The sequence below is a fragment of the Trachypithecus francoisi genome, unplaced genomic scaffold (genome assembly GCF_009764315.1).
Source record: "Trachypithecus francoisi isolate TF-2019V2 unplaced genomic scaffold, Tfra_2.0 Lachesis_group15, whole genome shotgun sequence".
Taxonomy (NCBI): domain Eukaryota; kingdom Metazoa; phylum Chordata; class Mammalia; order Primates; family Cercopithecidae; genus Trachypithecus; species Trachypithecus francoisi.
In genome coordinates this window covers 77,472,566-77,534,316 of record NW_022681460.1, presented here as the reverse complement: position 1 = coordinate 77,534,316, position 61,751 = coordinate 77,472,566, and the positions used below count along the sequence as shown (strand labels likewise).

Sequence of the window (61,751 nt, the reverse complement as noted above, 5' to 3'; positions counted from 1 at the left end):
AGATTTGAACTCTTTCACATGTTTTTGAAAATATGTAATGTATTGGCCAGGTACGGTGGCTCACACCTGTAATCCCAGCACTTTTGGAGGCTGAGGCAGGTGGATCAGGAGGTCAGGAGATCGAGACCATCCTGGCTAACACGGTGAAACTCTGTCTCTACTAAAGATACAAAAAATTAGCTGGGTGTGGTGGCGCATGCCTGTAGTTCCAGCTGCTCGGGAGGCTGAGGCAGGAGAATCGCTTGAACGTGGGAGGCGGAGGTTGCAGTGAGTCAAGATCAAGCTGCTGCACTCCAGCACCTTTAGACAGAACGAGAGACTCCGTCCAAAAAAAAATGATGTAATGATGTGTCTATTCTAGATATTTTACCTATAACACATATATACATATATAATAGATACAATAGCTATCAGATTGAAAATATTTCCTTTTTTCCCCTTGTAACATAATGTCTTCTTGCTTGGCTTCTAGCAAGCAGTTTTTGTGTTATTTGACATAAAATGTCACCAACTGACTGTCAGTTCTGAAATAATGAGTTTTACACGTCGGTATGTTTTAGTTATGATATGAGGTAATTGTACATTATATCACTTAAAAAAAAAGTCAAAGTGGAATAGATGTTGGCATGAATAGAAATCTCGGGCTCTGAAATCCAGCAGGAAGAAGGACTTGCATTTGGGTTTAGCCGAGCTTGATTGTGCTGTTGAAATAATTTATCCTTTTTGTTATCTCCTGGCAAGGTGAAGTAGCTTCTGTGAATAATTTTTGTGCCATAGATCAATGAATTTCTAGGTTTATTTTGCTAGTTAAATGTTTCTACCAAATATCCGTATTCACACAGGAAACGATTCTTTTTTATAGTTTGTTCTTTCAGGAAAGATAATACTAAGTATCCTTTGAAAGTACTGGTGTAAGCCCGGGCATGGTGGCTCATGCCTGCAATCCCAGCACTTTGTGAGGCCGAGGCGGACAGATCACTTGAGGTCAGGAGTTTGAGACCAGTCTGGCCAACATGGTGAAACCCCGTCTCTACTAAAAATACAAAAGTTAGCTGGGCATGGTGGCAGGTGCCTGTAATCCTAGCTACTTAGGAGGCTGAAGCATGAGAATTGCTTAAACCTGGGAGGTGGAGGTTGCAGTGAGTCAAGATCGCACCACTGCACTCCAGCCTGGGCAATAGAGTGAGACTCAGTCTCAAAAAAGAAAAAAAAAAAAAAAAGAAAAGAAAAAAAGAAAGAAAAGAAAATATTGGCGTAAATACTCATCTATGGGACCAGAATTAAACTTAGGTCAAATTTTAAACCTCTGTATTAATGTATATGTATGTGTGTTTGCATTCACACGCACATGTGACAGAAGCTAGCATTTGTAGAACTTTTATCAAGAGATACCACCAAAGAGACTTAACTTCAGTATTGAGGATACAACTTAACAGGGCTGAGAAAAATCATTATTATCACATGAAAGCTTCTGTTCCAACAGAATGCTCTCATGTAGAACCTTAATTTTCAAGTTCTAAAATACAGAAATGGAAATTATTTAAACCTTATGAAAATTGAACCCTTATGCCCCACTTGCCTGTGAAACCCTCCTCGCCAGTTTATGAGAATGAACTTCGGAGGCCAGAGTCCTTATTTTCATTTCACATCTTCCATTAGCAAATGCTTTACATTTTAAATTATTTTACTTGGTTGGGCACGGTGGCTCACGCCTGTAATCCCAGCACTTTAGGAGGCCGAGGCGGGTGGATCACAAGGTCAGGAGATAGAGACCATCCTGGCTAACACGGTGAAACCCTGTCTCTACTAAAAACCCAAAAAATTAGCCGGGCGTGGTGGTGGGCACCTGTAGTCCCAGCTACTCGGGAGGTTGAGGCAGGAGAATGGCGAGAACCCAGGAGGCAGAGCTTGCAGTGAGCCGAGACCGCGCCACTGCCCTCCAGCCTGGGGGACAGAGCGAGACTCCGTCTCAAAATAAATAAATAAATAAATAATTTTACTTTCCCAAATACTGGATTTAACTACTGGTTAGAGGAGAACGGGCTGGGAAAATTGTCCTGAAACTATCTCCCTCTCCTGTTTCTTGTTGGTCTTACTGAAAAGCAGCATCAGTTTTACAATGAACACGTTACTTTTATAATCCCCAAAAAGAGGGTATTTAAAAAGTGTAAGTCAATATCAGGCCAAAAGGAGCAAAATCAGCCTTACGGGCAGGTCTTACCTTTTCTCCCTTCCTAGCTCACAATCCTCTTCTCACAGCATGCTAGGAAATGTGGTGTTTGAGAAGCCCCTCCCAGGTCAGTGAGAGAAGAATCAAAAGGCAGAGCAGCTGGGTCTCTTTGAGTCTTGTTCGATGAAATTCTTGGAGCAGTCAGGAGGGCTGGAGAGAGGAAAAGGGCACCGACACCTTCTATGCTTCCTCTCTTCCTCCAGGAGGACACACGGCAGAAAAGCCTGTGGGAACGTGGTCTCATGGGAGGTTGGTACTGAGAAGCATATCAGCCGGGTGAGAACTGTCCACCAGCACTGCAGGGCCAGGCAGAGGAGTCCGGGTTTTGTTTTCTTATTAGCCCCGGGCACTCCGCTTCCAGTGCTTCTCTCTTGCAGGCCTCAGTGACATTTTTTCTTTTTTTGAGACAGGGTCTCACTCTTTCACCCAGGCTGGAATACAGTGGCATGATCATGGCTCACCGCAGCCCCTACCTTCCAGGCTTGAGCTATCCTCCTGCCTCAGCTTCCCAAGTAGCTGGGACCACAGGTGTGTGCCACTATGTCTGGCTAATTTAAAAAAAAAAATTTTGTAGAGATGGGAATTTTACTACGTTGTCCAGTCTGGTCTTGAACTCTCGGGCTCAAGTGATCCTCCCACCTTAGTTTCCAAAGTGCTGGGATTATAGGTGTGAGCCACCATGCCTGGCCTCCGTGATTTTTAATTGTAGCCTCCTTGTTATTTCTCCCTCCCTTTCTCTCTCTCTCTCTCCCTGTCACACACACACACTCCAATGTTTTCAAAGTGTTGGCTACACGTAATTCTATTTAGTGACCAAAAACTTAATTAACTACAGAATAAAACCATAATTTTCATTAGGTATTGTTGAAGCATAGAAGTAACAAAAATAAAAATAAAATAAAATAGGTGAAAGTTAAAAAAATAAAATGACTACTAGAGAATTTGGGAAGAGAAGTACCTTTTTTAATTGATATATAAATTATAGTTATTTAATTTAGAAAACAATAACTTTAGTGTTTCTAGAAAGTAGATGGCATTTCTAAAAAATAGTTACATACACTTGATAAAGAACAGATATTCCTTCTGCATTTAGAACTTTATGAGTTATTGTTACAATTAGTAAGGCTAAATTCTAACACAAAGGACTATAATAAAACATTCTTTGAATATTAAAATAATTCCCCCAAAACCTATATTAAGCTTTACAAATTTCAGGCAAGTCATTCCATCTGAAACTCTGTCCAAGATATACATGGCTGTGAGTAATGTGTTTCTGTGAAAGTCTTTTGGATGAAAATAATGAACTTTGGGTTTTAGAATATTTGATTTACTGCCTTTGGGTTCCTCTCCTGCCTGTTTCTCTTGCTAAACATTCAGACTGAGACTTTACTGTGACTAATCTTACTCCATTCTTGGACATTCTGCCTCTGTAGTGGGGAAGGAGACCCTCCTGGATTATGGTGAATATTTAGCTTTGAATCAAATGAATGTTTAAATCTCTAAGACTTGCAATAATGTTGAATTTGGCTGGATACCCTGTGGTTATATTTTAAGCCTTTAAAAATATACAGATTCTCAAATAGCGACAAGCTTTTTTCCTAATTTTTTTTTCCTGCCTAGCAACTTTGTTATTATCCTCACTGTCTACTTCAAACAAACTGTATGCAGTTTACAATTCTTGTAGCATATGGTTGCTGCCTACAAGCACTTTGTGTGCCTTGGCAAACAGCCACATGCAACATTGAAGAATGGTTTCCTGGATGAGTACTAGAGAATTTTGTTTCTATCCATTTTTCTACTTGAGTTCAACTTTTAAGATACAGTTGGGTTAGACATTGTTTCTTTCTTCCCTTCTCCCTCCTTCCTTTCTTCCTTCCCTTTCCTCTCTCTCCCTTTCTTCTTTCCTGTTTCATTGTTGCAGCTATCCTTTACCCTAGGTAATTTATGTTGTATCATTAGAGGTTCAGTGATATCAGTATCATTAGAGGTTCTTATCAAGCAATGTTAATATAATACTCATGTTGACAATCCCAAGTGTTTCTAGCTTTTGCCTTCTCTTGAATCCTCACCTATATTTCAAATCATTTTGATTAAAATCCATTGGTTTTTTGTTTTGTACCTCTGGTCTAAAGAGAAATCCTCATGGCAGAAACCGTGTTGGTTTGTAAGCCTCATCACTGATATTGAGACCCAGTATAGATTTCTGTTTTGGAAAAACAATAGGTTTATTTAGCATTAATTGAGATGAGGGCTGGGTGTAATTTCCTACTGCAAAGGAGAAATTGGGAAGGAAGGATCAGAAGAAGCTTTTAGAATATAGGCTGGGTCTGACAGCAAGAGATGAATATTCTGTCTTGAGACATTGGTAGTGCAAGAGGCAGGGGATCAAAGCACAGCCCCGTCTTAGTGTGAGGTCCCTTAACCCCTCAATCCCTAGCTCCCTTTCCCACTTCCAACCCTTTCCTTGCAGGAAGCCTGGATTGGGACGCCCTGGCACATGAGGGGGCGGCAAAGCAATGGATTGAGAAGTATAGGAGAAGCAGCCGCCAAGAGGTGAGCTTGTGTTTCTCTTTTCTGTTTTGGGCCCCTTGTGGCCATCTTTGTCCATACTGTCTGCACAGATTGCAGTCTAACTGCTTTTCTGTCATTTGCTCGGCTGGTTGAATTCATTTATCTACCATTGGGTTACTTATTTTTGCCCAACATAATGATAGCCTAAATACTTATGGTCCAAACTCACTTCGGATTTATAGAGCATTAGTCTACCATAGTCCCAAGTGCAAGTAAGAGATCATTTTTTGATTAGCATCTAAATATTCTGCACTGAGAAAAATGCTCTAGTGAGAGAAATATATGTGTAATAATGCATTTATATAATCATATATAAAATATATACCTGTATATATGTATATAAACACACATATTCACACATCTATACATATGTGTATATATACATGTACATACACACATATGTATATATTATGTATATGTATAGTTTAAATGTAACCTGGACATCCATAAATTACTATGGAACTTATTAAACTATATATCCAGATAAGCAGAACATCACATTTTCAGTATTTATATATTGCAGTAGAAGTCTTTAAACATCAAATCTTACTGGTGATTAACAAATTTAATTAAGTATTATCTTAACAGAAAGGTAATATAAATTTGCTATCTGATGTTTTGTTGCCCTTTGGGAAAATTATACTGTCAACCAGTGTTAAATAGAAAACCTTCAAATCAGTTACAAATTGGCAACAAATAGCAAAGCCTGAATGAATGTGTTCTGCATAACATTAAAAAACGACTTGATCCTAATTCTCTTACATTTGACATCTCTACCCCTTAATGCCTTTTTCGGAAAACAATCTGTTATGCTGAAGATGCAAAGAGTCAGGAAGAAGCCTCCGAAGGCATGGCGAGGCTTAGTCGACACCTTCCAGATTGGTGTCAGCCAGGTTGGGCAGCTGAGGCCCAGCTGAGGCCCCTACTGGCAGCTCCTCTGCGGCTGCTGGTGGGGGCTGCCTACTGGGCTCGCATGTAGGCACCATGGCTGCAACGTGCTCTTCAACTGTGCATGCTGGAGTAGGCACATCTGCCTCCATCTCCGGTAGCGAGGCCTCGGTGGGAGCCTGTGGGGCCTGACCGGAAGCTTCTGCCTCTGGCTTCCAGGACTGTTGATCAGCCTGTGCTCCAACAGGGAGACCCTCGCATTGGGTTTGTGCTTCCAACCCGGCAGGCGAGTTACTAGCCTTGGAAGGAGGTTCAGCCTCACTGCCTTCTTCGGCTTCAGCCCAAGGAGTTAGGGGAAGCAGGGGACTCTCTGAATCCCGTGAAGGGATCAGAGGGGGTTGCTCTGGCTCTTTGAGAGCCGCATCACTGCTCTCCTGAGAACTGCTGATTTTGGGTTGGGTTTCTTTGGACTGATGCGGGGTTGACTGTGGATGATGAATTATCATGAAGGCTGTGGCCAGATTTTTCACAGCAGTTTGGACACTATTAACCTCCTCTGCGTCAATCTCTTGATCCACAGAGACGTTTGACTCTGGCTCTTCATCAGAGGTGTGCTGACTTTGGTCATCCTTTCCAGATACTTTTGTGTCTCTGATTTTTTTGTAGAGTTCATTTCTCTCTTCTTGTAAAGCACGGCAGAGGTTCTCTAGCCTCCCAATTTTCATCACGAAGCACTCATATTCTTTAGCTCTCAGTGCTTTCTGTGATGTGAAAACACACGCACATACATGCACAGACGAAATGACATGATAAGCAAAATGTCCAGGATGCTCTCTGGAAACAAGCAAAACTATTTTTCCTAGAATTTGTCTACTAGGCTCTGGGACCTGGCCACAGAGTAGGGGCTGAAGAGATGCTTGGTCATGGACATCACTTCCTTTTTTTTTGGCATTGTGTACTAGACTGGTAGATTTTTAATCACCATAGCCTGTTCACTGGGAAAGAAAGATAGTCAGGCTTCCTTCCTTCTGCTTTGGTCCATAGCCTCTCAAATCTTAGAGTAGATGAATTTTCTGCTTCTGAGACTTAGAAGGTAGAAGCAAGACTTGTGGCAAGATAAATGAGATGGATTGGGACTTAGGTCTCAGCAATGCCTTCCTTATCTATTCTATGAATAAACTGCTATGTGCTAATCCCAGCAGCCATTTGATTTATGTTGATGAGTAATAAGTATATCTCTTTGGAATTGGTTACAATTTGGGAAGAATTGTTAGAACAGTAATTATAACCATAAAAATTCACCACATACTAATTCATGATGCTGGCTGCTCAAATGGTTCAATTTTTTCTTTGAGAAATGTCTGTGTATTTGTGCATGAAAATGTTCCTAATTATCTCACTCCTTTACCCCACCTCTTAGCTACTCTTTCCCTTTGAGACCCTTTTTTCCCACTTGTTATACATGGAGAGACCTTCACCTGTAAACCCTACTTCTCAGATCAGGGGCCATGTATCTCTGCCTTTGGACTCTCAAAATCTACTTGGAGCCTGACATGAGATCAGTACTTAAATTTCTATTGGAGGAATTAAAAAGAGATATCTCTATATCTGTTTATATTAGAAAATAGCACATGCACTGGACGCTTGGGCTGGTGTCTTCTTGCAGTATATTCAAATCAACTGATTAATTTATTCAGCACCTGTTATGTGTCAGACACTGGGAAAATTCAAAGTAAAGTAAGACACTCATCCTACCTTTAAGGAATTCACAGCCCTTAAAGGGGACAGCTGCCCTGGGTACAGCTACTGAATCAACAGGTAAGGATGTGACTTAGGGTCACAAAGCTCTTTGTGAGTCTGGACCTGATTCTAAATGAACTTTGCTCTTTTTGTATTTATTACAATTTAAAATGTCACATCCCTCCACCAAAAATTCAGCTCCTTTTCAAACACAACCATTTGTGCTATTATCAGGTTATAATGGTATCATAAGTATGAATATATTGACTAGACAGAGGGGATTAAAGCTAGGGAGAAACTTCCTCACCTCTTCAATCATGTCCAACAGAGCTTTGTTACAGTTCTCAAATCGGGCTTTCCATGTGGCTGTGTCCTTTTCCAGCTTCTTCATTTTCTTAGTTGTCTACAGAAAGTAGAGCGTGTGAGTGTTAATCTTGAAGAGTTAATATATCAAGGAAGCTATTAGCTCCATATGTGAGACCAGGAGAAGTCCTTTTGTTACCAGCTGCTAAAGCAAACAAATGTTCAATGTCAAGAATGAAGATTGCAGCAGAGCCATGATTTATTTCTGAGCCAGCTAGGGCAGTGGTGAGCAAACTTATTTGCACCTGAGCCAATTCAGGAAACGGGAAATCACTTAGGGGCACATGGTTTTGTCACTGCTTTTTCTTTCATTTAAAAGAAGAATATCTTTATGGCGTCCCATGAACAAGCCTGTAATTTAGGATGTTTACGGTATTGAACAGACTATCACAGTGGGAAAGCTGGCATGGCCTTTTTAGCCATTAAAATGTTGATAATATCTGGGCACATCTGAGAAGTAGCTGCACAAAAGCAGCCTCTGTATTTTCTGGGTCTTTATATTTATAGAGTGAGGTAGAGTTCACAAAAATCCTTGAAACAGTCCCACAAAGAAGGTTCTATTTTCAGCCCCGATTTTATAAATGTGGAAACCAAAGTTCAGAGAGGTAGAGTAATATTTAGGTGAGTTAACAGAAGAGTGGGGCTGCCATTCTTTTATTTCATTTAATGAAGCATATGGAATGTCTGGTGGTCACCAGGCCCTGGGCTGGGTGCGAGGAAGTGAGAAGTGAATAAAATGCAGCCCGTCTTTTTTGAACCTGAGGCTACTCACGTTCTTGTTTGTAGGATCTCTTCTTTGCTTGGATGAAGTGGAGAACAAGGCATGTATTCAGGTGCAGCTTTCCTGGATGAAACATAGCTGGGCACTCATGGCATGGTGCCAAGCTGCCTGAGGCTGGGTACCCATGGAGGCCAAAGGCTGGGCCCAAGACTGTCAGCCCCTGGCTCTATAGAGAAGCTAGGTTTTTAATTTTGATCATATTTTAATTTAGTAGTTTGTAAACTTCTTTTTTTGTTGTTTTCTTGTTTTTCTGTTTTGTTTTGTTGTTGTTTGTTTTTTACTCTGTCGCCAGGCTGGAGTGCAGTGGCGCGATCTCCGCTCACTGCAAACTCTGCCTCCCGAGTTCAAGCGATTCTCCTGCCTCCGCCTCCTGAGTAGCTGGGATTACAGGCGCCTGCCACCACACCTGGCTAATTTTTTGTATTTTCAGTAGAAACAGGGTTTCACCATGTTGGCCAGGTGGTCTCGAACTCCTGACCTCAAGTGATCCACCAGCCTTGGCCTCCCAAAATGCGGGGATTGCGGGCATGAGCCACTGCGCCCAGCCAGTTGTTTGTAAACTTTAAGGTCATCTATCTTTTTAAGAATGTGGTGAAAGCTGTGGGACCACACTTCACAAAAATGTGCATATGGGCAGCTTTTTTTGCTAATTTCTAGGGAGTTCTCAGGTCAACTACTAACCCCAGATTAAGAACTCCTGATTTAATATTTATTCCACTCTTAAAAGTACATAATTTTGAAGTAAAAACATTTTTTTCTGTTCTAATTTATACCAATCTTAAAATGCTAGAATTAAAAAAAAAAAAAATTTAAGAAAATAGTTCTATTCTGCAGTGGGAGAACTGTAACATTTAACAAGTGTCAATCTTCTTCAGGTTACTCATTTAATTGTAAAATATATCATAGTATTTTAAAAATATATTTTAAGAGGATGTTTTCTACACTTCAAAACCATTAATGCCAATCGCTGTTCAGAAACACAGTTCTGATGCTGATTTTGTATTGGGAAGACACTGAACAAGCTTTAAACATTATATTAAATAATAATACTGGCACCTTATATTTGAAAAATAATTGTAAAAAGTTTAAATCCCTTCCAAAATACATTAATTTAACTTCACAATTTTGTGAGTTAGGCAGGGGAAAGTAGTATCTGCATAGATTAAAAAAAAAAAAAATTAGAGGCCAGGAGTGGTGGCTCATGCCTGTAATCCCAGCACTTTGAGAGGCCACGGTGGGTGGATCACATGAGGTGAAGTGTTCGAGACCAGCCTGACCAACATGGTGAAACCCCGTCTTTACTAAAAATATAAATTAACCAGACATGGTCGTGCATGCCTGTAATCCCAGCTACTTGGGAGGCTGAGGCAGGAGAATCGCTTGAACCCGGGAGGCAGAGGTTGCAGTGAGCCGAGATTGTGCCATTGCACCCTAGCCTGGGCAACAAAAGCAAAATTCCATCTCAAAAAAAAAAAAAAAAAGTTAGATTCAGGAAGTTAAGTGAATTGTCCAGCACCACTGGAGAATTCAATTCAGGCTTTCATCTTCTCATTCAAGGCTCTGTCAGTTATATCATATTATATAAGTTAAGTTTTCTTCTAAGAAGGTTCTTGTAAGATGGCATTTCCTATTCTAACATTCTTTTGTATATTTGTATAAAGGTTTTTTTTGTTTTTTTTTTTGAGACAGAGTCTTGCTCTGTTGCCTAGGCTGGAGTGCAATGGCACGATCTCGCTCACTGCAACCTCCGCCTCCCGGGTTCAAGCGATTCTCCTGCCTCACCCTCCTAAGTAGCTGGGATTACAGGCACGTGCCACCATGCCCGGCTAATTTTTGTGTTTTTAGTAGAGACGGGGTTCACCATCTTGGCCAGGCTGGTCTCAAACTCCTGACCTTGTGATCTGCCCACCTTGGCCTCCCAAAGTGCTGGAATTACAGGCATGAGCCACTGAGCCCGGCCAAATGGTTTTTTTTTTTTTTTTTTTAATTCTTAGAAGGTTATATTTTGACTTTAGTATATACAACATAATGTTAAATTGCTAGCTCTGTGTGTGTTTTTTTTTTTTTTAGTTATCCATGGGTTAGAAAAAGAACTGTTCTTTCTCAGAGTGAAAATGTAACCTAGAATTTTTGTACTTCTGCTAAGATTAATTCACTAGATACCAATTAAAAAATACAACCCAAACCTCATTCCTACTTATAAACATTTCATTACTTCGTGAAATGCACCAAAATATCCTAGTGAGAGAAAAAGGAAACCAAAGGAAATTTGCCTGTCAAAATAGAAAATGGCAGTATTTTGTTGGTGATAAGCAATACTCACTTTGTCCATTTCCTGTTTGAAAGTGGCAAACACTTCATTGCTTTTTGTTAGTGTGCTCTGGAATTCTTCAAACCTTCCTGAGTAGAGAGTGAGCTGTAAACAGAGGAAAGAGTGGATCTTTCAGAATACTTCCAGAAGAAAACAACAGGTCATTGTTCATTATTTAAAGGAATTCTCAATATAGGATTAGTAATATGTTTAGTTATTTTATTTACTACATGATTAACCTAGGTCAGTGAGCATGATTGAAATGCTTCTTTAAAATAAAAATGAAAACATAGCCCAGGCGCGGTGGCTCACGCCTGTGATGCCAACACTTTGGGAGGCCAAGGCAGATGGATCACCTGAGGTCAAGAGTTTGAGACAAGTCTGGCCAACACGGTGAAACCCCATCTCTACTAAAAATACAAAAATTAGCCGGGCGTGGTGGTGGGCACCTGTAATCCCAGCTACTTGGGATGCTGAGGCAGGAGAATCGCTTGAACCCGGGAGGTGGAGGTTGCAGTGAGCTGAGATCGTGCCGTTGCACTCCAGCCTGGGCAACAAGAGCGAAACTCCATCTCAAAAAAAAAAAAAAAAAAAAGAAAAGACAAATGAAAAAAGAAAATATGGTATCATTATATTAAAACTTTTATTAACATATGTTGAGTACTATGTGCATGGACTATATGTACAAAAGTATTTAACACATGCATCTGCATTTGAGGGACCTGCACTTCTAATGGGAAGACCATCTCAAAGACAACTTGACTATGGGACAATGGCTGCAAAGTCAAGTCAGTTAAGGACAGTGGCTGATCGAAGAAGGTGAGCATGGCAGGTGATCATGTGAGTCACATGTTTATGGAGAAGGTGAACCTGGAACTTGGTCTTGAAGGAAGGGAAAAATTAGACAAATGAAAAGATGTGATAAAGGAAATGTGGGCTGGACACGGACAAGGGCCATTACCATGATGCAGGTTGTACACCACTCTAGGCAGTTGCCATTTCTGTTTCAGACATCAGAGTTTTGTATGTTTCTGAATATGGCATTCCAGCCAATAGCAGTTAAATGTCCCTTTTTATCAAAATCAGTTTATTGCATCAGTTTTCCACAGATGGAAGTGATGAGTCTTGAAAAATAGATGCCTTTTTCTAATTTGCAGAGAAGCATTGTATGGGTTAGCATTTGCCAAGTGTGTGGCTCACCACAGAGACATGGTGAGGAGTATTTGTATTGCCAAGTCCTTAATTCTAGAACTTGCATTCGGGGTGGAAATGGGGCAACACAGGGAAGCAAAGTGTGTAAATACTTGATCGTTAATGACAGTGATAAAATAATAAAATCTTGTCTTTGAAAATAATATTAGGGTAGCATGTTTTGAAAGAGAGAGGATTTAGTATGGATGATTCAGATTGGTCAAGACTCAATTTTCAAATGAATCTTTGGTACTCTTGAGTGTCCAGAATAGTCCCAAGTCCTCAAATGGGTATAACATGTTCATACAACACATTTTTTTGTATGAAGAAGCAGACTTGCAGCATCCATCAACAAACAAGGGCCCTGGCTGCACTGGATAGACTAGGAAGGCTGGGTTATCAGCTGGAAGGAAGGCATTGACCAGTGTTATCAGTGTGAGTGTCTTTTTTAAAGCACAGAAAGCAGCCTGAATGAAAGCTGGCAGATTGGAGAGTTTCCAGTCTTGGGGGGGTGGGGTGTGTGAGAGGGAGTATGTATGAGTCAAACAATCCCTAGAGCCCAGAAAATTGCTTATCTAGAATGGGTTTTCCCCAATAATTTGGAGTAGCAGAGATTTTACTGCAGTAGACAGCAATGATAACATAAATTATTTCTGTAGAATATAGATTATCCAAAGAAAAGCCAAATGACAGCTGATCATCATTTTGAAATGTCTCATTAGTACTGTGAGTATGTGACAGAACCCAAATTTGTTTCTCGTGATTCCTTGACACACAGATTAAAGAAGACAGAGTAAAGGGGCATCAAGGAATCCATGGCCAAGAAGAGGCTCCAGGGTTTCACACACACAGACTCTCTCTCTCACACACATGCATGGTGCATAAGGCAATATTTACTGTGGGTTTTTTTCTTTCTTTCTTTTAACAGACAGTCTGATTCTGTCATCCAGGCTGGAGTGTAATTGTGTGATCCTAGCTCACTGCAGCCTCAACCTCCTGGACTTACGGGGCCCTCCTGCATCAGCCTCCAGGGTAGCTATGACTACAGGTACATGCCACCATGCCTGGCTTTTTTTTTTTTTTTTAACCTAGGCTGGTCTCAAACTCCTGGCCTCAAGCAATCCTCCTGCCTCAACCTCCCAAAGTGTTTGGATTACAGGTATGAGCCACTGTACCCAGCCAATCATGTGCAATGCACTCTGACATATTCTGTTCAATTGTGTTTTCATTTTTTTTTTTTTTTTTTTCAAAATACTGGCTGGAATCCACTGTGGGCCAGAATTAATTTCAGGGACCACATATGGGTCAAACCTCTTAGTCGGAGACACTGTGCACTAGGGTTAGCTCTTGGGGACTGGCTACCTACCCTGCACATCATCCATTGGCCTAGGGTGGGAACAGCTACCCCCAGCAGATCCTGGTCACCTTCTGTCACAACATCTTTTCATTTGTATTCTCAGTCCAGCCTCTTTTGTTAACTTTTTTCCTTAATTTTTCCCCATTCTTTTTCCAACTTATCAGTAACTCTAGCAGAATTACGCAGAGGGCAGACACTGGGGTCTCCTGAGTTGATCCTCCCGATCCCTCTTGCAGCCCTGTAGTTGCAGGCTGCAGACAGATGGGGCAGGAATGAGCACGTCTGGTCCTTCTCACAGATGCAGCCTTGTTGGAATCAGCAAGAACAACCACTCCCAGGACTTCAGCCTCAACATGAGCTAACAGACATCAAAAACTCTCAGGTTCGATTGTCTTCACTTGACTGTAAGGCTGTCCTCATGTCTTACTTTTCCATGTGTACCTGTTAAATTTTTCCATCGTGTCTCAAAGTGAAGGCTTTATAAAAGAAAAAGGCAGAATGTTCTTTGTGGTGTACTAATTGGGCAGATTTTGTTTCTGTTTCTTATGTTTTCTTGTTGCTGGCTCATTAGCATGGAGAAGACAGACACACCCAGAGTTCTGAGAAGTAGTATCTTGATTCATCACCAGCTCTTCTGTGCGTTTTCTAGTTACGGTTTTAGTTTTTGTTTTCTATTAAATAAATTGTAGTAAAATACACATAACACAAAAGTTACCATCCTAACCATTTTTAAGTGTATAGTTCAGAATTGCTAAGTATGTTTCCAACGTGGTGTAACCAATCTCCAGAACTTTTAACATCTTGCAAAATGGAAACTTTATACACATTAAACAACAATTCCCCATTTCTTCCTTCCAGTGACCAGTCTAACATTTTGCTTTTCTTCCTATTTGACCTCTCTGGTGGCAAAAACTATGGATTTCTCAGATAACTCTAACACTCTCCTACTTACTAAACATTTGTACTTCTTGTTTACTAAATGGATATTTGTTTGGGAGCGTCTTCCCTCTCACTATCGTGCTGACATGATGCATGTTTGGTTTCATGTGTCATGTTCCCAGTCTCACTTTGGTATTTCAGAGAGCCAGGGAAGGACATCCAGAGGTCATGCACAGATTTCCCCTGCCAGAGGCACAAATAGAAACAAACTCTTCTATGATTAGAACAACAACAAAAATTGCCTCAATATTTCACTTTTAAATGGGCCAACTGATAAACACAGTCTTTTCACTGAGCACTAAATTTTAATTACAGACATTTATAGAGTATGGGAAACAGCTGTGTTCAGGAATCATCTTGGTGAACCTCTGAGATTTGGTTTGGGAGTAAGTCCCATGACAAGAACAGGTGCAGCAGTGCTCTCCTCTCACCCTGTAGAGGTATGGGGAGGATTTCAGACTTTAAAGACTCTGATTACATGTTTTAACAATTTACCCACTGATCTTTCCCCTTGGGTAGTATTTTGTGTCCACATCAGATATTGCTGACTTCCCACATCTGCTACTGTCTTCATCCTTATTGATCCAATGAACGGTCTATTTGTAGTGACAATTGTATCCCATTGATCGTCTCTGACATTTATTCTGTTGCCTTGGCTTGTATAATTGAAAGCCAGACATCGCTTCCCTAAGTGAGAAGCCTGCCCTCAATTGGCCAGCAGATGTCTTGTGACCGAAAAGTGACTTCTCTAGGAAAATAACACAATCTGTCCTTGATAATTCTCTTGCCCAGACCTTAGAAATGGGGCCTTCACCTTAGCCTCCTGCTACTCCCACTCCTTTAAAGACAGCGTAAAACCAAAGGAAATGTTGGAGTGTTACGCAGAAGAGTCTGTGATAGACTTTGTTTTCAAAGTTTAAAAGTTTTAAAAATATAATGTTGATACTTTTTAATGAGGAGCTTGTTTAAACATGATTACATGTAGGGATTCAGGACCTCTATTTTCTTCTTGAGGCTTAAGTAACTACTGGAATTTCAAAGGTAACTTGAAGACAAAAAAGAAAGGCAAAGGAGGGTTCTTGCAATTAGTGAGGCTGCCTGCCTGCACTGTGGAACACTGCGGGCAATGGAGAAGAAGGCGGGGTCAACTTAGCTTAGGGCCACACTTCTTCAGCTCTGGAAGTTCTCTATGCTCATGAACTACAGCAGAATAGCATCTTGAGATCATCTTTTCCAGTGGTTCTTCAACTTTTTTGCAACTTAAGACTCCTGTTGGGCTGGGTGTGGTGGCTCATGCCTGTAATCCAGCACTTTGGGAGGCTGAGGCGTGTGGATCATGAGGTCAGGAGATCAAGATCATCCTGGCTAACACGGTGAAACCCTGTCTCTACTAAAAACACAAAAAATTAGCCGGACATGGAGGTGGGCACCTGTAGTCCCAGCTACTCGGGAGGCTGAGGTAGGAGAATGGTGTGAACCCAGGAGGCGGAGCTTGCAGTGAGCCGACATCACACCACTGCACTCCAGCCTGGGCGACAGAGAGAGACTCCATCTCAAAAAAAAGTCTCCTGTTGTCTCATATTTCCTTATACGAATCCTTACCTATGAAATAATACTACTAGTTCATACACTAATTAATAGTCAAGCAGAGATTTTTCTCTCACTTATTGATGATTATATCGTCAAACCTAGAACCATGCCTAGCACTTAGCAGATGCTCAGTAAATATTGGTTGAATTAATTATGCTTATTTTGGGCCAGACACTGAGCAAAATGCTTTGCATGCATGACTTGAAAACCAACTACATATATTATATATGCATTAACTAATTTTCCTTTTAAAAACTTAAACATAGGCATAATTTCCATCCACAGTTGCTGAGCAAGAGGTGAAGTATATCAGAAACAACTACATTTTAGATAGGAGCTGCTACCTTATGTGCTGATGTTTGGGAAACGCTGAAAAGTGATAGGCCTCTCAGGGGTTGCAGGACTCCAGACTGGGGTCATTGATTCATTATAGCATTTTCATTTTGCAGACAAGGAAATGCAGTTCCTTAGAGGTTTAGGTGAGTTGCACAGGGTCACATAGCTTCTCAAAGAGCTAGGACTCGGACCTGGTGCCTGGACTCGGGGATGAATGAGGAACAACAGCAAATCTAGAACCCCTGGTTGATGGTTTTTTAAGTTTGAGGGGGTATAGGTGGGAAATTAGATCAAAACCTTTGTATTTGTATTGTACAGGTCATTAAAGGCCTTGATTCTGATGCCAGCTGAGTAAATCACTCTGTTGCCTGCAGTTTAACAATATAATCTACTCTGGTCAAGTTGATTGTCTTCATTTTGCATGGAGGAGTAGAGATTGCATGTAGCAGATGATGTGAACAGTGCACAGCTGCAAGTATTATTTGTTGTTCCCCTCAAGGCTCTGTGTGGTGAATGAGGCACAGATAGAATTAGAGGCCTTGGCTTGATTCCTTGAGGTGACACCCCCTTTCCTTCTGCTAGACAGCCAGCAGGCACCCACCCACCCTACACCATGATGCGATGAGTTCCGTGACTGCCTTAAGGATGACCTTGAGTTTGTAACTCCGGGCTCTTTGATTCAGACACATTATGGTTCTAACCTCTATGCACCTAGTGTATTAAAACAATTCTTCTTTATTATCAGAGAATAGTTCATACTGGAGAAAATAATTTATTATTGCTTTGCTATATACACATTGCAGATATATGCTTTAAGAAGGCCAGATATGAAAATGTTCCCTGTATTTTGTCTATGTAGTGGTATAATCTGTGATTTTAAATTTCTTATTTGCTTTTTTCTTTTACAATGAACACCATTTGTGTGTGTGTGTGTGTTTACAATGAACAAGTACTCAGCTGTCAGCACATAAACATTTACAAATCTTAAATTAGTGATGCCCAGCTTGGAAGGCTTCTGATTTCCTTGCCTTCAGTGAATTTCTCCGTGTGACCTTACAGTTCCTTTAGCACTTGGGTGTTTCCCGGGGCAGCGGAAGTCCTTCTGTGGCCCGTGGCAGGACGGTACTCCTGGAACCCACAGGGACCATTATTTAGGATGGGCAGAGCCCCAAGGTAGGGGGAAGATGGGTAGGTCTGGTTTTCTCCCAGAGTCAGCTGGGGCATAAATGTCCAGAATGGTCCCCCTTTTTTTTTAGAATCTGAAATAGGACCCCCCCCCCCCAGAGTCTAACAGAAGCACATCAAAGTTACCACGCAGCCAAATCAAAATGGTTCCTGACTTGCCTGCCACTTCTATCCATTCATCACTGACAAGGCCAACCTCTGATGGCGCAGAAACTTGAATGGTGACTATTTTTCTCATTTCTTTTCTTTTTCTTTTTTTAATTGAGATGGAGTCTTGCTCTGTCACCCAGGCTGGAGTGCAGTGGTGTGATCTCGGCTCACTGCAGCCTCTGGCTCCTGAGTTCCAGTGATACTCCTGCCTCAGCCTACTGGGTAGCTGGGATTACAGGCACATGCTACCACACCCGACTAATGTTTGTATTTTTTTTAATAGAGACAGGGTTTCACCATGTTGGCCAGGCTGGTCTTGAACTCCTGACCTCAGGGGATCTGCCCACCTGGGCCTCCCAAAGTGCTGGGATTACACGCATGAACCATCGTGCCTGGGCCTCATTTTCTTTTTATGATAAATAATATCAAAACATGAGGACATTTTAAGAATCGCCAGTCATAGATGGTGCATCTAAGCAGTTTACATTTTCTTCTTACCTTAACAGGGCAATGAGAGGGGAAACATAGCAGAAATAAGAAGTGCTAGATGGGAACCTGGACACTGGCTGACTCTGTTGACCATTGTACTGTCATCCATTGTCTGTCAACAAACCTTTGACTGGATGTTGCTGGTGCAGAACATTTCTTTTTCATAGATATAATATTGTGCTTTTATTTTTACTTAAAAATACGAATAAATGTGAAGTTGTTCTTCATTTCCAACTCCCATCCCCCCATCCCCTGCCACATAGGAGGACCTCTGCTGCCCACCTTTGGCCCCAGCCTTTTTATCTGGGGACCGCGAGGATAGCGCCCCCATGCCTCGTCCCCTTGGCCTCACCTGAGCCTGTAGGACTGTCTCCTGCTCCTTCAGCACTTTCGCCTGAAGCTTCCACTCTGCCGCCTGGTTCAGCAACTATGAGAAGAGAAAGTGTGTGGAAAGATGGTCAGATTGACCTTTTAGATTACTATTTGGCTGTAATTTGTCTATAAAACTTAATAATCTGCTCATTAACCTCCTTAAGTAATTTTTTGGAACTCTGAAAAGAATCTAAGAAAGCTAAAGAAAACCAGGCCCAGCATGGTGGCTCATGCCTGTTATCCCAGCACTTTGGGAGGCTGAGCTGGGAGGATTGCTGGAGGCCAGGAGTTTGAGACCCGCCTGGGCTACATACGGAGACCCTGTCACTTAAAAAAAAAAAAAAAAAAAAAAAAAAAAAAAAAAATTAGTCAGGGGTGATGATGCATGCCCGCAGTCCCAGCAACTCGAGAGGCTGAGGCAGGAGGATTACTTGAGCCTAGGAATCCCAGGTTGCAGTGAGTTACGATGGGGCTGCTGCACTCTAGCCTGGGCAACAGAGTGAGACTCCACTTCTAAAAAAAAAAAGGAAGAAAAAGAAAAAGAAAGCTAAGAATATAATTGGCCTAAAAATGTTGGATTCTCAACTATAAACTAGCGGTTTTAATGAAAAAAAGAAAAAGCCTCCAGCTCAAGTATGAATCACAAAAAATTCAACTTCCCACCACATTCTGGAACCCTCTCTAGCAATCCTGGCCAACAATCATTCAGCCTCTGCTTGAACCTCTCCAGAACTTCCTCACTTGGTGCACTTTTGTCAGCAACTGTTTCTTTTCTTTTTCTTTTTCTCTCTCTTTTTTTTTTTTTGAGACGGAGTTTCTCTTTTGTCACCCAGGCTGGAACGCGGTGGTGTGATCTCAGCTCCCTGCACCCTCCACCTCCTGGGTTCAAGCGATTCTCCTGCCTCAGCCTTCTCAGTAGCTGGACTTACAGACACCTGCCACCATGCCCAGCTAATTTTTATAGTTTTAGTAGAGAAGGGGTTTTGCCATGTTGGCCAGGCTGGTCTCCAACTCCTGACCTCGTGATCTGCCTGCCTTGGCCTCCCAAAGTGCTGGGATCACAGGTATGAGCCACCGTGCCCGGCCAACAACTGTTTCTTGATAGTAAACCCGGAATCATTCTTCTAGACCACTATTCTCCACCATAGCACATGTGATACAATAAGAAATATGTATGTCCTTGGTCTTTGTCCCTGATTCCTGACACAGAGCTTCTAACATGCATCAGAATCTCCTATGGAACATATTAAAATACAGATGCCTCTCAGATAATATGATTTAGGAAGGACAGGGCGTGACTGAAATCTGTGCTTAAAATGGTCTGGATATCAGTGGTCTGTGGATTACATTTTGAGAAATACGGGTTAGAAGTTTGACTTATTGGTCTGAATCCTGGCCCCTGAGAGCTGATGGGTTAAACTGAAAAGGTGATTTGGGCATACAATGACACACTCATATATAAGCTTGTAATTTTTAACTTAAGATGAATGTCTATTTCTCAATTTTGAGGAGGGACTGTGGTCTTTGTTTTGGGTATGGATCTTCTGATTAGAGTTCAGAGGGTTTTTTGTTTTGTTTTTATTATTATTTTAAAAAATCACATACATAGTGTGCCTTATAAGATTTCTAGGTTGTTAGGCTTGTGTGTGTGGTTAGCAATAGTGCTAGAACCTAAAAATACTTGTGAAGCAGCTTGACTGGATAATTCTCTAGAGTTTTCCACTTCCCCCCAGTCTTTTATAGCTACTCATACCTAGTTTGACAATTTTTTGCCACTTGTTTGCATTTAGTCTTTCAAAGCACTAAGCATAATTTGCACAAACAGTTTTTTGTTTTCATACTTACATTTCATCAGTTTATGTAACATCCTGTTGATTTACACAAAAGCAAGTGCAATTGGAAAGAAAAGGTTTGTGCAAAGAGCTGATTCTTGGTAAGCTCCACCTTACTAAACTGGGGCAAATATTTGTAGCCCTTCCAGAGAGTGGCTTGGTAGACCTGCGAGTCAGCATGCTGTGGGCATTAGTCAGTGTGTTTTACAAAGAGAAGAGTGAACATCAGAGATCCATTTGGCTAGTCTGTCTGGTGGCCATCAATTAAGAAGTTTCTCTTATATTTGAAGATAGGCTGATTTAAATTTCCTACTTTTAGTTTACCCCTATTGTAAAAAAATATCCATGAGGCCTATGTATTACTTATGTAATCAGAACCAAAAAAACCAACAATACAATCATTATTTTTAAAAACTGGAAAGCATCTTTTTCCTCATCTAAGTTTGTCTTTTTCCCATGGCCCAACCTCTCCATTTGTAAAGGGTTGTATTTGTTCCTCTATGCTTCCCAGTGTGCAATGAAGACTGATTCTTAATAGAAGTGCAACTGACTGGTCCTAGGAGAGGACCAGGGCAGCTGTGGAATAGAAGCCCTACAGTGTCCCCTCTGGCCATCTGAGGGGAGTGGTGGCACTGTGCCTGCTTATTGTGAGCTGGCTATGCAGCCTTGTTGTGAGTGGTGACCCCTGACCTCGAGGGAGGCTGGTGGCTGCCTATTCTGCCTGGATGACTTGATATCTCATCACTTCCAAAGGGAGGTGCCCGAGCTGCAACCCAGGTAGGTGGCTAGCTTCGAAGAACTGAGGGGAGCTCCCTCTCTTTGACTCAAATCTGTTTTGCTGAACCAGGGCAGGGTGCTAGTTTCTTGCTAAGGCTGGATCGTCTCAAATCTGCTCTCCAATGTCTCTCATGTTCATCTTTATCTAGTTCTTTCTCGGTCGTATCTCATGTGTTATATAACAAGTACTGATATCCGGTGGGAAGCATATTTTACCCAAGAGGGTAATTACACCAGTGGTGGAATTTCTATTCTCTTGGATTGTGAATAATAATTGAATGTTTTATTTCTTGCTTTCAGAGCTAGGTTGTAGATGGATTTCATAAATTAATCTTTTTCTTAAGAGAACATGGACTTCTGATTTGAAATTATCCAATGTCCACCAGGTTATATTGCCCAAAATTTGTCTTTTTGTTGCCATGTTTGAAAAGTTATTTTAAAATTACTATTCTAACCAATTGAATTGATTCTGGTCTGATTTTGGGTAAACGAAAGGCTCAAGATCAAAATGTGAAAAGGCCAAATTTGAATAATTGGTCCATGGACTATGTTTTACCTCTCTCTCACCCCAGCAACAGATACATGCCTCAACTCATACCTCTGAAACACACATCTGAGTGTGATGCACCATCACAGAGAGTGTGGGCTTTGGAAACAGACGCACAGAAGATCAAAACACATCTTGCTCAGTCAGCAGTGTGTGACCTTTACATGTTGCATATCTTCTTGGAGCCTCAATTCTCTCATCCGTAGAATGGCCCTACAGCTTTTTATGGGGTGCTTGGGGTTAATGAGATATCAATAAACACTGCCACTCAGTTTCCTCAACCCAAAACTTAGGAGTCATCCTTGACTCTCTCCTTTTCTCTTTGTCACCAGCTTCAGGTCTGCAGCACTGCCTGTTGATTTCACATTGAAAACAACTTTCATCCATCTCCAACTCTCTTCTCTGCTGCCATATCCCTAAACCAGGTCATTGTTACATTTCATCTGATTACTATAGTAGTCCCCTAATTGTCTTCTTGCTCTTTTGTCCCTCTGCAGTCTATTTTCCATCCAGAAGCCAAATTAATCTTAGCAGATGCAGAGTAGATCATGCCATCACTTCCTTTGCAGAATACCCAGTACTTTCCCATTGTATTTAGAATGAAATCCAAATGACTTTTTAAGTCCTACAAAGCTACCCAGTTTGACCCCTGCTTACTTCTCCAACTTCATTTTGAACTTTTCCCCCATGCTCTTGCTTCCCTGACCTTTTCCTGTTTCTGGAGCACACCAGACTGGCTCCAGCATTAGGGCGTTTGTTGCTGCTGCAGATGCTGGAGACGATGCTCCAAGTGGCAGCTCCTCATCGGGCAGGGCTTAGCTCAATCAAGCATTCTCCCCTCCAGGAGGCCTTCCTGGTCACTCAATCTAAAGTACGTCCCCTTCTTTGGCCTCTTCTCAGTTTCTCCTTATTTCCTTAGTAACAGTGATTATTGTCTGTAATGACCCTTCCTTGTTTGCTTGTCTATTGTCTGTCTCTTTCCAGTTAGACTCTGATCTCCATAGTAGGAGATGGCCCTTCTCTGTCTTGTTCATGGCTATGTCCCAGCACCTAACACAGTGCTTAGCAGATAACAGGCACTTGAAAAATATGTGTGGAATGGATGAATGACGATTTTATGTAGAAAGTAGTGTAGATACAGTACGTTAGACTGGGTTGGCTAATTTAGTTCTCCATAGAAGTTGGGGCTCTTTCTCCATCAGTCTAGTGCTCTTTGACCATTATAAAAACAACCTGCAGCTGGGTGCGGTGGCTCACGCCTGTAATCCCAGCACTTTGGGAGGCCGATGGGGGCCGATCACCTGAGGTCAGGAGTTCGAGACCAGCCTGGCCAACAGGGTGAAACCATGTCTCTACTAAAAATACAGAAAAAGTAGCCGGGCATGATAGTGGGCGCCTGTAATCCCAGCTACTTGGGAGGCTGAGGCAGGAGAATCGCTGGAACCTGGGAGGCAGAGGTTGCAGTGGGCCGAGATTGCACCACTGCATTCTAGCCTGAATGACAGAGACTCTGTCTCAAATAAATAAATAAATACAAAACAACTTGCTCAGAGTGTCTCTGACACTGAGTTGGACCAGATATGCAGAGTGACTAAAATGATAAGTACATATTCCTTTTCTCGTTTGTGTCGCTCCTCTGCTTCCTTCATCATTTCTTGGGCCTGCTCAAGCTTTGCATCCACCAGCTTCTGCTGCAGTTCTCTGTGTTTAAATATTTTGTCCAGATGCTAAGAAAAATAAAGTATACATAGAAAGTTTGGTTTATTATTGGTGCTTAAAAATGCAAAATAAAATAATTCACATTAATATACATTCTCCAGGTTTTAAGATGTAAAAGAAGAGAGGGATAAATGCATTGGCATCACTTACAGCTTCATACTAAAGCTGTAAATTGGTGAACTGCGCCCACCCCCAACTTTGCACCACACACACAAAGGTAGCTACAAAAGGTAGAGGCACCAGAGTTCAGCAGTGTCAACACCAAAAGATCCATACAATATTTTTCTACATTTGGTAACTATTAGATATGATGCTATTTATTATGTTAGACAGCGCAGACAATCATCTATCAGTATGCAATATACAGGGGCTGCAGATATCATTTGGTATTTTGGCTCTTTCTGTGCATATAAAATCACTTTTAATCACAACATGAGTGCAATTTATCATGATGAATTCTCTGCATTCTTGCCTCTGGCATTGTGAGAAAGTCTTGGGGTGCCAGCATGTGGTCTGAGGTCTGGGAGTAAGGCCTGAGCCCCCCTGAATTCTACTCTGTTGCTGTGGTGGGGATGACAAGGCCAAGGGTCATAGAGAAATTGATTTGCAAATGTGCAGAGCTCGCCACACCTTTTGACCTCTGGACTAGTTTGGTGAAGAGAAACTTCCAACTCTACCTCAGTATGGATAACTTCCTGGTCACCAGGAGGTCCTATCAGAAACAGGACATAGAATTCTACCCTTGGGCTTTACTTAGAACCAGTCCCAGGAATATACAACTAGTATAGCAGCCCATTCCCATCTGAGATCTCTCTGAAGAGTATGGATATTTTGCTTTCACTCCTTCCTTTCTTCTTTAGTCTGAACCTCCACTCTGGAGCAGGATTGATCCTCGTGACAAGATAAAATGGTAGCATGGCATCTTGGCTTACTGTGAGGAGTTTCTTGATTTACCTAACCACTGCGGCCATATGCTGTTGGCTCAGTTTTGTGCTTGATAAAATCTTAGCATGTTGCCAACAGAGCCGCTTTGACTATGTTGTGTTACATTTTAAAGCAGAGATTTAAAATTTGGGTGGGATAGGGAAAGGAATATGATGTATCAAAATCCTGAGAGGGTATCTGGAATCTTAAAAACATATTAAATATTAAAATATAATTTGGTGATAACAAAAGACGTTGATCATCCCCCTAATATAACCTATTCAAAGTAAAAGGCTTTTGGCTCTTGTGACTGTGGGTAAGTGGTTTACTCTCTTAGCTTCTGCTTCCCATCTATAATATATTATTAATTAGTGCATAAGATTGTTGAGACCATTAAATGCCATATGGTATGTAAAGTTCAGCACTTAGCACATTGCCTGATACAAACTAAGCACTGAATAAATGACATCATTATTATCACAATGATTACATTATTAATACTATTATTGGCCTAGTAGGGTACAGACTCTTTTTTTTTTTTTTGAGATGGAGTCTCACACTGTCTCCTGGGCTGAAGTGCAGTGGCGTGATCTCAGCTCACTGTAACCTCCGCCTCCCAGGTTCAAGCGATTCTCCTGCCTCAGCCTCTTGAGTAGCTGGGATTACAGAAACCCACCACCATGCCCAGCTAATTTTTTTGTATTTTCAGTAGAGACGGGGTTTCACTATGTTGGCCAGGCTGGTCAACTCCTGACCTCTTGATCCGCCTGCCTCGGCCTCCCAAAGTGTTGGGATTACTAGGCGTGAGCCACCACGCCCGGCCAGAATACAGACTCTTAATTTAGATGACATGGCAATTCTTAAGGAGTGTGTGAGTTATTTCTGGCTATACAGAGAGGATTTTTAAAAGGCTGAGAAATATTATTTTCAAGGAAAACTGTGCCCACAGCCTATCACTTTCCATTTATTGCCTTTACGTTGCAGTGATGCCAGTTTTGAAGAAATCCCATATGACTTTCAGTCAGGTATTTTGTAAGACCATCTGTCTTCATTTTGGCTAGTCAAGGAAATCCAATCCTAAATATGAATCTGTTGAGAGGGCTGGCTGTAACTGTCTTATTAACTAAGTTCCCACCTTGACCACCCAGATCCGGATCTACGTACTGTTCTAAATTGTTTGATCTGGTTCTCACCTCCTCTCTGAGCTCATACTGATCAATGATGCTTTTTAGCTTTTCTGCAAGCTCTGTGTTCTCCTGACAGAGCTTCATATTTCGCTCACTCTGCTGCTCAATCTGGCCCTGGATGTCCGTGAGGGTACTCTGGAAATGGCTTGTGATTTCCTTCCTTTTCTCTTCTTCCTCACGGGCCCGCTGAAGCGCCTCTTCCTGTGAATAAAAAGCAAAACATTTTGTTTAAATGCACCCCGGGTTTATAGAACTCAGGATTAGGTCACCCAAAGGAGATGAGTGTGCAGAGTAGGTGGGATTTTTTTTTCAGTTCTCTAGAGCTAAAGCTGCTCAGCCCCAAAATAAATGTATGAGTAAAGGTTTCAGCTGTGAGTACATAGTTACTCAGAACAGGTGCTGTGAAGGCCTTGAATTTGTAGTCAGTGATGAATAGACTTGTTTTAAAGATGACGGGTCTCTTGCTGAGTGAATGAACTGCAGCGATTTCTAACAAACACACAGTCACACAATTTTGATCTCTTGGCTGTGGCCTGAAAAAAAGGCCCCTTGAGTTTACTGATTGATGAGACAGATCATGTGTTTCTCTGGTTTGGTAAAGGGAGAAGAATAGATCTTATATTTCCCTATGAAAACCACGGCATATTAACCACATAATTGTATTACCAAGTTTTGTAAATATAAGTGATCACAATAAAAATTTTCTCTTTGTGAGAAAAAACTTTCATCAAAGAACTTTAAAAAAGGAAACTAAGATAGCACAGCTCAATTACAGCCATTCAAGAATATAAAAGGGAATCTTTCCAAATATGCTGGATATTATTTTGTTTTTGAAAGAACAATCATTAAATGTGTCACATAGGGTAATTAAAATGTTCAATGTAAATTTTGAATCTGAAAGCAATATTAAGTTTCAAATCTTCTTTAACTCTAAAGTGAAACATCTAATTTTCCTTCTTCCGCTTTGTTAACATCGAAGAATTGCAAATTAACTTTTATATCATTTCTGTTCTCTTTTCTCCTAAATCAAAACTCTCCATTCATTGCTAGCCACTGACAATGAGCTCCAATTTCCTCCATATCTATATTGAGAATTGCTTTGTGATTGTTATTCTTTTCGAATAAAAGGGTTTAATCTTGCTACATCCTACCAAAGACAGAGACATTTACATGGCTGACAAATGAGAGAGACATTTTAGGATTCCTTTCAGTTCTGATTGTTAATATGAAAGCTTGCTTCGTTGTTGGCAAGTAAAATTATACTGCATTTGATTGCCTACCAAGTTCAAATTATGTAACAGGATTTTTTAAAAGAAATAATAATTTTTAACAGAAGTAATTGTACAGATCTTTATCATAACAAAATAATGTGATCAAAATAAAAACTGATGCTGAAAATATATGCTCTGAAAATATTTTATCATTAGGTTTCTTCTTTCCTCTACAATAATAACACACTTCCTAACTCTAATGTGACTCCTGATAGCAGAATCATAATTTATTCATGTTATAAACCTTTATTAAGCAACAACTTCTCAGGGGTATTGAAGATATCTGTACTTCCTAAACTGAAGAAATAAACTATCTGAGATATTATTTCCCTGAACTTTGTATACGAACACTTACTATATGTGTTTCGCTAAAAATAATTATGGCTACCAGTTAACAGCAATTAAATATATGTATGATTGTGATTGTTTCCTCATTGGTCCTGATTAGCTTAGAAGTCAGCAAGTTTGGAATCAGAACTACAGACCGTGATTCCATTTGTATTTATAAATATTCCATGAATATTTATAAATTCCATGAATGAATAAATGAACCACCCCATGCAAGTCTGAAGTTTTTTTTTTTTTTTTTTATTGGGAACTGGCTATAGAAAGAAAGTATAGATGTTAGGATGGCACTAAATAAATGTCAAACAAACAATCATAACCCCCAATCCTGGCCCAAAAGATGTCATCTTGCATTTATATATATATGTGTGTGTGTGTGTATATATATATATATATATATATATTTTTTTTTTTTTTTTTTTTTTGAGATGAAGTCTCACTCTGTTGCCCAGGCTGGAGTACAGTGGCATGATCTTGGCTCACTGCAACCTCCACCACCCGAGTTCAAGTGATTCTCCTGCCTCAGTCTCCTAAGTAGATGGGATTACAGGTATGCATCACCACACTCAGCTAATTTTTTTATTTTTAGTAGAGATGGGGTTTCACCATGTTGGTCAGGCTGGTCTCAAACTCCCAACCTCAGATGATCTGCCCACCTTGGCTTCCCAAAGTGCTGAAATTACGGGCGTTGAGCCACTGCACCCGACCTATATTGTTTTTCAATGAGACAAAAGAAATCTAGCAAAATCTTAAAACATTTGAGTCCATTGTTAAAGGATTTTCAATCATTTGGACAGCATCTGAGATAAAATTATCTTTTCCTTATCAAATACATTATTCAAAGTCAAAATAATGTCAATAAAAATGAGGGATGAAGTCTCAGATAACAAAGAAAAAAACCTTGCAAGCATCATTGTGCATCTTACAACTGGTGCTGTGCCTGGCACATAATCCATAGGTATTCAGTAAATGTTTATTTAATGAATCAATGAATTATTAATTTATGTACAGACATATGAGTAGCTTGGACTAGATCATTCCTACAGTCGTATCCACATTAAAAATCTGTGATATTCTGATAACAAATGCTTCTCATTTCTTTAGGAAAATCATGCTCCCTGAGACACTCACCCCTCTCTTACTAGGCAGTTCTTTTTCAGTATAGTTTGAGGCTCAGATTTATCACTTCAAATATATGTATCATTTTGTTGAAACAAACCCATGTCTCAGACTTTCATCAATCCTTTCTTAAGTTATCCTAAATTGTGAGGTTCTGTGTGTGTGTGTGTGTGTTTGACTCATTGAAGAAGCGGTTTTAATAATGAAAAGTAAAAGCTAAAATTTGTGATGGTAGAAATACCTAGTTATACATTGTCTTTCTATATCTTCCCAAGCTTCCAGCACATGGATTTTAGATTTAGGTATATTTAAGCTGTTTCACTAGTATGGCCAAGGAAGCTCATATCAAATTGACCCTTCTGCAAATAACAACTATAAACTCTGGATGAAATGCAAGAAACAATGATGACACCAGAGAGTAAACAAAATCAGACAGACTCTGGAGGGAAGTTGGCACTTGTACATGAGTGTCCTATTTTTTTACAGCTTTTAGCTTGAGAGAAATCTGCAGTTGGCAGGAGTATGAGGTGGGCAAAATTCTCACATAAAACATACCATCTTCCATATTGGAAGAGTAAGAATACAGAGTTCTGGACAACTAGAGTCCCTCAACAGTGAGGGGGAGATCACCCCAAAAACGAGAGAGTCAGAGAAATAGATCCCAGATCCTGTGAATAAACTTTACACAAATCTGATTGGCCTTGAGCCACATGTGTACAAAGCCATCTAGCTAAGTAAAAAAGAACTGAACTGAGATTTCAGCTGCTGCTCAAGAGACAAAGTTTATGGTTTGAATCCAACCAAATTAATTGTCTGCTTAAACAAATAAAAAGTATTCAGCATATAGTAGAATCCACATTCTCCACAACATAATAGTCACAACATCCAGGATCCAATAGACAATGGCTTGACATATGAAGAATCAAGAAAATGTGGCCTACTCTCCAAAGAAAAGACAATTAGAAGAGGCCTGTTCTACAATGCTGCAAATGTGGAATTAGCAGACAAGTATTTAAAAACAGGTATTATAACTATGGTCAGTGATGTAAAGGAAAATATTATCTCAATGAATGAAAAGGTAGAAAATCTCAGGTGAGAGATTATGTATAAAAAAAGAACCAAATGGAAATTCTGAAATTAAAAATTGCAAAATCTGAAATGTAAACATCACTGGATGGATTTAGAGCAGAACGAAAATGAGAAAGAAAAGAATCACTGAATGTGAAGATAGACCAATCAAAATAAGATAATCTAAAAGTAAAAGAGAAAAAGTATTGGTGAAGAATGTGAAGATTGACTCGAAGGCCTGTAGGACAATATCAAAAGGTCTAACACACGTAGAGTTAGAATCTTAGAAGGAAAGAAGATGGAGAGAAAGTGGAGCAGAAAAACTATTCGAAGAAATAATGGCTGAAAAAAATTAAAATTTACCAAGTAGGGATACATACGAAAAAAACCACCCCCTGGTCATAAAGCAGTAAAAGTTCTGAAAGTCAAAGATCAATACAAAGACCTTGAAAAGGGCAGAGAAAAAGAACATAACACATGTGGAGGAACAATAATTTAAATGATTGTTGATTTTCATGAAAAATTTTAAAAGCCAGTATAGTGGAACATTTATATAAGGCTAAAAGGAAAAAAAAAACGCACAAATAGGTTCTCTCCATGCAGAATTCTATATCCAATGAATTTAGCTTTCAATTAAAAAAAAAAGATATTTTAGGCCGGGCGCGGTGGCTCAAGCCTGTAATCCCAGCACTTTGGGAGGCCGAGACGGGCGGATCACGAGGTCAGGAGTTCGAGACCATCCTGGCTAACACGGTGAAACCCCGTCTCTACTAAAAAAATACAAAAAGCTAGCCGGGCGAGGTGGCTGGCGCCTGTAGTCCCAGCTACTCGGGAGGCTGAGGCAGGAGAATGGCGTGAACCCAGGAGGCGGAGCTTGCAGTGAGCTGAGATCCGGCCACTGCACTCCAGTCCCGGTGACAGAGCGAGACTCCGTCTCAAAAAAAAAAAAAAAAAAAAAAAAAAAAAAAAAAAAAAAGATATTTTAAAGATAAAAGACAACTAAGAGAATTGATTACCAGATTTGTACTGTAGGAAATACTAAAAGAAGTACTTCAGGTTGAGGGACATGACATCAGACAGAAATGTGAAGCTACAGAATGAATAAGAAGTATCAGGAATGATAAACATCTGGGTAGATAAAAAGGATAGTTTTATCTTTAAGAAGAAATACATATTATCATTTAAAGTAAATATTATAACAATGTCTCATCAGCTTTACAAAAGTATGTAAATATAATACATATAATGATGATAGCTTAAAGGCTGAGGGAGTAAATTAATCTATTTAGTTGCAGTGTTTCTACGTGTTATGTGAAGTAATACAACATTAACTCCAGGAAGACTATGAAAAATTAAGAATGTATATTGTAATCACAGAGCAACTACTAAAGATAATGCATAGTGTTATAATTTCAAAATACAAGAGATAAAATGTAATTTTAAAATATTCAAATAATCCAAAGGAAGGCAGGGAAAGAACAAGAGAAACAAAGTAGAGGTGACAAATAATAAACAAATAATAAAATGGTAGACATATATCAAACCACATCAATACGTACATTTTATGTTAATGGACTAGTGCTGCAATTAAAAGGCAGATACTGCAGGAATGAAAAGAAGTAAGATCCAGCTATATGCTATCTTGAAAGGATGCACTTTAAATATAAAGACCCAGGCTGAAAGTGAATGGATGAAAAGAGATACACCAGGCAAACAATAAGGGTAAGAAAACTAGAGTGGCTATATTGATATCAGATAATGTAGACACCAAGACAAAGATTATTACTGGCCGGGCGTGGTGGCTCACACCTGTAATCCCAACACTTTGGGAGGCTGAGGTCAGCAGATCACGAGGTCAGGAGTTCAAGGCCAGCCTGGCCAAGATGGTGAAACTCCATCTCTACTAAAAATACAAAAATTAGCTGGGCATGGTGGCAGGTGCCTATAATTCCAGCTACTCGGGAGGCTAACGCAGAGAATTGCTTGAACCAGGGAGCTGGAGCTTGCAGTGAGCCGAGATTGCGCCCCTGCACTCCAGCCTAGGCGACAGAGCAAGACTCCGTCTCACCAAAAAAAAAAAAAAGAAAAAGCTTAGTAAGGGACATTTCATAACAGTAAAATCACCAATAGGACATAATAATCATAAATGTATATACACCTAATATTAATGCTTCAAAGTACATAAAGCAGAAATTGGCCTAATTAAAATAAGCGGACAGTTCCACAATTATATGAGACTTTTAACTCTCATTTCTCAGCAACTGATAGATAAAAACATTCAAAAAAACCAAAAATGATTTAAAGCTAATTGTTACTTATGGAACACTACACCCACCATCTGAAAAACATTCTTTCAAAGTACATATGGTATCAAGATAGAGCATGTATGATAGGCTATAAAAATTAAATAACACTTCTAAATAATCCCTGGGTCAAAGAAAAAATTAGAAAATTTGAAAATATTTTGAATTTGAATTCTGATTTTGACATTTAAAATATGCTTAACCTTGGACAACTGATTGGGATTGCTGAGTGTCAGTTTCTTCATCAATAAAGTGGAGATATTAACCTTCACTGGGTTATCGTGAAGATTAAATGAAATAATGTATGTAAAGCACTTAGCATAACTTCTGGCATAATAATGATACTTAATGTCGTTGTTCATAATGAGAAGCCATTACTGAGGGTATATGGGCACACTTACAGGGTCTCCTGCTACTTTGATCATTCTGTCTTTGTTTTTTTGGTGAGGGAGGGTCTCTAACCAGTTGGATGGTATTAATAAGATCTCTCTCTCTCTCTCTTTTTTTTTTTTCTGAGACATCACTCTGTCACGCAGGTTGGAGTGTAGTGGCACAATCATAGCATACTGCAGGCTCTAACTTCTGGGCTCAAATGATCCTCCTGCTTCAGCCTCCCAAGTAGCTGGCACTACAGGAACGTGCCACATTCAGCTGATTTTCTTGATTTTTGGTAGAGACAACGTCTCACTATCATAAATGTTGCCCAGGCTGGTCTCGAATTCCCAAGCTCAAGTGATCCTCCTGCCTTGGCCTTCCAAAATGCTAGGATTACAGATGTGACCCGCTGTGACCAGCTGATCATTCTGTCTTTCAATACTACCCAAGAAGACCATGCTGTATCATTCTACTCTTTATATTTCTTTGCTGATAAATGATCCCGCCCTATCTGATTTAATTTTTATCTCCTTACTGTGTAACATTACTGAGAGACAGTGGATTTACGTAGACACACAAGAGATTTATGCATCCTTTGAATCCAAATCTTGAGTTGAGGACAATGCTTCCATCCTCAGGCCCCCATTCAGCCTGGGTGTCTGTCTTCAGTACCATTGTTGACAAGACGCCAGTAGCCCATCTCCTAAAACTTGCAATTTGAGACTTTGACTTCATCACTCTGGTTCTCCATTTCCCAGATATTAAAAAGCAATTTGGAAAATGAGGAATCATGATTATCTTCTATTTTTCTTCCTAACTCAATCATACAAATTCAGCAATGATTTTCACGTACTCTGTTTCTTGAAGTATCTCTTTTTAAATGCTTATGATAATAACTACCTCACAGGAACCTTGGTGTCTAATTAATTATTGTTTGTCGAAAGCTTTAGGATCTTCAGCTGGAAAGGGGATTGGGAAGCACACAGTATCATCTTGGAGAGCTCTGCGTCTTGCTATATTGAATGGAGCTAGTGTCTCTGTGTAATCAAATTAACCACACTGCTAGGGCTTACGCTGTAGTTAATGAAACCCGTGCAGACCCAACGAAGTGATCAGTCTATTATTTTTAGATTGAATAATTAAGCCTGAAGAGCTTCAGTGCTTTTTCCAATAGCTTCCTTTTTTTCAGATGACTATTGACATTTTGGTTCTCAATCTCATTTCATTGTGTCAATTCGGTGTGTGTCCATTTATCTCATGTCATGCAGAATTCATTATAATACCAAAAGTGCTGAATCTTTACAAATGTAATTTTTAAAAAAGAACTAAGGCCTACCTTAGAAACAAACTCAACATAATAAAAAGGTAAGGGGAATGGTATGCATTTTATTAAGGGCCTGCACTGTGTCAGGTACTGTGTGGGTACCTTACATATTCAACTTCATCTAATTTTTTCCCAGCCACACAGTGAAGCTGGTCTAATCTCCATTTTATGGATGAAGAAAGTAGCTCAAGAAGGTAAAATTATTTAAGGATACCAGCAAGCAAGGGGCAGAGGCAGTATTTGAACCCAAGCCTCTCTGATTCTAAACTTCACACTTTCCACGAGTAGCAGAGGCCTGTCTTGTGCCCATTTAAGAAAGTATGTTATTCTGAGCCATTGGGACATACCTTGAGAGTCTTGTTGTGTCTCTGCAGCTCCCGGCACAGACTCTCCAATTTGCTTCGAGCGAGGATAGCTCTGCTGTGTTCACCTTGTAACTGGTCCTTTTCTTTTTGAATTTGTACCTGTTTCTTTTGGAGGAGCTTTAACTTCTTTTGCTCAGTACGATGTTCATCCAGCTGTACACATGGAGATACAAACATGAAAGAAAATGGTAGGGATCTCCTTGGAGTCGATAGAAAAAAAGCAAACCTAAAGATTACTCTATGGTTGTTTGGAAACATTCTTTCCTATTATCTCTTCCTTTGGAAGTAAATGAAATTCACAAGTGTCACCTTTGTAGTACTTGAAGGTATAGTTTTCAGAGCACAGCATTGACAGGTTTTTCATTATTATTAGTCTCTTTTTACTTTGATCTATTTTTGGATGGTCTAGAAATACTTTTCCTGAATCTATCTAACCAATATTGAATAGCCAGACAAAATTGAAAGACATGTCTTGGAATCTGTAAACTGCCAGAGTTCATGACGATGCCTTGCACTGAGGCAATGATCAACAGTCTGTCTGCCTGGGTTGCATTTAGTTCGTATAATTCTTCCTTGAAACAAGCTTCTAGCACTATTTTTAAAAATAAGAAAGAGAAATGCAGCCTCCTGGTAAACAGAAGATGAAGTCTTCTTCTTTATAATTTTGGGCTCTGAGTGTGGATTGTTTGTGTGTGGGAAAGGAGAAGAGAAAGTATCCTTCCACCACCTAAGTATTGACGGGTTTTCACCAAACCATCAGAAATAGCTACTGCATGATTCAACAGCATGAATAGCAAATATCTGTAACATGCCTTGCCGCTCCCCACCCACACCCGCCCTGTGCTTATAACAAATAGATCATTCTGCTGGTTTCTGCTGAGTCCAGGTGAACTCTTCTCGTGTTCCTCCAGCAGCCACGAATGCTGTGGAACATGAAATCAACTTACTAGTGTACTTTCCATCTTGGATGCTGAAGTTCTAGGATAGGGTTGTCACTAAAATGCAGGACACCCCGTTAAATTTAAATTTCAAATAAACAAGAAATAATTTTTAGCATAGGTTTTAATATATTCCAAATATTGCATGAGACATATTTTTGCCAAAAAGTTATTTGTTGTTTATCTGAAACGTAAACTTAACTGAGTGTAATGTATGTTTACTTGTTACATGTCTAGAACAACATTATTATGGAGTTCTAGACCTGGTGTGGGGAGCATGGGGATAAACCTCAGAAGCCTCCAGAGAGAGATCAGTGGACTCTGGGAGTGTCGATCTCAGACTGACCATCGCTGGGGCCACATTCAAGCAGCAGCCCTTTGTCTAGAGCCATTTCCTCCACTGGTCTTAATTCCTGTAGTGCCCAGATGGTGATGAAGTCAGGTAAGTACTAGTCCTAATAACGACTTTGTTGATGAACAGAAAGGAAAAGCCCTGGTTCTTCTGGACCTCAGGTGTTCTGGTGCCTCACAGAGCCTAATGCAAATGGATACAGATGCCACATGAGCCCTGACACGTGCCTCAGTTTCCCCATTTAAAAAAAGCCATTGGGGCCAGGCTGGTGGCTCATGCCTGTAATCCCAGCACTTTGGGATGCGAGGCAGGCAAATCACGAGGTCAGGAGATCAAGACCATCCTGGCCAACATGGTGAAACCCCGTCTCTACTAAAAATACAAAAATTAGCTGGGCGTGGCGGCACACACCTGTAATCCCAGCTACTTGGGAGGCTGAGGCAGAAGAATTGCTTGAACCAGGGAGATGGAGGTTGTAGTGAGTTGAGATTGTACCACTGCACTCCAGCCTGGGTGACAGAGCAAGACTCCATCTCAAAAAATAATAATAATAAATAACAAATAAAAAGCAGTTATTCTTTCTAAGGGAGATGAACACCTGTCACACTTTCTTCAGTTCACATTTTATTTCTTTCCTCTCTCCCTCCCGCCACCCTAAAATAAGCATTTTAAACCCTTGCCAGATAAAACTAAGGCTATGTATATATGATATTCTATCTTCAAACTTATGTGCAATTTCTAGCTACTAGTGGAAATTAGCATTGTAAAAACAAGACCCGTATTACTAAAAATATTGATTGAAATAGATATGCTCCTTGGAAAATAAATAATCTGTTATTTCTCATGCTAAGCTTCCTCATAGATGTGATCCTTTCATTTTGCACCATAGTTATAAGATAGGCATGAAATTTCTTGCACATATATTTTGATTTTAAATGACTATTGTCCTTTCTTGAAATTTATATATTGTAGACCGGGCATGGTGGCTCATGCCTGTAATCCCAGCACTTTGGGAGGCTGAGGCGGGCGGATCACCTGAAGTCAGGAAGTCGAGACCAGCCTGGCCAACATGGTTAAACCTCATCTCTACTAAAAATACAAAGATTAGCCGGGCCTAGGGTCGGGCGCCTGTAATCCCAGCTACTCGGGAGGCTGAGGCAGGAGAATCGCTTGAGCCTGGGAGCTGGAGGTTGCAGTGAGTTGAGATCGTGCCACTGCACTCCAGCCTGGGTGACAAGAGCAATACTCCATCTCAAAAAAAAAAAAAAAAAAAAAAAAACGAAATTTATATATTGTTATTATTCTTGCCATTCTGGTTTAGACTTTACCTTCTGAAGACGAAACCAATATCAGGGCTTCTGAACCCCAACACAAATAACATATTGGGCCAGATAATTTTTTGTTGTTGGGGCTGTCCTATGCCTTGTAAGTTGTTCAACACCATCCCTGGCCCCTACCTGCTATATGCCAGTAGCACTGCCCAATTGCAACAACCCAAAATATCTCCAGACAGACATGCCTATTGTTGCCTGGTGGACAAAACTGTCCCTGTTTAGGGAACTCTGCACTGCGTGGCTTTATCTGAGTGTCAGGAGGAAGACACCCTATAGGTGTTTCATAAGTTGAAAGAGAAATGATTTGTGCTTGCTCATTATCCATTTAATGTTTTATTTTTATTTTTAATTTTAATTTTTTTAGAGACAGAGTCTTGCTCAGTCACCCAGGCTGGAGTGCAGTGGCACAATCACTGATAGTTCACTGAAGCCTCGAACACCTGGCTTCAGTCACTCTCCTGCCTCAGCCTCCTGACTAGCTGGGACAACAGATGCGTGCCACCATGCCCAGCTAATTTTTTTTGTAGAGATGGGTTCTCGCCATATTGTCCAGGCTGGTCTTGAGCTCCCGAGTTCAAGCAATCCGCCTGCCTTGGCCTCCCAAAGTGCTGGGATTACAGGCACGGGCCACTGTGCTTGGCCTATTTTGTTTCTAATATTAATCAAGATAATACACTAGAACTTTCCTTTATATTAAAAAAATTTTAAATTATTAACGAAGTAATTCAGCCAATATTCAAGTGATTCTTGGCATCGAAGACAATGAAAATACACATTCCCTGCCCTCTAGGTTCTTACTGCCCGGCTTACTTAGGCATAGTTCTGTACAGTTGTAATAGGCATATAGAATGTCTGTCTGTAATTTCTCTTGTTTTCTTTCTCTTTTTTACTAAGTTAAAAAGTAAAATTATTGCTAAGTACTAAATTAAAGTCCTATTACTGATGTTGTTTTAACTACATAAGAAATGAGGAAATTAAATGCAAAAAATATTTCTCCCAGGCCATTTCCTAATTTAGTCATGAAGTGTCCTTACTTATTAATGAGCTTATCTTTATTTATTAATGAATACAATGTCAGGTAATATTACAGGATTGAGACTCTGCAAGGATGCGTGAGCTAGAGTGGCAGTTTGATGCACAGCTTTGAATTTGATGATTTATTTCATGTAAACACTTATATTTCAGTCATTTTCTATATTAATATCCAAATCAGTGAGCAAGGAAATAGCCTTTAGTCTCCATGTAAAAAATTGAAATTCCTCATAATTTTTCTTTTCTGAAAAGGAAATGTAATAGGATTTTTGGGTCAATTTTCTCCTATTCATTTTTTCTAGGATGACCTCTCGGGTTTGAAAGTTTATCACAAGAGATGATACAAATGCCAAAGTATAGCAAGTAAGGCTTGAATTGAATATGGTCTCTGGAAAAACAATCTCTTGTTTATTGGGGGTGACTGCTTTGCTAGGAGGATGAGTAGGTACAGGGAGTTTCCTGAGACCAGGATGAACACTGGCTCATGGAGAAAATATCGATAAGTCTGGAAAAGTGATGCTTCCCCAATGTACTGCCGTGGGACTGCAGCACCATACATCACTTCCTGTATTAGTCTAGAATGCTGTCCAGTCCCCTCAAGTATAGAACTTGGCGCTGGAAATGAAACATGAATGGCCTTGGTATGCGTCGGTAAATTGAAGGGGCAAAGGAAAAATGACTCAGAAAATACTAAAAAGAGCAAGGATGGATAGGTGAGAATCGCATGGAAATGTGAGAGTAGGGGCCAGATTTGGAGATAAAATATTATTTTTGACACCTCACTTACGGTATTGAAATTCTTAATAGCCAGTGCAATACAAGTTGCAAGAAAACTGATACACTGATACTTGCTTTGTGAGTTTCTACTGCTCTTTTGGGAAGCAATATGGCCATAAAGTTTAAAAACCAGAAAGCACTCATCTTGTTTAATTTAGTAATCCTATTTCTGGAAATTTTCCTTAAAATCATAAAAAAGAAGGAGAAAAAACAAAGCTAATACGTGATGATGTTCATTGCAGAAATATTTGGTAAAGCAAAATAGTGAGAGGAATTTAAATATCTTCAAATTATTGAATCAGTAGATATGGCCACTTAACGGAATATGATACAACCTTTACGAAACATATTTATGAAGACTATATATTATATGGAAAAATGCCTGTCATGTACAAAACCAGACATCAACTTATATGTACCTTGTGACTGTAATTATAATTAAAAGCATCTCTGCATATACAGTAGAACAGGAAAAGAATATGCATAAAACAAAGTTTGTATTTTACATGAGGGATTAGAGGTATTTTTGTTTATTTTGTGTATGCACCGCTATATATATTCATAATGTAGTTTGTATGTCTAAAAAATAATCTAAAAATATTGTTGGCAAGGTTGAGTAATCAGCCAGTCACTTAGAGTTTCAGAATTTTTCTGGCTCTATTGCATAATAATTCAGCATAACAGGATGCATCAGGTAGAAGGACAGAAAGATTACAGGACTAGATTCAGAGTGAAAAACAAAGAAAACAAGTCACTCACTGAAGTGTACTCCATCTATAGGGATGAAGAGTTTGTGGGCCTGAAGCTTATTCAGTTTTGGAGGCCCTCTTAAAAAAAAAAATTAAAGAGAATTAGGCCCCGGGCCTCAAAGGGGTCCATGTAAGTGAGATGTCCTGAGGTTTGAGCCTCCTTAGCTGCAATGGTAAATCTACTGTTGGCGGCAGTTCAACCTACTGTCTGGAGGAATTTTTTGCTATATGGAGTCTTAAGTTTCATTCTCCTGTCACTGTTTCTTCAAAAGAAATAACGGAAAGAACTTGTATTTTGCCCCAAACTACTTTCTATTTGCAACTACATGATTTCATGCAACTCTTCTAAACAACAAGGACATAAAATAGATTTCTTTGTGTATAAATAACTTACATATGCCCCATATAGTACATGTTGAAAGTTGCTAGAGCAGCTCTTCCACTCCTATAATGTTCTGGTATCCAACAGTGTTGATGCGCAATATATAAATGCCAAGTCCAAGATTAAAAACTCAGGCAACTGACTAACTTTTAAAAAGTTCCCCAAACTATGTCAATATATCTCAAATGCATATATATACATTTTAAGAAAGATTATTCTCAATAAGTTCTATAAAAATAAGTTCAATTGTTTGGTCCATCTAACTTCACTACTATTAGTATGAGCTTTCAGTCTACAGTAAGATGTATTTTACCTTTTTCTCAACGTGACACCAACACAAAAGGAGCTAGTGAGGTGCTAACATGTGAGAATCAGCCCAGTGATTCTGGTCACAATACATTTCAGGGAGAGGAAACCATGTCACTGGGATTGGGTGATATGGTTTATTTTCCTTCCCTGATTTGGATAACCAAATGGAACAGATAGAGATTCTGATGGGAATTCCTTCAAAAGAATTTTTTTAGAAGCAGAAATAAAGGAGAAGGTTACTGCCTAGCTTTATTAGACAGGATGCCACATCTGAACTGTGGGTCTCATAGTCTGCAGGGTTAGCACACAGACCTCAGATGTTGGTCTTTACAATTCATTCTCAGATTGGCAGGTGTTTGTTTTTCCTTGAAACTAGAGGCACTGGGCTCACTAAGTCCTCCCCTTTTCTCCAACCAGCCAATTCTAGAGTTAGTAGTGAGGAGACAGTCCACTTTGAGGATTCTCTGATGGTTGAGAGTAGCTTCCTTTGCTCCTAGGGACCCCAATTTATTGAGAAGGAGGCTGCCTAGGAGCACCTAGAACAGGGTACAAAACAATTCACACGAAATGCTTTGCTATTGTAGGCAAGAGGGAGAAGAATGAGGATCAAAGATAATAAATACAGAAATGGACCAGACTAGAATGTGCCATGAACTGAAGGATGGCATGACTCAACCCCTTGCTGTCTTCCCTTTGTAGCTCTCAAAAACCCTAGGTAGGAGAACTGAGTGAAAGTTTGAAAATATATTATCTATCTATGTGTCTATATTTATTTATGTATGTATTTATATTTAGAGACAGGGTCTTGCTGTAACCCAGACTGGAGTGCAGTGGCACAATCATGGCTCATTGCAACCTCAAACTCCTGAGTTCAAGCAATCCTCCTGACACAGCCTCCTGAGAAGCTAGGACTACAGGTGCACATCACAATGCCCAGCTAATTTAAAAAACTGCAGAGATGGGGGCTCGCTATGTTATCGAGGTTGGTCTCGAACTCCTGGCCTGGGGCAATCCTCCCACCTCGGCCTCCCAAAGTGTTGGGATTACAGGTGTGAGCCACTGCACCTGGCCTGTTTATCTTTATATTGAGTATATTTCTATTTTATTACAAAACTAAAAAGAACTTTAAAATATCTACAATTTTCAATCACATATACTTCAGTCTCCTAGCCCCAAAATTACACACATAATTGGAGGTGGTGTTGGACACTCCAATTCTAGCCTCTTTCTTCCTCTTGCTGTTATTTCTCAACTTTTCTTTCCTTTTTTTTTCCTTAAGAAATTCTTCTTTTATGAGTTCTAGCTCAGGCTTGTTCAAAGTTACCAGCCATGCTCTTTATTTAATGAGGTACCTGAAAAACTAAGTCTCCTTTTCTCAGCTCTAACTGGAGCCTGAATCTTTCTGAGAAAAGAAGCTAATCAAAGATCTTACCAATTCAGCATACTTCTTGAATAAAAAATCAAACTTTTCTTCAGGTGTTTGCAACTTGTTCAGATTTTGCATTAGCAGGTTGGCTTCTTTGCCTTAAAAAAAAAAAAGACATGAAAAAAATAAGTGTTGAATTTACAGTCAGGTGATAAGGGCTGGAGTCTCAGATTGACCACTTGCTAATTATTCCCCACTTTGGCCAAGCCATTCATCTTATCAGATGTAATTTTCTTTCCTATAGAAAGGATGACACCTACTTATAGAGTGAATGTTAGTTGGGAAGTTTGTGAATGTGTGGCACGGTGTGAGGTTCATGGCAGACTCTCAATAAATGTTTGCTATAACAGAAATCCCCCAGTTTTCATCACAAGAATCCGTTCTTATTACTCCTCCCTGTATTCTTCAGAATCAAAAGATTTTATGCATCAAAAATACTGACTTTCTGAAAGACTACATCACCCATTTTCCCATTTAAATTAACAAAAAGGAAGCAAAACAGCCAATCAAAATTTCTGACTAGTATGAAACAGCAACACAGAGTTGCTAGGATTCTAGCCAAAAGCAGAGAAGCTTGATGAAGTAGCCTGCCCATTTTTTCCCCTGTGTTTTTTGTTCTTTTGGTAACTCTTTTCCCTCTTTTAGGGGGAACCAAGTTTCTCTTTTTTGTACATAAACCCATTCCTTGGGATTGGAGTGGGAATACCTCTGATCCTGTTTCCTACCAAACAGAATAAAATCGTTATAGAAGGAAAACCAAGCAAAGACATGGAGGGTCTTTTCACAAGCCTTTTTGTGTCTCTGTGATAATGGACACAGCCTTCTCTGGCCTTCCTTTCCTCCACCTAGGCCTTACTATCCGTTGGCAGTTTCATTTTGTTTCCAGTTGGAGCTTATGCTACATTAAAAAAAATTAACCCTGTTAAATAACAATGAACAGGTGGGGCATTTTTCCCATCCCTACCTATCTATGAAAACCACTCTGTTTAATAAGAGTAGAGTGGTCAAGCCAAATAACAAAGCCCACACTTCCTGATACAAATCTGCTTAAGAAAATTAACAATTTGGTTGGGCGAGGTGGCTCACACCTATAATCCCAGCACTTTGGGAGGCTGCGGCGGGCGTATCACGAGGTCAGGAGTTCGAGATCAGCCTGACCAACATGATGAAACCCCGTCTCTACTAAAAATACAAAACTTAGCTGGGCGTGGTGATGCGCACCTGTAATCCCAGCTATTCAGGAGGCTGAGGCAGGAGAATCATTTGAACCAGGGAGGCGGAAGTTGCAGTGAGCTGAGATCGTGCCACTGCACTCCAGCCTGGGTGACAGAGTGAGACTCCGTCTCAAAGAAAAAAAAAAAAAGAAAAGAAAATTAACAACTTTGACCTTTCCCCCAAGAACAGACATTTCCCCTTGGCTAGAGTACTTGCTTTCATCTTGGAGAGACATATATGTCATGAAATTAGGGTTGCCAGATGAAATATAGGACATGGGGCACACTTGTACTAAAAAATGAGGGGTGTTTACCTGAAATTCTAATTTTTCTGGACATCCTATATTTTCCTTTGCTAAATCTGGCAACCTTACATGGAATCAAGGAATTTGATATCTAGAAGGAATTTCAAAGAACATCCAGACTAACGGGTTAATTTCATGGATTTTAGTATTTAAGGCCCAGAAAAGTCCAAAGTTACATGATTAGTGCTGGCAGAGCAAAGGCTTGAATCCAAGGCTTGCCTACTTGTTCTAAGTCACTCCACTCTCATGTGGAATTCTGATGCTAGAGAAACCTAGAGAAATAGGAAACTTTTTTTTTTTTTTTTTTGGAAAAATGACCTCATTTCCAACAGTTAGTTTGGTCTATCTTTGCCTAGTGAGTCAGTTCAGATTAGCCTAAGACAGGGGAAGGTGGGTGTGAGTAGGGTCCCTCCCAGCTCTGCAATTATGGCCTGTGGCATCTGCAGTTGATAATCACTGCCGCCTCGCCCCTGCCAGGCCTGTGCTTTGGTTATCCCTCTACTGACAGGGATGGATTTGTATTGGTCAGGCCATCCCTTCACCGTTGTCTTCAGTCCAGGGAAGGTGCCCACATAAAGACTACAATCCCAAGTTAGAGTGTCATCTATTAAAGTCAAGAGACTGTACCCTTGATCATTCTTGCCCAGGATGCAACGCAGCGTTTGGCCCATGGCAAGTGCTCAGTAAATGATGATACTAATAGAACAAAACAAAGCTGTCCAGGCGCGGTGGCTCATGCCTGTAATCCCAGCACTTTGGGAGGCTGACGTGGGTGGATCACAAGGTCAGAAGATCAAGACCATCCTGGCCAACATGGTGAAACCCCATCTCTACTAAAATACAAAAAATTAGCTAGGCCCAGTGGTGGTGCACGCCTGTAGTCCCAGCTACTAGGGAGGCTGAGGCAGGGGAATCACTTGAACCCAGGAAGCAGAAATTGCAGTGAGCCGAGATTGCACTGCACTCCATTGCAAACAAACAAACGAAACGAAACAAAACAAAAACAAAGCCAACTAGCTCAAACTCATATCATGGGAGTGAAATCAACAATGTCATGAAAACAACTTTTTGTGACCAACTAGAGGAAAAACAGGTCTTACTCTCACCTGTGATGTTTTACGTTTCCTGGGATATGGCTCAGTGTGTGTACTGATATATAAAACCATTACATGTCTTGTTTGGGAGAGATAGAAATGAGTCAGTCCAAAGGTTCTCGCTTTCTTCCCACATTAAGTATCTTCTCCCCTTTGGTTTTATTTTCTGTAACTGTGAGAAGAGGTTTCTTTTGTTTTTGTTTGTTTTGTTTTTTAACCTTCACACTCACTGGGGTCTCTTTCTGCTCAAGCCTTTTTGCTAGAAGGTTAACATCCAGGTGCATCAATATGCCTTCAAAAATTATTCCTCCCGCCAACAAAAAATCCAGGAAACAGAATTTCTGTTTCTAAGTCTCACAGGAAAAGCACTAAAACTGGAGATTTAAAAAAAAAAATAAAAATCTGGCTGTGCGCGGTGGCTCAAGCCTGTAATCCCAGCACTTTGGGAGGCCGAGATGGGCGGATCATGAGGTCAGGAAATCAAGACCATCCTGGCTAACACGGTGAAACCCCGTCTCTACTAAAAAAATACAAAAAAGTAGCCGGGCGAGGTGACGGGCGCCTGTAGTCCCAGCTACTCGCGAGGCTGAGGCAGGAGAATGGCGTAAACCTGGGAGGCGGAGCTTGCAGTGAGCCGAGATCTGGCCACTGCACTCCAGCCTGGGCGACAGAGCGAGACTCCGTCTCAAAAAAAAAAAAAAAAAAAAAGAAATCCAGGAAACTGGAGATGGGCATGTGCAGAATTCATAAATTTATGACATCACTGATCTCAGTTTTTAAACTTCCATTGGTGTTGTTGGCCTAGGGTGCTATGTGAAGTAATCATGGAGGAGGGGAGTAGACAGAGACTTGCTCATCATCTACAAAAGGCTATCGTTACATCTCCATGGAAATAGGGTCATTTGGTGACAGTGTCAAACACAAGAGGAAAAACTGACTTTATTCAGGGACACTTTATCAGGAAGGAATCACCTGCCTTCTCCCTAATGTGTCCTTCCAAAGCAAGATGCATTTCTTCCTCATGAAAGCTAGGAAGGCACATGGGCATATAGCCACCGCACTGCGAAATGCTCAGCATGGTAGGAAGTGTACATGAAAGTGGAACTACCTGTGCAGCAGACACAGCGCTGTCGCATATGGCTGTGGTCACTGGCACAATTTTATTGGAAGATGGAGAAATTATTTTTAATCAAAGAAACAAAAAACTGGCTGGGCGCGGTGGCTCATGCCTGTAATTCCAGCACTTTGGGAGGCTGAGGTGGGCAGATCATGAATCAGGAGATCGAGACCATCCTGGCCAACATGGTGAAACCCCGTCTCTACTAAAAATACAAAAATTAGCTGGGTGTGGTGGCTCGTGCCTATAATCCCAGCTACTCTGGAGGCTGAGGCAGGAAAATCGCTTGAACCAGGGAGGCAGAGGTTGCAGTGAGCCGAGATTGCGCCACAGCAGACCAGCCTGGCAACAGAGCCAGACTCTGTCTCAAAAAAAGAAAGAAAGAAAAGAAAGAAAAGAAAGGAAGAAAGGAAGAAAGGGAGGAAGGAAGGAAGGAAGAAGAAAAGGAAGGAAGGAAGGAAGGAAGGAAGAAGAAAGAAAAGAAAAGAAAAGAAACCTGAAATTAAAGGCAACTAAGCCAGCTGCAGAAATGTGGACCACAATTTTTCTGAAACTTTTAGCATAGTAATGATTGTTTATACTAAGTTTGGTGACAACTTATGCAGATTTAATGTGTTCAAAACTATGCCTTTTCTGGCCGGGCACAGTGGCTCACACCTGTAATGCCAGCAGTTTGGGAGGTCAAGGAGGGCAGATCACCAGAGGTCAGGAGAACCAGCCTGGCCAATATATAGTAAAACCCCGTCTCTACTAAAAAATACAAAAATTAGCTGGACCTGGTGGTGCACGCCTATAGTCCCAGCTACTTGGGAAACTGAGGCAGGAGACTCGCTTGAACCCGAGAGGCAGAGGTTGTAGTGAGCTGTGATTGGCCACTCTACTTCAGGCTGGGGGACAGAGCGAGACTCTGTCTCTCAAAAACAAAAGTATGCCTTTTCTCTTCCAAAAATTTTTTTTAGAACTTTGGGATTAAATTTGATTATGAATACGTACTTGTGTACCTCTCTAACCACCTTCCTGATTTCCATGTATTGTGGCAGAAACTTAAAGCCAGAAAAGACTGTGCATGTCCCTCTTTCAAATGTTAGACCTAGATTCATATTTCACTGTTAGTTTTGTTATTCTTCTAATATGATATGATTTCTATAAATAAGCATGAGATAAATAATTCCTGAGCATCTATAGATATCTTTTAAGGGAAGTAAAATTCATGTATGCAGAGGATAGGAAGGAAAGTATTATTAAATTCATACTGGACTAAGGATAGAAGACCTGGGTTCCAGAACCGACTCTGCCATCAACTAGTGATTTTTTTTTTTTTTTTTTTGTAGACTCTCAAACTCTCTGGCTTTAATTTCCCTGTCTGTAAAATTAGTGGGTTGACTAAATGGATTCTGAGTTCAACCTTTAAGATTTGGTCATTTCACAACTAAAATAGCTTTCACCATTTTTAGCTTGATTTAGATAACAACAAAAGCAAAAGCAACATTGTTTGGATGGCATATTTGTTATCTCAGACTATTACGGTCCACTTTTTAAATTTACAAAGGTTCTCTTACTCCTCACTGTTATCATTCATTGTTAAGGTTTTTGTTCGCTTGTTTCATTTGGTTTTAAAGCTTCTATCAGTTTCAAAAATACCACCTAGCCTGTGTTTTCTTATCAGATTTTGTTCCATTTGGCTGACATTTTCTATCTCTTCTCTTTCAATGGCCTCATCAAATTTGTAGGGGAACTTTGGCCTCTCACTCAGTAGGAGAGTGGATCTGATCTGAAGTTCTTAATAGGTCAACTGATGATATGCATACACTATTACCAATAACGAAAATAAAAATATTAGAAAAAAACAGTAAAATATTCATCCATCCAATACCTACCTTGATCAGAAGAGAGTACTAATAATTTTTCTCAAGACTTTTCTCTCCCCTTCCACCTGCTTCTGTAAACTCTCCTCCCTGTCAAGGTCTGGTCTAGGTTCTAGCTTCTCTATGAATCTACTTGTCAAGTTTTGTCTCTGCTTATTCCTCTTTCCCTTGAATTTCTCTGGTCTTCTTACCATCTCCTTCAGAAAATTTAATCTCCTTGAGAAAATACCATCTCCTTCAGAAAATATCAAAGCAGCAGGTTATTACTCTCTCAGAGAAACTAGAAATCAAGCTAAAACAGATGAAACAGACTGTCTGGGAGAGTGACCAGATCATTCAAAGGAAGACTAGGGGCCAGGCACAGTGGATCACGTCTGTAATCCCAGCACTTTGGGAGGGTGAGGTGGGCAGACTACTTGAGGTCAGGAGTTCGAGACCAGTCTGGCCAACATAGTGAAACCCCGTCTCTACTAAAAATATAAAAATTAGCCATGCATGGTGGCACGTGGCTGTAATCCCTGCTACATGGGAGATTGAGGCAGGAGAATCGCTTGAACCTGGGAGGTGGAGGTTGCAGTGAGTTGAGATTGCACCACTGTACTCCAGCCTGGGCAACAGAGTGAGACTTCGTCTCAAAAAATAAAGGAAGACTATGTAAATGGATGTCGGAAGACATTTCAGAATACTGATGTCCTAGTCAGGAGCCTCTCAGAAGGTACCACTGAAGCTGACTTGTAACTAGAAAGACAAAATTCATTAAGTGAGCTGTAATACATGCTTCTTCACCAATATGATGCTTGCCTCTGTACCACTTTGGTCTTACGACGACACAAGGTCCATCCCTTGCTTTATGACTAATCTCACAATCACATCAACTAGATAAGTAAAATTTTTTGGCGGACTCTGAAACTCCCTAGGCTTCAATTTCCCTGTCTATAGAATTAGTAGGTTGACTAGATGGATTCTGAGCTCAGAATAGCCCTATGAATGAACTTTGTTTTTCTCCCAGCCCACATAATGTTGTCAAAGAAGTGATAAATGAGAGATACCTCTGAGCCTGGAGGATGCGAGTAGGAGAACGAAGCGGATACTTTAGATGTGAACACGGCATAGTGCTGCATAATGGGAAATCTGTTTTCATTTCTTTCATTTCAGATGCCAAGGGGAAAGTGACTTTACCCCCTAGAGAGATTTTTAAATATTCCCCAACTGCTCTGGTAAGTGCTGCGTTTATTGTAGAATATGCAGCCTGAAAAGGAAAAATAAGTCCTGGGTGCTTGGGTTGTAGAGACATTTCCCAAATATTCAAGGTGTTCTGGAAAAAAAAAAAAAGGTTCTTGGCCAAGCACAGTGGTTCACGCCTATAATCCCAGCACTTCGGGAGGCCGAGGCAGGCGAATCACCTGAGGTTGGGAGTTTGAGACCAGCCTGGCCAACATGGAGAAATCCTATCTCTACTAAAAATACAAAACTAGCCGGGCGTGGTGGCACATGCCTGTAATCCCAGCTACTTGGGAGGCTGAGGCAGGAGAATCGCTTGAACCCGGAGGGCGGAGGCTGCGGTGAGCCGAGATCACACCATTACACTCCAGCCTGGGCAACAAGAGCGAAACTCTGTCTCAAAAAAAAAAAAAAAGTCTCTCACTGATCCAATAAGTCAATAAGTTTAGGAAATGATGGAAACTACAGCCATCACTAGTTTAGATTTTCATTGTGTATACAGTAAAGGTCAGAGAATTCTGGCAGTAAAGAAACTGTTTAACTTTGTGAAATCTCAAGCATCTCAAAGTAGACACACTTTGGAAAATGTTGTAGTAGAGACTCAAAACATTTTAGCATCTCAAATGTACCAATTAAGCAAATAGCATCTGATAAAGACATCTTTGATCAAGTACATAAGCAAAAACTAAGAATATATCTTCAGATACGGGTTGAATGATTTATTATCTAAGAGGTCCAAATAGGTTATAAAAGGAGACCACAGCCAGACGTTTATATTTTCTCCAAAAGAGTGAAGAAAACACTTTCTGAAGAATCAGAACCATTGCTTCCACAATCTGTTTGTGTCCAAATTACCCAGGGTGAACATTTCCCATGCTCTCCTAAAAATTTTCCTGTACCTGGTCTTGCATTTATACTATATGACAATTAGCTTATGTGCCTTCTTTTTCCTCTCTACCTAGTGATCCTTGACTAAAGGCCATGACCTATTTATTTTTGTGCACCTAGCACAGTGTCTCATAAACACTAGGCATTAATAAATACTCATTGTAGGCTGGGTGCGGTGGCTCACACCTGTGATCCCAGCACTTTGGGAGGTCGAGGTGGGCAGATCACGAGGTAAGGAGATCGAGACCATCCTGGCCAACATGGTGAAACCCCGTCTCTACTAAAAATACAAAAATTAGCTGGGCTTGGTGGCGCATGCCTGTAATCCCAGCTACTTGAGAGGCTGAGGCAGGAGAATCGCTTGAACTAGGGAGTTGGAGGTTGCAGTGAGTCGAAATCGCACCATTGCACTCCAGCCTGGCAACAGAGTCAGACTCTGCCTCAAAGAAAAATAAATAAATAAACAAAAATAAAGAAATAAGTACTCACTGGGGATTTGAGGATAGGTAGAAATTCCTAGGTAAAGAAACTAGAATGTGCACAGGCCTTGTGGGAGATGGAGTATAGCATGTTCAAAGAACTGAGAGACAAGATCAGGCTTCACTCCAGGCCTACAAACTCCAAATATCTGTGTGTGGGGGCTCAGGAGCAGCATTTTTCACAAATTTTGCAATTGATTCTAATAAAGTTGGAAAACCATTAGTCTAGACAATAGCACAGTACCATTTAACTGAAAAGTAGCTAAGAAGGCTGCCAAAGCTACTTGCAAACAACTGAAAGTTTAAAATGGTGGTTGCAAGTTGAGGTTAGCCTAAAAATGTTGTTTTCATGCATGATGTAGCTGTTAAATAGTACAGTGTTTGCAATAATATGCTAATGATGATGAGTGGGAAGGCACAAAAAGGTCATGAGCCCACACACACTCAATTAGAGTGGATACACCTAGATACTCTAATCCACAAGCATTGATTTTGGTCAAATACAGTCAGTTGGAATTTGGTAATTTGTAAATAGCGGCAGAATTGGAGAGTTGGAATTTTTAAAAACATCATCCTGATTATTTGGTAATTGTAAGATTAATGCAGATTATGAAATAACTCATGGAAGAGAGTAGAAATTCAAATTGGTTATTTTAACTTTATCCCTATTTTCTTCATCTTTCCCCTCAACATACACACACGCACACACACACATACACAAACACACACACACACACACCCCAATTCCTATGTGAAAGTTTTAGGGTAATTGAAAAAATAACTTTTCTGGTTAGGAACACTTGAAGTTGCTTACCTCTGGGGTAAGGTTTTGTATATTGTCTTATGGAAACTTGAATAATGACTAGCTTTGCAAAGGGACACATTTGAGATGTTTGGTCAGAAAACAAAAAATTGCTCTGTAACACAGAGCAATTTTATTATGTTTTTCCATGTTCCAAAACACTAGAGTGATTCCAACCCTGCACTTTGGAACTTGAAGATACTTTAAAGTTATTACCTGGGTTCTTTTAATTTTATACTAGTTGGGTCAAGTATGCTATCTCAATGTGTCATTTAGCCCTTCTTGAAAGCATTGTAGCAATGGGTTTTAGCATCATAGCGATATCTGAAGGAAAACAGCCCATTGCATGGCAAGAGTGATGCCATCTTAAAGCAAACTTGCCATGATGACCAATGTTTGACTCCTCCATACCAAGGTGTTCTGCAGCAGGGATCTCCAACCCTGTCTACCAGTCCATGGCCTGTTAGGAACTGGGCTGCACAGTAGGAGATGAGTGGCAGGCAACAGAGCAAAGCTTCATCTGTATTTACAGCTGCTCCCCATCACTCACATTACCACCTGAGCTCCACCTCCTGTCAGATCAGTAGTGACATTAGATTCTCATAGGAGCACAAACCCTATTGTGAACTGTGCATGCAAGGGATGTAGGTTGCACACTCCCTGTGAGAATCTAATGCCTGATGATCTGTCACTGTCTCCCATCACCCCCAGATGGGACCGTCTAGTTGCAGGAAAACAAGCTCAGGGCTCCTACTGATTCTACATTATGGTTAGTTGTATAATGATTTCATTATATATTACAATGTAATAATAATAGAAACAAAGTGCACAATAAATGTAAGGCGCTTGAATCATCCTGAAACTATCCCTCCCCAGTCCACGGAAAAACTGTCTTCCCTGGTGCCAAAAAGGTTGACCACTGTTCTGCAGCAAGGTCTTTAAACAATGCCTATAACATAGATAATCCCTCAGAAAGATGCTTATCTAACGTTCCCAGTGGTCATGACTTTTGGCAAGAAAGTCTGAGATGTGACCAGCTGCACATGACTTTACCTAAAGGCTTGCTATGTAAAGGACACTTTCTGGAGAGTGGGTGCAGGGATCCACTGTCTCACTGCTGCCCGAGACAGCACTACTGTTTGTAAGCCCCTATTAAATATTTCTTTCTGGGAAAGTGGATTTGTCAGCTTCTGCTTTTGGCCTTCAGCTCCCTTGGTCTTTGTGGGTAGGTTTGTATATACCTGCTCACTGCAGAAAAATATTCTACTCCAGTTTGGGATATTTTTGGGTTTACAGATAATCTGGTTACTGGAGGTTGAACCCAGTTCTGACACCAATGCTTATGATCTTTCATTCTACCACACAGTCTTCCGGGAACAAATAAGATGTGGTCGCTGCCCTTGATAGATTCTCCATCTAGCATGGGAGATGGGTTATAAACAAATGACTTGCTGCAGAAAATTTAATGGAAAACTAAGGAAGGTGATGCTGACTTTACCTGGGCATGTCAGGGAAAGTATCACATAGGAGCGGGTATTTGTAGTGAGTGTTTCCACCAGGAAAGACAAGCAGAGGGACTTTCCTATATACAGTAACATGCTTTCACTCATAGTTTAAAAAATTAACATTCTCAGCCTTTTTTTCACAGCCATTGTTGGTGTTACCAATCTCCCATGCTCTCCTAAAAATTTTTCCTGTTCCCGTTTTTGCACTTCTCCTATATAATTAATTTACGTGTCTTCTGTTTTCTCCATATTTAGAGCTCCTTGACCAAAGGGCCATGACTTATTTACCTTTGTGCACCTAGCACAGTGCCTTACAAAGACTAGGCGTTAATAAACAGTCATTGGGCACTTGAGGATAGGTAAAGATTTCTAGGTAAAGAAACTAGGATGTGCACAGGCCTTGTGGGAGATGGAGCATAGCATGTTCAAAGGCCTGAAAGGCAAGATCAGAATGACTAGCTATTAGGCAGTAGTGGTGGCGGCAGTAATAGAGGCAGAGTGTTCAGGAAGGTGATGTTGTAGGGCAGAGTAATCTGAGATAAAACTGGGACTGGTTGGAGTTAGACCATTAGGATCTTAGAGAACATGTTAAAGATTTTGGTCTTCATCCTAAGAGCAGTAGGAAGCCATGGAACAGAGGGTCAATGGGTAACAGACTGAAAAGTTCACCTGAGCTGTATTGAGGGGAAAAGGCTGGGGACAAATACAGCAAGTGAAAATGTAGAAGGCTATCACAGTAATCCAAATATTAGATGTGGTTTTTAGTGAAGGTTGGAGGAAGTGCCTCTTTTTCAGGAATACTATAAAGAAAAGTCATATATTTGAATATAACTACTTGCCTAATCCTTTTAGGATTTTCTTTTCCAATCTTTGCTCTTTATTGCTGACAGGCTCTTTGACAGTGGGTGGCTCTCCAGAAGCAACAGATTCTCTTCCAGCCTCTTCAGTTGTTTCCTCACAGTCCCCATCCTCGTTGTCAGGTGATTCCGCATTCTCAGGCTGCTCACTGGCCCTGGCAGAGCCCTCTTTCCCTGCTGTGCTGGCAGCAGACCCATAAGTGTTAATGATGTCTTCCAGCTGTTGATTCAGCTCTTCAGAGATATCAGGGTGCACACCTGCCTCTTTCTCTGGTGGTTGGACTGGGGTTGAAGAATCCTGGCCATCTTCCTTCTCCAGGCCATTGTGACTGGGTAATGATGAACCGTCCCCTGGAGGTGTTGACTGTTCCGCTGAGAGCTGTTCAGAGTGATTAGCCTCCATCTTGGGACTGGTATCTAGTGGTAAGCACAGTTAGGCTTTACATAGCTAACCTAGATGCTACACATCAATGCTTCATTTCAATGGTAAGGATATCCCCCAAGTGAATGCCAACTAATTATGCTCTCTAACATAGAGTGAATGTCTTTTCACAAACCATCGATGTTACAATTATTAAAGTAGGAACACTGAAAAGTTGTTTTTCCAAATCCAGTCACACCACTGGCATATTTTTGGTTTTGCTCTTCACTTTTCAATAGTATTCCTTATTATTCACATTAAGAAAGTAATTCATGCTATTGTTTCTTTGTGGCCTTATTTGTCATTTTGCTTACACTAGTCAGTTTGTGTTATCATTTTCCTGTATAATACTATGTAGATTAACAATCACTGGAGGTACGTGACTGTGTATATTTAAAATGTTAAAATCTAAAATGGCATTAGTTTTCTTTCAAAGTTAAAATATTTAATAGAAGAGCCATCGAATTTATTTAAATGACTCATAACAATAACATCTCTAAGCTCTATTTGATCCATAAATCAGTATTTTGCTCAGTATGAATATTTTGATGTAAATGCATTATTACACTGGATACAGGAGACATTTCTCACTTTTCTGGCATTTTCGTTTTGAGATAAGCAACACGAATGCTTTTTCTGAGGCTCAAACTGGCATCATTTTTCGATTAAGACAGGGAATGAGGGAAGGTATAAATAAATAAACCAAGTAGTATAGAAACATGGGCCGGGTGCGGTGGCTCATATCTGTAATCCCAGCACTTTAGGAGGCCGAGGTGGGTGAATCACTTGAGGCCAAGAGACCAGCCTGGCCAACATGGTGAAACCCCGTCTCTACTAAAAATACAAAAATTAGCCGGGTATGGTGGCAGGCACCGGTAATCCCAGCTACTTGGGAGGCTGAGGTATGAGAATTGCTTGAACCCGGGAGGCGGAGGTTGTAGTGAGCCAAGATTGCACCACTAAACTCCAGCCTGAGCAACAAAACAAGACTTTGTCTCAAAAACAAAACAAAAGCATGATGCTGCTTGTAACAACAATTCCTTAAGTTTCTATAATACTCTTTTATTCCAATATATAAACCAACATTTTAAAAGAGAAAAACAGATTATAACTTTCTCTTCTAAGCCAGGAAGCTCTAGAAAAACAATAATTTTTAAGAAGTAGCAATGTTTCATAAACAAGGAGGAGACCAACTCGAGAAATAATTCAGCAATAATAAGGGCCCCTAGGAAAGGGTGAGAGATGGAACTGAGTCAGAGATTCCAGTGTTTCTGACTATTACCACTTCTAGGGTTGCAATAGATTTGGTTTAGGCCTTTAAGTTATGGTGCATTTTATTTGTAAATAATATTTAACAGTGATGCTGCTAAATAGCAGCATAAAAATAAGGTAAGATCCTCATAATTCGCAGGTTTTGCTGTTGTAACAGGAAAGTGAAAACAAAAGCATACTGTTCTACAACTGCACAGCTTCCTTTTCCTGTTCTCAGGGCAGTAGATGTCAATCAAATGCTCGGACACCAACAAGAACAGAAAATTCAACACACAGACGTTGCCACTGACTTGTGATGCTCACCAAACACTGATAACTTAGAGGAAGTACTTTTTTTCTTTCAACGATTTGAATTCACCAACTTGATTATCAAATAACGTAGTAAACAATTTCATTATCTTCATCACTGGGATTTCTTTATCCTGACGTCTACTTGTTGATTGCACTCATCTATATATAACTTAGGCCTCCCCTAAACACGGAGAAAGACACACGGCACCTGCTGTCCAGCCAGAAGTTATTTTAAGCTATTCTAAAATGAGTCATGCCATTTAGCACTTCATCCTTAAAAATCAAGAGAATCATTTTTCAATCAAATTGAAAACAGTAAACATTTACTGGCTTAAATCCACACGTGGGTTTTAAAGTTGGGGAGAGTATCTTAGGATGAAATAAAATCTCAAGTAAAATGAACTTCAAAATAATTAATTTAAAATAAGCTGTCCATAGGAGTTTTACTTTGGTTAGTCTAAATGCAAGTGGCTCTTTGTATTTGATTTGTTCTTTATCAGATGCCACAATCATTGATTTTTTAAATTATTAATTCCATGGCTATTCTTTAAACTCCTGTTCCACATTTACTTTAAAACAGAACAGTCATTATAAAGCCTAGGACAACTCAATTCCTAAAAGTAGCCTCAAGACAAGTCAACAAGAGGGTAAAAAACAAAGTCAAAGAACTTCGTTACTTTTCAATCATCCATTTTATATTATGTGGCAAAGAAATTATTTCTAATTTTTATCTTATATAAACTTTATTGCCTTATTTTCCCCTCCCCAGGGAGAGAACTTTTCACTTGTGTTGGCTATTCCAGATGACTATCACAGACACATCCCTCCCTAAGCAACACATTTATTTATAAATACAACAATGAAAAGTTCTCCAACAGTTCACTGGCAATCTCAAAGCTGCAAGTTTCAAACACCACAAACCGCACCCTACATCTTCTCACAGGGCTTGGGGGAGGGTTTGTCATACTTACCAGAAGGCAAGAAGCTAAGCAAGAAGAGAGAGGAGAGGAAAGAGGCAGGAAAAAGCAAGTCAGAGCTGCAGCAACAGCAGGAGAGGGCGGGCTGGCTGTGTTCTTACAAGGGACAGAGAAACCCAATACACACACACACACATACACACACACATATACGGGCGCGCGCACACACACACACACGCCACAGGCACTGCTGGAGGCAGCAGTCTGGAGGAGGTGGGGGTAGGGAAAGGAACATCGTATGACACAGCCAGGGGAAAATACATCCAAGCTTCCCTAGCTGTCGCCACGGGAAATATCTTAGTAGAGAGAAGCAGCTGGAAGATCTCATCGGACTCTCCATGTTTTGTTTGTCCTTTCAGAAATTTAAACTGACTATATCACCCCCTTTGCAAATGCAATCTTTCACCATTGTTGTCCTTTTGGGTAGAGATCAGTTTTTCTTACTTCTTGGTTTATCTCCTGTGTGGTGGATGATTCATCTTCTTTTTCTTCTTCTTCTTCTGCTAGCTTAATTAGTGTCAGGTTTGTTATAGGAATCATGGAAAAAGAAAAACAATGGCATAAGAACAGGGAGGTGGTGGAACCATTTTAATTCTGATGTCATTGGTTTGTTTGCAAAGTTTGAAATAAACATGTAGATGGTGATTTTGGAGCTGAACTGAGTATAATCTTCATGCACATGGTAATTGGTGTGACCTTGGAGCACAGTCTTTCCCAGGTAACTGTTCCCATCTCAGACAAACCCTCAGGGAAGCAGTCTGCTTTTTCTTCCTTAGTAGGTGGCTTTCCTACACTTTGTAAATCCTCAACATGCTCCTTGATCCTCCTCAGAAAAAGAAACTCCTTCTGATTCACCATAAAATGCCTAGTCCATTCCCCTTTTATTTTTCTTTCTGGAGCTTGTGTTCCCATACTTCCAAAGCAGATTCCTCCATCAGTTTCTGCTCTGGGGACAGGCTGGGCATAGTGGCATCCCTTGTGGTAGGCAGAATGATGCCACCCAAAAGATCTCCGCGTCCTACTCCTTGGAACCTGTGAATATGTTACTTTACATGACAAAAGAGACTTTGCAGATGTGATTAAGAATCCTGAGGTAGGGAGGTTATCTTGAACTATCTGGGTGGGCTAAATGTGATCATAAGGGTATTTATTTATTTATTTTTTGAGATGGAGTCTCGCTCTGCCACTCAGGCTGGAGTGCAGTGGTGTAATCTCAGCTCACTGCAACCTCCGCCTCCTGGGTTCAAGCGATTCTCCTGCCTCAGCCTCCTGAGTAGCTGGGATTACAGGTGCCCGCCACCACACTCAGCTAATTTTTTGTATTTTTAGTAGAGACGGGGGTTTCGCTGTGTTGGCTAGGCTGGTCTCGAACTTCTGACCTCATGATCCACCTCCTCGGCCTCCCAAAGTCCTGGGATTATGAGCGTGAGCCATTGCACTCAGTCTCATAAGGGTCTTTATAAATGAGGGAGGAAGGCAGTAGGATTGGAGGCAGAAAAGGAGATTTGGTGACCTCAGCATAGGTCAGGAAGCTTCTAGAAGCTGGGAAAGGCAAGGAAACAGATTCTACTCTAGAGCCTCCAGAGGGATGCAATCCTGTGACATTGATTTTAGCCCAAAGAAATTCATTTTGGATTTCTGACCTCCAGAAATATAAAATAGCAAACTTATATTGTTTTTAAGCTGCTAAATTTGTGATAAGATGTTATGGCAACAAAAGGAAATAAAAACATCCCAATCCCAATTTTGTCCTACTTATTCTCTGAGTTTAGGGGAGGCATAAGTTATATATAGATGAGTGCACCCAACAAGTAGAAGTCAGGATAAAGAAATTCCAGTGTTGAAGACAATTAAGCTGTTCACTATATTATTTGATAATTAAGTTGGTGAATTAAAATTGATGAAAGAGTGAAGTACTTTCTTCTAAATTAATGAATACTTGGTGAGTGTCACAAATTGGGTGGCACTCTATCCTGGATTGCAGCAAACTGACCTGATCAGATCTCTTAGTAAATATAAACAAATCAGTGTTTTTCAAATTTAAATAATGTATAGATTTCACTTAACAGAATAACTTAAATAATGTGGAAACTATTTGAAGGATTATATTATTTGAACCTACATGTACTAAAATGAAAATGGGATAAACTCCTTATGCTTACAGTAGTTATATGAATTTTAAAATGTATATCTTTTAAAGTCTACAAAATCAATAAATGTGACTCAAATTAATAACACTACTTTTATGTGACAGATATTGTTTTGCTGAACTTAAATTGCTACTTGCAACATGAATATTATATTGACTGCTGGGTTTTTTGAGTTTCTGGTACTCTTCTACCATGTGGTTTGGGAATTTCCTCAACACTTGATTTGTTCAAATTATTACATAGTTTTTATTCATATGGCCTGCTGTGATTTCATGGGGCTCATTTGATACGGCTGCATCATTTATTGCTTGCTATGGTCTGAATGTTTGTGTCCCTCCAAAATTCACGTGTTGAAATCATAAACCCCAAGTGATGGTATGAGGAGGTAGGGCCTTTGGGAAGTGATTACATTATGAGGGTAGAGCTTTTATGAATGTGATTAGTGTCCTTATAAAAGAAGTCTGAGAGAAACCCGTTACCCCTCTGCCGTGTGAGGTTTCAGTGAGATGGCCTTGTATGAGGAAGTCACCAGACACAGAATTCGCCTGCACCTTGATCTTAGACTTTCCAGCCTACAGAACTATGAGAAATAAATTTCCATTGTTGGCCTGGCATGGTGGCTCACGGCTGTAATCCCAGCAGGTTGGGAGGCCAAGGCAGGTGGATCACTTGAGGTCAGGAGTTCAAGACCAGCCTGGCCATTATGGTGAAACCCCGTCTCTACTAAAAACACAAAAATTAGCTGGGTGTGGTGGCGCATGCTTGTAATCCAAGCTACTCGGGAGGCTGGGGCAGGGGAATCATTTGAACCCAGGAGACAGAGGTTGCAATGAGCCGAGATTGTGCCACTACACTCCAGCCTGGGCTTTTGAGACAAGTCAAGAGCAAGACTTGTCTCAAAAAAAAAAAAAAAATTCCATTGTTTATTAGTCACTCAGTTTATGGTATTTTGTTTTAGCAGCCTGAATGAATGAAAGCCCTATTCTTTCTCATTTTCCTGCAATTATTAAAGTAGTGCTAATTGGCCTTAACTTGAATAGATACACACATGATAGTGGAGGTATCAAAATGACACTTACACAGTAGCTACCCAGATCCAAAACAGTCATATGCATTTTCAATTATAATTGAAATGAGCACACAAAACTGTGACTCCCAAGAATTTATCTGTGGCCTGATAGGGGCCCAAAAAACTGGGATAGGTTAATAAAGACGGCAAATTAATAGAGCTCAATGTTTTATTGTAAAATCAACTTTAAGAAAACACAAATTACACATCTAAGGCTTTGAATTTTTGTAAAGAATACATTTATTTTTGAAAATACATTTAAAAGTTCATGCAAATATCACAGGAAAATAATTTGAAAATTCAAATGATGCTAAAAAGCTTATCCTAAGAAACAAAAACTCCTTGTTCCTTCACCTTCCTCCAACCTTGTGATGCTTTCCAGAGGTAATAACATAAAACTGTTGTAGATTTTTTTTTCAGGATTTACTTTATCATTTGTAAATAAAATGCCTTGATTGCTATCTGTCAACTCACCAATTTTTGACATTATTTTTGTCTTCTCATAATGGTAGATGAAGATTTTCATTATTTACACTCCCCTTTTTCTCCTCTCTTCATTTTCCCCATAAAATTACATCTCAATGTTTAATTCATATCCTACATTGTCTTTATGGAAATAATGTTTACTGTTAAACCAGGTAGAGCATTGTGATTATAGTTCTATTCATATGCAACTTTCTGTTTTTCCTGGAGTTGGTAATTTCCTTTTCTTTTCATTTGCCTAGAATTGAGAATACTCTGTCTTCCCAAACAACATAAGAGACCTATAAATCTCTCTATACAATATTCCCAAAGGTCAAATGTGTCAAATAATTTATGTATTCTAGTATTTTCTGGAGATATTATCCCCACATAAAAACACCCTTGACCCCCCTCCTCCAGCCTGGGCTGGTAGTTTCTAGGCCTGCTACACAGCTGTGGTCCTGGCACTTCCCCTGCTGTCATTCTGGGAATTCCCTTTACCTCTCTCCTGTTTCCTGGCTCCCATTCTTCCTCTTTCTTAGTTTAATTCCTCATTTAGGAAAACATATCCTCTAGTGGCTTCCTGAGAAAGGATTTATGGGAGACTGTGTGTGTGCCTGATAAATATTTTTGATACCCTTATACTTACTTGATTGATAGTTTGGCTAGATGTAACCTTTTAGGTTGAAAATAATTTTTATTAAATATCTTAAGATATATTATTTTCCCGTCTTTTAGTTTTTAATATTTTTCTTAAAAATGCAAGGTCATTCTTATTCCTAATCCTTTTGATATGATTCATTTTTTCCCTCTCTGGAACCCTTTGGCATCTTTATCATGATGTTCTGAAGTTTCACAATTATTAAATTTGATGTAGATCTTTTTTTCATTTATTATTTTGGATGCTCACTGGGTTTTAAAGTCTGGAGACTCAAATGTTTAACCTCTTTTCTTTTTTGTCATTGTTGCTCACCCTTGTCCTCTGAGCCTCATATCACTCAGTTCAGAGTCTTTCTGGTTAAGCTTCTTCAGAGAACAATCCTCAGGTATCCTGAAAGAGGCTTGATTTTGAAGGGTGGCATTTAGGACCCTTTGTTCTAACTGTTCCTTCTCCAAACTGAAAACAAACAAACAAGCCAGGTGTGATGGTGTACAGCTGGTAGTCCCAGCTACTCAGTCTTTGGAAGACCGGGGCGGGCGAGAGGATCATTTGAACACATGAATTCAAATCCAGCCTGAGCAACATAGTGAGACCCCATCTCTGAAAACAAACAAACCCAACAGCCATCCGGCCATCCTACTATTTATAGTCTCCTGCTTTACTGCCAATTTCAGTAGTATTTCCACTTGCAGAGTATTAACCTCAAATTCCTTAGTCTTTTCAGTCTACCAGGCAAATTAGCTTGCCTGTCACTGCTAGCCTGTCCCACTTACATCCAACCCCATCCCTGTGAAGCACATTTCCTGTTGAATCATTGATCACTATGTATTGTGTTCTAGTCCTCATCCGTTGCGGTTTGGGGTTTATGGATTCAATTCTTCAGGCTTCCCTAACATTAGAGCTTCCCTTTTTCTGTTTTTTGTTCCTCTTCTTCTTTACTGGTGAATTTTATGGAAGAAAGAAGTCAGAATTGTCTTCATTACCACGAAGATGTGTTTTAAGCATTGTAGCAGTCCAGTAATGAAATGACCTATCCCTCAAAATAAAAAGCATCAGCATTGGAAATATCCAGTAGAGACTTGGTTGTTCTTTCTTTCGGGAATACTAACGAAGAGATGTCTGGAAAAGGGGCAGGGGTAAACTAAATGACTCACTTAAGATCTTTTTCAAGTATACAAATTTATAAAATCTGTACTATTCTACCATGGGCTGAAAGGAAGCAGAAATCATTAAATAATTAAGATTATGAGCCTTAAAATCAAGTAGCTTCCATGTGAATTCCAGCTGTATTTTAATTTCTTTAGTTTCAATTTCCTATTCCGTAGAATGGGGACTACCTATTGTATATGATTGTTATGAAATTAACACAGTAAATGTGGTTTAATATAAACACATAATCTTTGTTAATTAATTTCAATAATTATGTGTTTAAATAAAGCCTGTGAATGGGAATTAATATTTTCCACACTAATAACATTTTTGAATTGTTGCTGCCTAGGACCAAGTTGAAGGAATCTATTGTATCGTCTCTTAGTTGTGGTATTTATATTCTACACTAGATCTGGCTTGGGGTGGTGGGGGCACATCATTCTATACTGCTTCTACTCAGCAGACATCACCTTTGTCTTTCAAAAATGGAGGGAAAGGTGGGCTTGTAATCAAACAGAGATTATTTTGTATTAATCCAAATACAAAACCACACAAGTTACAATATTCAATTCCCATGGTGACAACTCTTTAATTTGTACTAAAAGTGAAATATGATTCCCACCCTGTAAAAAGAATTTAGTTTTATCACTTTTCAGCAAAATTAGGCAAGCGAATGTTATTTCTAGTAAAGAGTACATGGACTTGCATAAATAAAATAGTGTGAAATTTGTATAAATATTGGGTACTACACTTGTACTCGCAAAGAGCCCCACTTCTTAAGTAGTCTTATTACGCTTACATTTTTATATTAACAATTTCATCATGAATGTCTTCTTATAAATAATGCAGACAGATTCTAGGATAGGCTCCTTTATACCAATTCTCTGTTGAATTCAAATTAATAAGACATTGCTGCATACATTCCACAGGGGACATTTGGCTCATGTCAGTACCTTGTTTTTACATAAATAACCCAGCCTCAGGTGTCCCTTTATTGCAACACA

The 61,751-nt window shown here is 40.1% G+C and overlaps 1 protein-coding gene and 1 long non-coding RNA gene across 4 annotated transcripts; one reads left to right on the top strand and one right to left on the bottom strand.

The window, feature by feature from the left end:
- Positions 1 to 3,171: 3,171 nt before the first annotated feature.
- Positions 3,172 to 55,454, bottom strand: TXLNB (taxilin beta). Its single transcript, XM_033235289.1, has 10 exons — positions 55,251 to 55,454; positions 52,278 to 52,712; positions 40,955 to 41,046; positions 33,632 to 33,802; positions 25,486 to 25,680; positions 23,257 to 23,376; positions 18,474 to 18,548; positions 10,897 to 10,989; positions 7,737 to 7,832; positions 3,172 to 6,450 (listed from the first exon to the last, which is right to left on the bottom strand). The coding sequence occupies exons 2-10, from the start codon at positions 52,696 to 52,698 to the stop codon at positions 5,662 to 5,664; spliced, it is 2,052 nt and encodes a 683-aa protein (XP_033091180.1). The 5' UTR covers positions 52,699 to 52,712; positions 55,251 to 55,454; the 3' UTR covers positions 3,172 to 5,661.
- On the top strand, positions 20,328 to 60,839 carry LOC117097450. Of its 3 annotated transcripts, XR_004442939.1 has the most exons (4): positions 20,328 to 21,102; positions 34,825 to 35,029; positions 47,699 to 47,760; positions 52,329 to 52,460. It is a non-coding gene; the product is annotated as an uncharacterized LOC117097450 (long non-coding RNA). The 3 variants fall into 3 exon arrangements; XR_004442941.1 differs by lacking the exons at positions 47,699 to 47,760; positions 52,329 to 52,460 and adding an exon at positions 60,560 to 60,839; XR_004442940.1 differs by lacking the exon at positions 47,699 to 47,760 and having other exon boundaries at positions 52,329 to 52,462.
- The last annotated feature ends 912 nt before the right edge of the window (positions 60,840 to 61,751 follow it).

Coding starts and splice junctions, on each gene's coding strand:
- TXLNB (XM_033235289.1), bottom strand. CDS start 52,698: ATGGAGGCTAATCACTCTGAACAGCTCTCAGCGGAACAGTCAACACCT. Junction 25,681..33,631: donor GACACAACAAGACTCTCAAG/GTATGTCCCAAT, acceptor TTTTATTCACAG/GAAGAGGCGCTTCAGCGGGC. Junction 23,377..25,485: donor AGTATGAGCTCAGAGAGGAG/GTGAGAACCAGA, acceptor TATTTTTCTTAG/CATCTGGACAAAATATTTAA.